The sequence below is a fragment of the Sarcophilus harrisii genome, chromosome 4, assembly GCF_902635505.1.
Source record: "Sarcophilus harrisii chromosome 4, mSarHar1.11, whole genome shotgun sequence".
NCBI classification, from domain to species: domain Eukaryota; kingdom Metazoa; phylum Chordata; class Mammalia; order Dasyuromorphia; family Dasyuridae; genus Sarcophilus; species Sarcophilus harrisii.
In genome coordinates, this window is record NC_045429.1 from 35,486,893 (window position 1) to 35,558,981 (window position 72,089).

General features: G+C 36.0%; 2 protein-coding genes across 3 annotated transcripts in view; both read left to right on the plus strand.

The window, feature by feature from the left end:
- The window catches only part of LOC100922482 (guanylate-binding protein 4), a 21,454-nt gene extending 21,272 nt beyond the window's left edge, over positions 1–182 (plus strand). For both annotated transcript variants that reach the window (XM_031969364.1, XM_031969363.1), the window contains one exon: positions 1–182. This exon is cut by the window's left edge and continues 419 nt beyond it. The gene's annotated coding sequence lies outside the window, so the exon portion shown is untranslated.
- Positions 183–23,359: 23,177 nt separating this feature from the next.
- Positions 23,360–38,458, plus strand: LOC116423785 (guanylate-binding protein 1-like). The gene is made up of 11 exons (XM_031969368.1): positions 23,360–23,564; positions 25,866–26,074; positions 31,247–31,374; positions 31,559–31,668; positions 32,320–32,516; positions 32,830–33,054; positions 33,391–33,671; positions 34,896–35,108; positions 35,313–35,415; positions 35,967–36,160; positions 37,132–38,458. Exons 2-11 carry the CDS (start codon positions 25,885–25,887, stop codon positions 37,249–37,251), a joined length of 1,761 nt encoding a protein of 586 aa, XP_031825228.1. The 5' UTR covers positions 23,360–23,564; positions 25,866–25,884; the 3' UTR covers positions 37,252–38,458.
- Positions 38,459–72,089: the final 33,631 nt, after the last annotated feature.

Below are 72,089 nucleotides of genomic sequence, written 5' to 3' on the forward strand. Positions count from 1 at the left end.
ACAGTACTTAAAGTCAGCAAGAGCTGAGTTCACATCTAGAATTAGCCAATTATAAGCCTACTTCTAGAATCCTGAGAAAGTCACTGAAACTCTGTGTTTTAGATTTCTCATCATAAAATGGGGGTAACAATATATTCACAGGTTTTTGTGAGGATAAAAAGTAAAGTTATTTTGAAACCTTATTATGCTATAAAAATGTTAACTATTAATATTATGAAATGCTTTACTCTAGAGATCTGCCCAAACTCACACTGAAGAAGTGACTTACACCAAGAACTTTTGATTGCAAATATGTTCTGACCACTACAGAGGTCAACTCTCAACTCTCTTGACCCTTCTTCAGAGAAAACACAGAAATTTGCCCTGTTATACTTAATATTTTTAAAAGTCCGAGGGGAGTAGTTCCTGATTTCAAAATCCCCACCTATACTTTGAAGTTATCAATAGAAAGTATTTTGGGTTATGAAATGAGGAAGATTAATAATCAATACCTTGTATGTTTAGCTTTATAATCACTTATCAGCTGTCAGTTATCTTAATAGAATAAAAAGTAACTCTGTGACTTATTGAAAGAATATAAACCCAGTGAAAATCTGTGTGTAACCAAAATATGAGGTAGTCCCAGGAATATTCCTGTGTTAGTGGACCTAAGAAGTATAACTCTAACTATTATAAAGTATAGAACCATAGCAATCATCTTTATAATAAAATGTAATAACCTCCTGGGCTTATGATGGAAAGGCTTTGTGTGAGCCAAAATCCTACTTCATTAAACAGGGCACTGAGTATAATATAACTAATCAGATGGCAGTTTGTGTAAACCAAGAGAACTATAAATAACAGTGAATCTTGTATATCTGGGTCTCAGACTGAAGAGGGGACCCCCAAACTTGGAAAATCCTGGAAGGAGAAAATCTTCAATTCTGCCTCAATAAGAGGCTTTGCCCCATGTCTTTTTCCTTAAATGAATTTAAGTTACAACTGCTTGAAAGGGGAATGATGTGGGAACCATCCCTATTTTTGATTCCCAAACCCCTCTAGTTAATGTAATTACCCTTTGACTCACAAATCCTGGTCCCTTTGAATTCCAATAGAGGATCCGGACCTGTCCCAGCCCCATCAGGATCTGAGCCAACTTTGGGGCTATACCCAAAAGCCCCTTGAGCTAAGTCTCCTATTATAAAAGGGCCATGCTGGGAACCCCTCTTTGCAGATATTCCAAACATGCTAGCCATGTGAGGATTCTCTGTCCACTGGACCCTCTGCCCAGTGCCCTACCTATCTCTATCTTCACCTATCTCCTGTTTCCAAACCCAATAATAAACCTCTTTTATCAATCTAGCTCTCGGGCTAATAAATGCTTTTATTGGGGACTCGCACTGCTACTAGATCTCGTTTATGCGCCATATCCTTGCACCGAATCCAAGGGGGTTGCAGGGGAGCTTTGTTTGACTCCCTGTACCCCAAACCTGCCACTAGAACTCAACTAAACCCTAATCTCATTTAGGTACCCCAAATCTAGACCTCAACAAGACCATTCTGGGCAGGCTCTAGACTCTACCTTTGGTTTTCTTCAAGGCTGCTCTCTTTGCCCAGAAAGACTTCTCAGTCTTACAATTTGTAGTCACAAGATCAGAGCTCAAATAACAACCCTGATATTTCCTTCCTATGTGACTGAACTTGGATAAATCCCTTAACTTTCCCCAAGCTCAGTTTCCTCCTCTGTAAAATAAGCAGGCTGAGCTAGATGGTCTCTTGTGACCCTTCTGGTTCAAAATCTTATTTCTTTTTGGTTGATATTAGGTAGGAATCCCAGGAATCCTATCTCTACTGTGATCCAGAAGATGTTCAATATATTGAGTTTCCTAGTCCAATAAATGGACTTTGAAAGTTGTGACCTTAATATCTCCAAGCAAAGAGAACTCTCTTGACTAATAAAAGAAGTTTATATGGGCAAATGCCTGGTAAAAGGCATTTTTTGCAACTTCTAATCAACTAACTTCTAACTTAGAGGTTTCCAAACTTTCTGGGGCACCAGGACTACAAAAGTAAACTAGCAGAAAGTTGCAACTATTTCAAGTTGCATATTGCATATTAAGTTCCATACGCTTCATTTCACGTGGATGTTTATCTCCATGGATTTACAGATTTAGATATGTAGATAGATATAGATAGAGGTAGATAGATTTATTAGACCTAAGTGATAAAGATTATCCTCAGACTTTTTCTCTGTTCAAAATGGATTCAGGGCCCTCTCCCACCAGGGAAAACCTCTTTGTTCTCTCACTATCAATTTGAACAAGAAAATAAAATACTTTAACCAAATTGGATTTCAAGGGGTACTTTTATTTCAGAAGAATGAAAAGACAAAATAAAGCGGAAATAATAAGGTAACCAAGTGCAGGTCCTGGCTAGTCTTACAGCCCATGACAAACAAAAGTTTGTCTCTCTGTCTTTCCTTTCTCCTCCTATCCCTTGGACAATTGGTAATTAATTGTCCCATATTTCTTCTGGTCTTTGAGTTAAGTTCTCTCAGAAGAAGAGGAAGTTGCAATCACGCCAGCAGTATAGCCTTACTTGACCATCCACCTTCTATCTCTGTTACATTTATTATATCCTGTTGTTAAGTCAAAGAGTCCACAGTAAGGACTCAAATCCTGAGGAACCTGTTTGGTTCAGATTAGAAACCATCCAATAGGAGCCCGTGAATTAAATTATATAGTAAATTGAACGACTTGTGGGAGGGGGACAAATTCTATGTAGAACCTGCTTTCAATTTTAACCCATTCTTGCCAGAAAAAGAGGTGTTAGAGGGAAGAGTGTGACCTTTCTGCTGTGGGAAAATACTTGAACTTCCAATCTTGCTCTGTCTTCAAGATAGATATCCACTGAAAGAGAGACCTGGTCTTAATCCTTTTTTGTTGGGGTGAAGGGATTTTAGAAACTAGAACTATAAAAAGGTTATCCATTTTGGACAGCTCATAGTGGAGAGTTTTGATTAAAAGTGATCCCCTGAAGAAGGAAATGGCAAGTGATTGCACTACCTTTGCCAATACAACCCCATGATCAGTATTAAAAGATATGTTATCTCTCCAAGTCATTAATAATTAGAGAAATGCAAATTAAGAAAACTCTGAGATACCACTACACACCTGTCAGATTGGCTAGAATGACAGGGAAAGATAATCGAATGTTGAGGGGATGTGGGAAAACTGGGAACTGATACATTGTTGGTGGAATTTAGAATAATCCAGCCATTCTGGAAACAATTTAACTATGCTCAAAAGTTATCAAACTGTGATACCCTTTAATCCAGTAGTGTTTCTACTGGGCTTATATCCCAAGAGATCTTAAAGAAGGAAAGGGACCTGTATTGAAGAATGTTTGTAGCATCCCTCTTGTAGTGTCCAGAAACTGGGCTAATGAATGCCCGCAATTGAGAATGGTTGAATAAATTGTATATATGAATATTAGGAATATTATTGTTCGAAATGACCAAAGGATGGTTTCAAAAGGCCTGGAGAGACTTAAGAAGTGATGCTGAGTGAAATGGCAGGACCAGAAGATCATTATATACTTCAACAACAATACTAAGGATGATCAATTCTGATGGAGGGCCCCTTCAAAAATGAGATAAACCAAATCAGTTCCAATAGAGCAGAATAAAATTGAACCACCCACACCCGGAAAAGAATCAGGGAGATGATATGACCCATAAAATTAACCCTCTTTTTTCCTACCTCATTTTTATTTCCTTCACAGGCTAATTGTACACATTTAAAGTCCCATTTTTGTGCAAAAAATAACTTTTGACATATAAACATATTTGTATTTTTATACTTTAACATATTTAATATGTATTGGTCAACCTGCCATCTGGGGAAGGGTTGGGAAGGAGAGAAAAGTTGGAAAAAAAAGGTTTTGCAATTTAATGGAAAAAATAACCTATGTATATATCTTGTAAATAAAAAGGTATAATAAAAAAAGATATGTCAGCTGAAGATGAACCCCCCAGGTTGGAAGGTGCCAAAAACATTACAAAGAAAAACTCGAAGTAGACTACAAGTTGTTCCAGCAAGAATGGAGTAGCGGGTTAAAAGCTAAAAGGAAAACTCAGCTATGGGTGTGTCTGGTGATGAAGGAAAAGTCTGTTGCTATAAAGATCAATATTGCTTAGGAATCTGGCTATGACACAAGCTAAGGGAGATATAAAAACAAGAGAAGGAAAGTTTAAACATTGACATATAGATTGTCAGTGAACTTAAATGGATGAAAATGAGCAAATTTTGATTTAATCATTACTACTATGATATACTACTATGAGCCAAAATTCCTTAGGAGATATGACATTGCCCTCATTGTCAATAAAAGGGGTAAGAGAAGCAGAATTGGGGCATAATCTCAAAACTATCAGAATGACATCTGGCGAACCATTTAACATCACAGTAATACAAGTCTATGCTTCAACTACTGATGTCAAAGAGACCAAAGTTGTTCAGTTCAATAAATATCTACAAAGTTTTCTAGAAATAACACCAAAGAAGATGTTTCAACCATCATGGTTATTGGAATGTTAAAGCAGGAGACCAAAAAATAATTGGAATAACAGGAAAATTTGACTTGGGGATACAAAATTATATATGAAAGAGACTAAAGAATTTTGTCAAGATAACTCATAAACTCATTGGGAAGAACCAATGAAACAGTATTGGCACACCAATTAGTATTGTGCCTAGCACATAGTAGGTGCTTAATAACTTGCTTCATTCTCTTATCCCCACTTTCTCCAGTCTTCTTAATATTATTTTCCCCTCCATATACTCTTTATTTTAGAGACTCTAGCCTCCTTAATCTTCCTCAAAGTCAAAATATTTCCTAATTCTGGGCCATTTCTTTGATTGTTCCCCATCCCTGGAATGTTCTCATTTTTCATCTCTGACTCCTGGCTTCCTTTAACTTCTAGTTCTTTCTAAAGGAAGTCTTCCCTGATGCCTCTTACTTCTAGTGTCTGCCCTCTGATAGTTAGTTGCTATTTATTTTGCATACTTTCTTTGTGCTTAGTTATTCGTGTGTTTCCCCCATTCCCATTAGGAGGTGTGAGGAGTAAGGAATGAGATCAATACCGCTTCCTCAAAGGAAGGCAATATATTTTGCTGTTCTTTCTGTCTTTAGACCTTAGAGTAGTACCTTAAAATAGTATGGAAGATAGTATAAAGGTAAAAATGCTCAATAAAAGAATTCCTTAAAAATTAGAATTAGGTAAGTGGAAGCAAATTACTTCATGACAAATGATGAAAAACAACAGACCAGGAGAATAATGAAGTGGACCCAAGATGGAAGAGATAAGACACATTTTTCTCTGATCCTCTTTACAAACCTCACAATAATTATGAAATCCAGTCTCTGAATTAACTCTGGATGGGCAGAACCTACAAATATTGGGAGTGCAAGAAATTATCAGCAGAAGATAATTTCAAAGATTGACCAAAAAAAAGGTCTGTTTCAATTGGAAATGGGAGGGAGGTAGCTAGGGCAACCAGTATAAACACCAGTGCAGATAGCTCAGATTCCCAGGGCAGAGAATTTACGGCAGGAAACAGACCAGAAAAGATCTGTTTCTATCAGAAATGGGAGAGAGGTGATGAAGCACAAACAACTCACCAAAAATGCCAGCACAGACAGAGCAGAGCACGGGGGCAGGGTAGTCTCAGTATGGCGGTGCGACCTCTGCGGGGCAGAGAGTTTGTAGGAGGAAGTGGACCAGAGAAGATCTATTTTAATTGGAAGTGGGAGAGAGAGGCCCGGGTATCTGCCACAAATGCCAGCACAGACAGGTCAGTGTCCCAGATCAGTGCAGTCTCAGGATGGCTGAGCAGACTCTGACTACAAACACCAAGGCAAACAGCACAGAGCTCGGGGCAGGGCAGTCTCAGTGTGGCCGTGTGATATCTGTGGGGCAGAGAGTTTGCAGGAGAAAGTGGACCAGAGATGGTCTGTTTCAATTGGAAGCGGGAGAGAGACAGCAAGGCCCGGGCATCTGACCACAAATGCCAGCACAGACAGGTCAGTGTCCCAGAGCAGTGAAGTATCAGGGTGGCTGAGCAGACTCTGACCACAAACACCAAGGCAGACAGCACAGAGCTTAGGACATTGCTGATGACTCCATGTGGCAGCCCAGCACAGGAGTGAATCAGCACTGACCCAGCACAGCTGCAGTTGCTTGGAAAACCTTTCTCACCCTAAAGGCAAACCTTAGTTTAACTTTTTAAAAAAATGAGTAAAAAAGTAAAGAGGACTCTAACAATTGACAGCTTCTATGGCATAAGAGAAGAACAGATTTCAAATCCTGAGGAGGCTAAAGGCAGATTGTCTCCAGATGAAGCTCCAAAAGGTAAAATAGCCTGGTGCTGATCATACAAGGCTCTCCTAGAAGAACTTCTTAAAAGAGAGCTAGAAGAAAATGGGGAAAGGAAAGGAAACCTTGCAAGAGTATTTGGAAAAGGCAACACAAAATAGACATAGTGAAATGAAAAAAGCATATAACTCATTAAAAGATAGATTTGATAAACTGGAAAAAGAAAGCAACTTCCAGAAAAACAGAATTTGTTAAACATAAAAAGAAAATAACTTCTTAAAAAACAAAATTTGTGAAATGGAAAAAGAAAATAAGTCCTTAAAAAACAGAATTTTTGAAATGGAAAAAAATTCCATAGAATAAAACGACTCATTCAAAAATTCAATGGGCAAATACAAAAAGAAGTAAAAAAAAGTAAGTGAAGATAATAACACAGTAAAATTCAGAATTGAACAAATGGAAACAAATGACTCAATAAGGCATCAAGAATCAGTCAAACAAAACCAAAAAAATGAAAAAAAATGAAAAATATGTAAAATACCTAATGGGGAAAACAACCACCCCAGAAAATCGATCTAGGAGAGACAATCTAAGGATTATTGGACTGCCTGAAATACATGATGAAAAAAAGAGGAAATCATTAAAGAGAATTGCCCAGATGTCATAGAAACAGAAGATAAAAATAGATATTGAAAGAATTCATTGATCAACTACAGAAAGAGATTGCAAAATTAAAACTCCAAGAAATATTGTGGCTAAATTCCAGAACTATCAGACCAAGAAAAAATACTACAAGCAGCCAGGAAAAAAAACAAAAAACAATTCAAATATCAAGGAGTCACAATAAGGATCACTTAGGATCTAGCAGCTTCAACATTAAAAGATTGAGGGGCCTACAATCTGATATTCCAAAAGGCAAAAGAACTTGGTATGCAGCCAAGAATAACTTACCCAGACAAACTGAACATTTTCTTCCAAGGAAGAAGATGGACATTCAATGAAATAGGTGAATTCCATTTATTTCTGATGAAAAAAAACAGACCCAAGCAAAAAGTTTGACCTCCAAATATAGGACTCAAAAGAAGCATAAAAAGGTAAAAAGAACTCTTAAGAACTGTATTTCTGTAATGTGTATATATAAAGAGTACATGTATAATTTGATTTACTGTTATAATATAAAAAAAGGATCTAGAGATTGAAAAGAAATTGTACCAAAAAAAGGGAAAAGTGGAGGTACTACATCTCATGAAGAGAAAAAGGAAACCTATTATATCAGAGGGAAAGAAGGAAAGGGGATGAACATAGTATGCATCTTACTCTCATCAGAACTGGTTCAAAGAGAAAATATTAGACATATTCAGTTTACAGAGAAACTTCTCCCACCTCATTGAAAAGTAGGAAGGGGAAAGTAAAATGGGAAGATGTAGGATAAATAGAAGGGAATACAGAAATTGAAAGGGAAAGGTTTAAGAAAAGGGGAGAGACTCTAAGGGGGAGGGAGAGATCCAAGAGGGGAGGCTGCGTGAAGCAAGTGATGCTCATAAGTTTAATATTGGGGTGGGAGTAAGGGGAAAAGAAAAGAGAAAAGCATAATTTGGAGTTAACAAGATGGTAGGAAATACACAATTAGTCATTTTAACCATAAATATGAATGGGTAAACTCTGCCATAAATCAGAGGCAGATAGCATTTTATTAAAAGCCAAATCCTAAAGGGGTTTACAGGAAAACATTTTGAAGCAAAACATAAAGAGTAAAGGTAAAATGGAGCAGAATCTACTATGCTTCAAGTGAAGTAAAAAGCAGGGAAGCATCTTTGATCTCAGATCAAACAAAAGCAAAAATTGATCTAAAAGAGAGATAGAAGGGTACATTCTTGCAAAGGCATAGATAATGAAGCAATAAGAATATTAAACATATATGCACCAATGGTATAACACTAAATTCCTAAAGAAGTTAAGAGAGCTGAAGAAGAAATAGACAGCAAAACAAAATAGTGGGAGATCCAACCTTTGAACCTAAGAACTAGATAAATCAAACCACAAAATAAATAAGAAAGAAGAAGAGGAAAGAATACAGAAAAAGTTAGGTATGATAGATCTTGGGAAAACAAATGGAGCCGAGGAATTCACTTTTCTTTTTAACCATGCAACCCATACAAAAATTGGACCAAATTAGGACATAAAGACCCCAAATCAAAAGCAGAAAGGCAAAATAGTAAAGATCCTTCAATCAAATGCAAAAAATTACATTCAATAAAAAGCCTAAAAAGATAAAAAGAATTGAAATTAAATAATCTCATCCTTTGGAATGAATTAAAACAAAATCATAGACACAATTAATAATTTCACCCAAGAGAATAAAAAAGACAGCAACCAAAATGTGGGATGCAGCCAAGGAGGTAATAAAATTTTATATCACTAGAGGCGATTGCACAGAGAAAGAGAAAATCAATGAATTAGTCTTGCAACTAAAAAAGCTCAAAAAAGAACAAATTAAAAACCCCCAATGAAACACTAAACTTGAAATTAATAATAAAAGAAGAGATTAATAAAATTGAAAGTATAAAAACTATTGAACTGAGAAATAAAACTAAGAGTTGGTTCTATGAAAAACCAACAAAATAGATAAACCCTTGGTAAATTTGATTAGAAAAAGGAAAAAGGAAAATCAAATCATTAGTCTTAAAAATAAACTAGGAGAACTTTCCACCAATGAAGAAGAAATTAGAGCAATAATTAGGAGTTACTTTGCCCAACTTTATGCCAATGAATTTGATAACTTAAATGAAATGGAGGAATCTCAAAAATATAGGTTGCCCAGATTAACAAAGGAAAATCAATCTATATGTGCAAAAATGTTTGTGGCAGCCCTTTTTGTAGTAGCTAGAAATCGAAAATTGCATGGGTGCCCATCAATTGGAGAATGGCTGAGTAAACTGTAATATATGAATGTTATGGAAAATTATTGTTCCGTAAGAAATGATCAGCAGGAGGATTTCAGAAAAGCCTGGAGAGACTTACATGAACTGATGCTAAGTAAAATGAACAGAACCAGGAAATCATTATACACTTCAACAACAATACTACATGAGGATCAGTTCTGATGGAAGTGGCTATCTTCAACAATGAGAGGATCCAAATCAGTTCCAATTAATTAGTAATGAACAGAACCAGCTACACACAGTGAAAGAACATTGGGAAATGAGGGTAGACCAGGGGAAAAGTTGGAACAGAAGTTTTTGCAAAGGTCAGTGTTGAAAAATTACCCATACATATGTTTTGTCAATAAAAAGCTATAGTAAAAAAAAAAAGAAATATATAAAAAAGGAAAAATAAGAGACCTGGAAATAGATCTAGGAGAAATAATTTAAGAAATATTAGACTTCTGAAAGTCATGATAAAAAAGAGCCTACACATCATCTTTCAAGAAATTATCAAGGAAAACTGCTGTGATATCCTAGAATCAGAAGGTAACATGAAAATAGAAAGAATACACTAATCATCTCCTGAAAGTGATTCCAAAATGAAAACTCCTAGGAAATATTATAGCCAAACTTCAGATCTCCCAGGCCAATGAAAAAGTACTACAAGCAGCCAGAAAGAAATGATTCAAATGTCATAGAACTACAGTCAGGACATACAAGATTTAGAAGCAACTACTCTAAAGAATCAGAGGTCTAGGATTATAATATTCTGGAAGGAAAAGGACCCAGAATTGAAAGAAAAAATAATGTATTCAGCATACCAAGTATAATTCTTTAGAGAAAGAATGATATCTGAGAGAACTTTTCAAGTATTTTTCATTCCAGAGTTAAATGGAAAATTTGACATTCAAATACAAGACTCAAGAGAAGCATAAGAAGATAAACATGGAAGAGAAATCATAAGGGGATTGATAAGGTTAAAATGTTTATATTCCTACTTGGAAAGAAAATCATTTTCACTTTTAAAACTTGATTATTAGAACAGGTAGACAGATTATACATAGATACAGATAATTGGTGCGAGATGACTATGATGGGATGAAAATAACAAATTAAGAAGTGAGAAAGCACCAAGAGTTGAAGGAGGGGAGAGGAAGAATGGAGACATAAGAGAGTCATAAAAGGAAGACATCTTATAATGGAAGGAAAGATGGGGATGGCAAACAACACATAAGTCTTACTCTCATTAAAATCAGCCCAAAGAAACAATAATATATACATTCAGGTAAATATATCTATCCTATCCTATAGGAAAATAGGAGGAGGGAAGGATAAGAGGAGGAAAATGGAACTGATAAAAGGGAAGGCAGAGTAAGAAAGGTAATAATCTGAAATAAAACACTTTTGAGAAGCTCTAAGATAAAAAGAAAGAGAATGAATAGGGGGAAATAGGATGGAAAGAAACAGATAATAACTATAACTACGATGAACCTGCCTATAAAATGGAAGTGTATAGCAGAATGGATTAAAAAGCAAGAATTCAACAATATGTTGTTTACAAGAAATGCACCAGAAACAGAGAGACAGAGAAAGTAAACATAACAGGCTGGAACAGGATCTATTATGTTTCAACTAAAGTTTAAAAAAAAAAACCAGAGATATCAATCATATTCTCAAACAAAGCAAAAGCAAAATTAGATTTAATTAAAAGAGATAAATAAGGAAATTATATTTTGCTTGAAAGGCACTATAGAAAATGGAGTTATATCAATACTAAACATTTATAAACTAAATGTCATAGCACATAAAGGTTTAAATAAAAAATTAAATGAGTTACACAAAGAAAAAGTCAAATTATACTAGTGGAGGGACTCAACTTAATCTTCTCAGAACTAGATAAATGTAAGCCAAAAAATTGACAAGAAAATTAAGGAAATAAATAAACCTTTTGGAAACTTGGATTTCCTCTAAGCCCTCTACAGAAAATTAAATTGCCCAGGGCAGCTAGCCCGGTGGTGCAGTGGATAGAAGACCAGTCCTGAAGTCAGGAGGACCTGAGTTCAAATCTGATCTCAGACACTTAACATTTTCTAGCTGTGTGACCCTGGGCAAGTCACTTAACCCCAATTGCCTCGACAAATATATAAATAAACAAACGAATGAATGGATGGATGGGTGAATGAATGAATTGCCCAGATGAACAGAGGAAGAAATAGAACACTAAAATGGTTTTATCTTAGAAAAAATTGAAGAAGCCATTAATGAATTAACTAAGAAAAAAATCCTTAGAACTAGATGGATTCATAAGTAAATCCTACCACCCAAAAATAACAACAAAACCAATTAATTCCAAACCTATGTTAACTACTGGGGGTGGGGATTAGGAGGAAGTAAGAAATTAGGTCTACCAAATAGCTATTATGCCACATATATGGTGCTGATACCTAAACCAGGAAGAACAAAAACAAAGAGTATAGACTGACCAACTTCCCTAATGAATATTAATATAAAATGAAATAAAATACTAGTAATGAAATAATATTACAAATGTTATATACTATGCATAGGTGGGATTTATACTACTAATGCTAGAGTAATTCAGTATTAGGAAAAACTATCAATATAATTAATTATTTCAATAACAAATCCAACAGAAATTTTATAATGTTCTCAATAGAAGCCAAAAAAAAAAAAAGCTTTTGACACAACATGACACTTATTTAAAAACACCAAAAAACACAGAAATAGTGGAACTTTGTTTGAGGTAATAACTAGTATATATCTAAGACTTTCAGCAAGCATTATCTAAAATGGGGATAAGGTAGAATAATTACAATAAGATGAAAGGTAAAGCAAGGACATCTATTATCACACTATTCCATATTGTTCTAAATATGCTAGCTTTAACAATGAGAAAACAAAAGGGAATTTACAAGTACAAAAAGAATTTATAACAGGTAATGAGAAAAAAAACCATCAATCTTTCCAGATGATAAGATTATATATTTAGAGAATTCTAGAGAATGAACTAAAAGCTAGTTGAAAAAATTAAGAACCTTGGCAGTTGCAGAATATAAAATAGACCTCCATATGTCATTAGCATTTATATATATAACCAAGAAAATTAAGCAGAAATTGATAGGGAAATTTCAATTAAAAGTATTGCAGAAATTATCTGCCATAAAAAAAGGGAAGAAAAAGCTTTTACAGTGGAAGCAAAGAGAGGAAGAAGAGGTGAAGAAAGTAAACCTTATTCTCATCAGAATTGACTCAAAGAGGAAATAACATACATACTCAATAGGGGTATAGAAATCTATTTTATCTTGTAGGAAAATAGGAGGGGAATGGGATGTGGGAAGAGGGGGGTGAATTGGGGGTGAATAAGGAGAGGGTGATAAATGAGAGGACATATTGGGGGAGGGAGTAATCAGTAGAAAACACTTTTGAGGAGGGTCAGGATGAAAGGAGAATAAATGGGGGAGGAAATAGAATTAGCAATAATAATTGTTAAAGAAATTTTGAAGCAAGTTTCTGTGATAAGACCTCATTTCTCAAACATAGAGAAAACTGAGTCAAATTTATAAAAAATAAGAGTCATGCTCCAATTGATAAATGATCAAAACATATGATCTGTATCCAAAGAGCCATAAATTCATGCACATCCTTTGATTTAATAATAGCACTACTTGGTCTGAATACCAAAAGAGATTCTGCGGAGGTGGGAAGAAAGTAACCTATATGTACCAAAAAATACTCACAGCAGCTATCTTCTCAGAGCAAAAAAAAAAAAAAATTGGAAATTGAAAGGATGACCATTATTTGGGGAATGGCTTCATAAACTGTGGCATGTCTTTATAATGGAATATTATTGTTTTATGATAAATGAAGAGCAGGATGCTCTCAGGAAGAAAAATAACTGGAAAGTCCTCACTGAACTCAAGAAAAGTGAAATGTATTATATAGAAAGTCATAGTTCTAGGATGACCAGCTGTGAATGACTTTGCTATTCTCCATAGTACAATCATCCATTACTACTCTGAAGGATTTAAGATGAAAAATCCAATCCATACCCAGAAAAGGAACTGATTGTGTCTGAATATAGACTGAAGCATTTTCATTCTCTCTCTCTCTCTCTCTTATCTTTAACCTAATTGTTCTTGAGGGTTTATATTTTCATTAGGGTGAGAGATCAATATTTTCCCCCCACAACTTGACTTTTATGGAAGTGTTTTGCATAACTATACAAGTGTTTTCTTAACTGTGGGTAGAGATAAGGGAAAGAACCCTAAACTTATAAATTTTAAAAACAAATGTAATTTTTTTCTTTTGAGTGTTACTGGGGGAAAATATTAAATAAATAAATAATTGCAGATGATATAAAATGCTTGGGAATCTAGCTGTCAAGAAAAACCCAAGAAATCTAGGCACACAATTACAAAATATTTTCATAAAATAAATTAACATCTAAATGATTGTAGAAATATTAATTGTAGGTGGATAGGCAGAACAAATATAACAAGAATGACAGCCTACCTGAATTATTTTACTTATTCAGTGTTATTCTGAGGAAGCTATCAAAAACAATTCTATAGAGCTAGAAAAGTGGTAATAAAGTTCATCTAGAAGCACTGGAAGTACAAAAGGTCAAGAATAAATATTAAGGAAATCAATTAAAAAATAAGAATGAAGGTGGCCCAGTAGTATCAGGAATCAAAGTCTATTTCTCTCTCTCTCTCTCTCTCTCTCTCTCTCTCTTTTTTTTTTGCTTTTTTTGGTTGAGGCAATTGGGGTTAGGTGACTTGCCCACAGCCACACATTTAGGAAATGGTAAGTATCTGAGACTAGATTTGAACTCAAGTCCTCCTGACTTCAGGTTTGATGCTCTATCCAGTGCCCTACCTAGCTGGACTGATCAAAGTATATTTCAAAGCAGTAATAATGACCCAAACAATCTGGTACTGGCTAAGTAATGGAACATGGATTAGTTGAATAGCTTAAGTATACAATATACATTAGGAAATTACCATAGTAATATAATGTTTGACAAATCCAAAAGATCAAAGATTTTGGAGCAAGAAATCATCATATGATCAAAATTTCTGGGAAAACTGGAAAGCAATTTGACAGAAACTAGTATAGACTAATATCTCACACCATATTCTGAGATAAGGTCAAAATGGGTACATAATTTAGAATTAAACTTTGGTATCATAAACAAAATAGGAGAGCATGGAATATTTGCATATTGGATTGGAGAAGAGTTTATGAGGAAACAAGAGGTAGAGAGGATTATGGTATATAATAGGAATCATTTCAATACTACTAAATTAAAACAGTTTTGTACAAACAAAACCAATGTAGCTAAAATTAAGATAAAAAATCTTACAGCGTTTTTTTCTAATAAGGGCCTCTCAAATATGTAGAGCACAGAACCTAATTTATAATAAGTCATTCTCCAGTTCTTAACCCTAACCCTAACCCTAACTAGGGTTAACCCTAAACCCTAGGGTTTAAGTTCTTAAGAGGTCAAAGTGATGGAGTACAGCTTCTAGGAGAAAAATAGCAGTGAGAAGGTCTCTTGATCTTAGAATGCTTCTGTTCTAACAATCTGTCAATGATTCTAAAGTCTTCTGGCCTTAGAGTAGTCCTACAAGTCCTATTTAATCTGTTGGTCAGTGATAAACAAGTTCCTGAAACAATAGTGAACAACTACCCCTCAAAACTACTTGTACATCATAAAATTAGCAAATAGGTAACATGAAACTTTGGTCTTACTTTGTCTTATAAATCTATCTTCTTTCTCTTGGTTCTTTGCTAAATTCTTTTGGAACTTAGCCTGCTTCAATTGGTATAAGAATTACAATAAACTTTTCCCCTTGACTTGGATATGCATTCAAGCCTGCAAATTCTTTTAAGATACCTTGCAACACTAGTCTATGACCCCTAAACTTTGGGGCTCTTTCTGAAAATCATCAAAAGAATATGAATGGCAACTTTCAAATGAAGAAATCACAGCTATTTATATTCATATGAAAAAGTGCTATAAATCACTATTGATTAAAGAAATGCAAATTAAAAGAACTCTGACTAATAAAACAGAAAAGAAAAATAGCATGTTGATGAGGATGTGGAAAAATTGGGATACTAATGTACTGTTGGTAGAACTGTGAACTGATTCACATTCTGGAGAACAATTTCAAACTATGTCCAAACTGTTATAAAATTGTATATACTATTTGACTTATCAATACCACTATTAAGTCTATAGCACAAAGAGGTCAAAGAAAAAGGAAAAGGATCTCTATGTACAAAAATATGACAGCTCTTTTAGCAGTGGCAAAAAATTGCAAATTGTGGGAATGCCCATCAACTGTCAAATGGCTGAGCAAGTTATATACAATTGGGATGGAATCCCACTGTACTATAACAAATGGTGAGTAGAATACTCTCAATAAAACCTGGAAAAAACTTAAATGAACTGATGAAAAGCAAAATAAGAAGAACCAGGAGAATATTGCACACAGTCATAGCTCTATAATGATCAACTGTGAATGATTTAATTATTCCTGGAAATACAATGATCCAAGACATTTTTGAAGGATTTATTTTGAAAAATGCTCTCCACTTCTAGAGAATGAACTGTTGTAATCTAAATGCAGACTAAAGTATTTTTTTTAATTTACTTTTTTATTCTTGCTTATTTAGTCTATGATTTCTTTTTAAACATGGGTAATGTGGAAATGTTTTCCCTAGATGTATGCATGTATATATATATATATATATATATATATACATATTTATATAAATAAATTTTTTTTCAAATTGACTTCTCAAGGATGGTCAATGGGAAGAAAAGAGGAAGAGAATTTGGAACACAAAAAATTTTTATTTGGATGTTAAAATGTTTTGTTTACATATAATTGAAGAAAAAATAAATGTTTTTAATTTTTTCAGTTTTTTGTTTAAGATTTTTATTTAGTTAGTTAATATTTTCTCAGTTACATTCAAAACTTTTTTTTACATTTGCTTTTAAGATTTTTGAGTTTTAGGTTCTCTCCATTATCCCTACCTATAATTTAAAAACCACATGGGAAGCTATACAAAAAATTTCCATAAGTCAAATTGTGAGAGAAAACATAGATCTCCCACCCTAATGAAAATAAAAACCCTCAAGAAAACTTAAGTTAAAAATAAAGAGAGAAATAGAGAAATAGCGATTGCTTCAATATGTATTTAGACACAACCAGTTCCTTCTCTGGGTATAGATGGGATTTTACGACATAAGTCCAGAGTAGGTGTGGGTGATTGTACTCCTGAAAATAACAAAGTCATTTACAGCTGATTAACCCAGGACATTGCTGTTTCTTTGTACACAATATACTTCACTTTGATCATACAAGACTTTGCAGGTTTTTTGTTTTCCTGAGAGCATTCTGTTCATCATTTCCCAGAGAACAATAATATTCCATCAGAGAAACTTGCTTTGAATTTTTTTTTTTTTACAATTACTATTGCTAGTTGTATTTCCTCCCATTCATTCTCTCTTTTCTTTCACCCTCCTCTAAAGTGTGGCTAGTGACCACTATCTCCCTCAGTGTGCCCTCTCTTTTATCACCCTTTCCCTCTTTCCATATCCCATTCCCCTACTACTTAAACATACTATCCTGTCACAATACACACACGCACACACACACACACACGAGAGAGAGAGAGAGAGAGAGAGAGAGAGAGAGAGAGAGAGAGAGAGATTTTGAAAAAGAGAAAGAATGAGAACATAACACAGCACAACAATGGGCTGATTTCCTAGAATCAAATGAGTTTCAATTTCTATCTGACTCAGTGTTGTCAGGAGGTTTAGTTAGTTTTAAAATGCCCTTACTTAAATTCAAGAAGAATTTCTCTAGGCAAGAGAGGAGGAAGCAGTGTATTGGCAGTGAAGATACAAAGGGTAGAGGAGAGTTTGGAAGGGATCTAGATGGAAAGGGACTCAACAGGACCAAAGAAGGATTTCAAACACTTTGCCTGCTTTTCTAACAAGATGGCTGTGGGTGATTCTAAGCTGTTAGCACTCTGAGAAAAGAGATCCCCAAATGCTCACTGCTGGAGACAGTATCAAAAAGATGTCAGGTATCCTGAGGATAAACAAAATCTGGCCCTAGGAAGTGAAGAAGAAAAAGGGCACCTCTGGATCTCAAATATATGCTTTCATCTTTATTGTATCTACCATTTATATGCACTTGCAAAGCATTTTTTATAGATTGTCTTATTTGATCCTCATAACATCACTGTGAACAAGGTGTTCTTATTATTCCAGTTTTACAGATGAGGAAAGTAAGGTTGAGGAAGGCTAAATGACAGACTATGAGAGAGACACTCTAAAGTTCTTTCCACAGAACTATTAAATTTTAATTCCTCCAAAATCTTGAGCAGATAAGTTTCTAGAGAATGTTGTAAGCCTTAATGTAAAGTAAGATAATAAATATCTCTGACCAATGAGCTTTCAGAAGAACTCACTTGGCTCCAATCTTTTGATAAAGATGTCAAGGCTAGGAATTGGTTTAAACTGACCAGGTTCAAGGACCTGGAAAAGGCTTCTCTGTATTGTTTTTGTTTAATAAGCCCCATTCATATAAGCTGATATACCCCACATAGAACATGGGATGTATGATGAGGGAGGGGAGACATTTCAGGAGTAACATGTAAGAAATGATGTAACCTTAAGGGAGACTAACCAATCCATTCTTTGTGGGGAGGGAACTGAGATAAACTAACAGCATAAAGCATCTCTGCTTTTGTACCTAGGGCTCCCTCTTCCCATTAAAAGGGAAGAGTCCACTTCTGCCCAGAAATGTCCAATTCCTCTGAGGTTTCTTGATAAAATTTCTTTGCTACTTGAATTTCAGAGTCAGCTTATTTCTAACAAGATCTTGGGTCACACAACTAATAAGTTGCAACCTACTTGTAAGTAATAACTATATTGAATATTGTAATTCTGTCTACATAATAGATGCTCAATAAATCATTATCCTTTATTTCATCTAGAAGATGGGATTTTGTTTAGAAAAACAAAGATCCTGAGTTATCCTTATGTTTTTAATTTATTTGAAATTTAAATATAAAAGAAAACTATTGCCATGTACAGAGCAGAACATGAGAGTGAAGTATGAGGGTCAGAGATCATATTTGGATTGAAAGAATTCAAGGAAATTCTCTTGTAGTCACAAAAGACTTTATTTCACCAAAAATAATGAGCTAGTTTCTAAAAGTCTAACAAATTAGAGAAAATTTAGGCTTTAAATACTGAAAGTTTATACTTTTAACAAGATAATAGTCTACATGTTTGTAAATTGAAAAAAAAGAAATAAGGAAGATCATGATTTAGGAGGCAAATAAGAGCTTTTACAGAAAGACAAATAAGTTAGGATGGGGGTTTTACAAGGGGCAAATAAGGAGTAACAGATAAGATGCTTTAATTCCTCCACATTCCTTAGCTAGCTACATAGTTTTTGTTGTTCTGAATTCATCAGCTAGCCATGCAGTTTATAACAGACCCCGGGCTATGACCTATCAAGGAGATTCAAAATATGAAACAATAAATTTCCATTTCAAAAAACTATATAATAAATACTATACATTGTGTTCAAAGTTGGCTATCTTTTCTTTGCTTCCTTGTAGGTTTTCTTTCATTCTTTGTTGCGTATTTTTCACTTTATTTTTTTCCCATCCCCTTCCCCTCACTTCCTACTATAGGCCTACAATTAAGTGAGGTTTGCACATACATAAACATATTGAGCATAGATATCTATAACTATACACATACAGACACATACATTTGATGAGATCCAAGTCATGATGATCTCCAGGTTATGAAAGGGAGGGGGGGTCCTCTGGAATGAATTCATAGTCTCAAATCATCTCCAGGTAAAGGGGCAAAGTGAAAGCTAAAATAGATTTAATCAAAAGAAAAAAATAGCACAACTACAGTATACATCAATCATTTAAATCAGTATTTGTTTAAACTATGTAAAATAGCCAGACATACAAAGCTGGATTATTGCTGTGATGTAGAAAATGGTGAGTTGGTGGATTTAGAAAAATATCGAAAACCTTGGAGTTATGGAAGATGATGTTATCCTTCTTTAGAGAAACAGAAGAAAAATAAGCATGGTATAGTCTTATATAGTTGCATATGAATGTGATAAGGTGAATGGACTACAGCAAAAAACCAAATCCCTGGTAGCAACCCAGTCTCAGGTGAAGTAACAACAACAGGCCTCAGTGAAGCGAAATAAAATGTTATAAAAAATCTAAACTGTCTTCAGAAGCTTACCATAGAGATTCAATAGGAACCCAGAAGAATGCTTGAGTGTCTGAAGCAAAATTTGAACTTGGGTCTTCCTCTTTCCAAGATAAAACCATTTCTATGTCACAAAACTGCTTTAAAAATTAGACAAGCAAATAATTAGAATAGATTTTAAAAATTAAAACTAAATATATAGATATTAGATTTTATTATGATGATGATAATATCTTGCATTTATAAGAAAGACAGAAACAGAGACAGAAAGAGAAAGAGAAGAGAGAGAGAGAGAGAAAGAGAGAGAGAGAGAGAGAGAGAGAGAGAGAGAGAAATACAACACAGCATAGGAAAAAATAAAACAAAATCAAAAGAATGAAAAAACAGAAGAAAATATGAAATATCTTAATAGAAAAATAACTGACCTGGAAAGAAATAAAAAGAGACAATATAAGAATTGTTGAATTAGCTGAAAGATTTTTTTTTAAAAAGAGCCTGGATGTCATTTTTCAAAAAAATTATTAAGGAAAACTTCCCACATAGCCTAAGACCAAAAGACAAAATAGAAGTACAACAATCACTTTATGAAAAAATTCACAAAATGAAAACTCCCAGGAGTATTACACTCAAATTCCAGAACAGAAGAAAATATTTCAAGAAACAAGAAAGAAGTAATTTAAATATCATGGATCCACAGTCCAAATCACACAATATTTAGCAGCTTCCACATTAAAGAATTAAAGGTCTTGAAACATGATACTACAGATTTGTTGGACTACCTGAAAGCAGTGATCACATAAGAGGTCTAGACACTATGCTTCAAGAACCTATTAAGGAAAATTGTCATGAAGTTTGAGAACTAGAAAGGAAACTCAAAAGTGAAAAAGAAAATATCCATTGATCACCACCTAAAAAAATTCCAAGAAGAAAACATACCAAATTATAGCTTTTTTGAAGTTTCTAAGTCATGGAGGAAATACTACAAATAACTAGGGGTGGGGAATTAAATATTGTTGAGCTATGGTCAAGACATCACAAATTTTAGCAGCTTCTACATTAAAAGACTGAAGACCATGAAACATTAAATTCTGAAGAGCAAAGGAGTTGAGTTTGCAACCAAAAATAATATATCACACAAACCTGAGTGTAATCCTTCATGAGAGAAAAATGGATATTTGATTAATGAAAGGATTTTCAAATATTCATAAGGAAATGACTAGAACTAAACAGAAAATCTGACATTTAAGGATAAGGAGAAAAATAAGAAGGTGAACATTAAAGAAAAATTATAAGGGATTTAATGAGATTAAATAGTTTCCTTCTTATATGGGTAAATGTTATCTGTAACTCTTAAGAATGCTATCATTTTTGCCCATCAATTGGAGAATAGTTGAGTAAACTGTGGTATATGAATGTTATGGAATATTATTGTTCTGTAAAAAATGACCAGCAGGATGAATACAGAGAGGCTTGGAGAAACTTACACAAACTGATGCTGAGTGAAATGAGCAGAACCAGGAGAGCATTATATACTTCAATAACGATACTGTATGAAGATGTATTCTGATGGAAATGGATTTCTTCGACAAAGAGATGTAACTCAGTTTCAATTGATCAAGGATGGACAGAAGCAGCTACACCCAAAGAAAGAACCCTGGGAAATGAATGTAAACTGCTTGCATTTTTATTTTTCTTCCCAGGTTATTTTTACCTTCTGATTTCAATTCTTTCTGTGCAACAAGAGAACTGTTCAGTTCTGCACACATATATTGTATCTAGGATACACCGTGACATATTTAACTTATATGGGACTGCTTGCCATCTGGGGGAGGGGGTGGAGGGAGGGAGGGGAAAAGTCAGAACAGAAGTGAGTGCAAGGGATAATGTTGTAAAAAAAAAATTATCCAGGCATGGGCTCTGTCAATAAAAAGTTATTAAAAAAAAACTAAAAAAAAAGGAATGCTATCATTTTGCATTGCTTACCATCTTAGGGAAAGGAGGAAGAAAAATGTGAAACTCAAAATCTTTCCAAAACTGAATGTTGAAAATTGGCTTTACATACAATTGGGGAAAAATGAAAATAATGTTATCATTACGTGGGTAATTTGAAAGCATATACATAGAAAGAAGAATTGGGATTGAATTGATTATGATGGGGAAAAGTAAGATTGGGTAGGGAGAGGTAAAATTGAACAGTATTCAGCAATATTGTTCAAAGAAACTATGAACAACTAAGTTATTCTGAGTATTATAAATACTTAAGTCAGCCACAAGGGACCAAGAAGGAAAATGCTAAACATCTCCAGAGAAAGAAATAATAAAAGAAAGTCTATATAATATGGTGTTTATATAGATATATGTGTATATATATATATATATATATATATATATATATATATACAAACACAAATACATATGTATATATTTGTATCCACACATGTATATGAATATATCTATATACCTGTGTATGTATGTATGTATCTGTATATATGTGTTTATTTAGATATATATGTCTATATCTATCAATAGTTCTGTCAAATGATGACTTTTGCTAGTGTGGTGTGGGGAGGGAGAAAAAGAGACAGTTTGTAATTTAAAATGTAACAAATTTTTTTTAAAAGACCAAGTGGCTGAAGCAAAAGCATAACCTGTAGCAATGCTTGAAGTGTTACAAAACTGTTTCTTATTGCTATTATTATCATTATTAAATCTCTCCCTGATTTGAATTAGAAGCAGGGAAGAAAACTACATATGGTTCTAAGGTCTGTAATTTCTCATTCAGGCTTTTGCAATTCTTAACAATACTTTTTGGATTCCTTTTGGCAACAAAATCTATTACCAGGGATCATTGAAAAACAAAGCTAGCTGCTATACAATGACAGCATCTACTGCCTTCAATCCCTGTCTTACTGACAATCTGCCTTCTCTGTTTGTCTCTCAATATATAATCATTTGAAAGCACTAGAAAAAGGATCTCGATATAAATCCATTCTCTGTTATTATATCAGAGCATATGGGGCCACAGTATCTCCATCCATGAAAAGATTTTAGAATACAAGATCCCTGAGGTTCCTGACAGCTCTAAATCTACCATCTTATTATCCTTAAGTTGTCTGCTCTCTCTGAATCTGCCAGCTTATGACTGCTTGAAACCAAAACAACTCAGTGTTGCAAAGTTAAAGGAAGACAACTCAGATTATACTCTGCTTTGCCCTACTCAGTGAGATGCTAGGGATTCCCAAATGAGAGAAATGAAAGGAATCAATAGAGCAAAGGATCAGGAGAGAGGAATTTCAGCTCTTTTTATAAGTTGTTTTTCAGAATAAATAATATACCTATCCAAAAAAAATTGTCATCAACCTTGCAAGGTCATGAATATTGGATGACCTTTTATTTTATTTTTTTCTTTATTAAATAGTATTTTCTTTTTCCAAACACATGCAAAGATAGTTTTCAACCTTCACCTTTACAAAATTTTGTATTCCAAATTTTTCTCCCTCTTTCCCCTCCACCTTCCTCCCTAAGACAGAGAGCAATCCAATAGATTTACCATATACAATTCTTCTAAATATATTTCTACAGTCGTCATGCTACACAAGAGAAATCAGAAATGATCTTCTATTTTAGACAACCCAAAGCCTGTCTTCCACCAGTGGAATTCAGTGCAACCTGACATCACTTGGAAAAATCCCCATCCAGTGTTCCTCAGTATGTTTATTGGGTGCTTCCTCTTTTTGCCTCCTCACTCAGCTATACCCATAAGGTGATTGCTGTTATTTTCAGTTTCCCTTTCCTCGGCTGCATTTCCAATTTTTTCTGTTTCTCTGAATTCTTTTATAAAGTGAAAGCCACCATAGCCCAGTGATTAGAGAGCTTTGGACAAACAAACTGACAAGGAGAAAGTTAGAGTAGAAGGGAAAGTGGGAATCAAGGGGGTCCCCAAGCCTACAAAACATCAAAGATCTGGAAATTGTGACGTGGAAAAGAGGTAAGAGTTTTTCTGTATTTTTTTTCTCCAAACAGAGTCCTCAGAAATAGTAAAGCAACTTTCTCTTTGTTTTATAATCTTTGCTTGGAGTTTGAGGGGAGAGGTGAATGGAGCAGTCATTTCCCCTCAAATAGGGCATTGCTGGTGCTCAGCTACCTCAGACATCAGCAAAGTTTAAATCTTCATCTGCTCGGGACTCACTTCACATTGGTCAGATACACTTCATGTGGAGCTCCATTCGAGGGGCTGGGAACAGGAAAGAGGGAACTGTTTGGCAGAGAAAGATTCTGGGAAACTGAACTATCTTATGATTGTCTGTGATACAAATTTCTAAAACTGTCCATATTTTATGTTGGAAATCTGAAGGTTTAGTTAAAGAGAAAAAAGGAAACAGGAAACATCCCAAGTAGGAATCCACAGCGCATAGGCTCCACCAGGTTTCAAGAGGCTCACAACATGTACAAGGCTAAAAAGTCCTGAATCGGGATGATCTCTAATATCCATTCTAGCACTAAATGTATGATCCTATGATCCTACTAGGCCACGATTAGAATCTGGAAAAGCTGTAAAAGAACAAAATCTGAAACTAAAAGTTCGTATCTAAAACCCAAAAAGAGGTTTAAGAAAAGTGGAGATGGATCATTTATAGAAAGTATAGAGCAAAAATGGCTCATCAGATATTGATGGAACCAAGCAAAGTTTGAGAATTTCTGACTCTTAATCTTAAGTATTCCAGCAGTCTCTGTAGAGCTAGTCCACAGAATCCAGGGAAATGGGTCTACCTAGTCCACTATCCAGGTCTTATTAACTACTTTTGTGGTAGAAATGATGTGAATCTTGGGAGGAAATGACTTTTCCTTCTGCGAGTTAGAAGAGTTAGAGGAGAGAAATTATAGGAAGGCTATATCCTAAGTTTTTTACAGCACATTTCAAAGAGTTCAGAGGAAAGAGATGTAGGCTGCTATGGATAGGGGGGTCATTTGTTTGGTATAATATATGGGGGATGATTTGGAAAAGGGTTGGATTTCTAGCTTTTAAACTTTGTGCTTCGGTGACTCTGTAATGTCATGGCCTGAGCAGCATTTTAGGAATGTGAGGTTTAAAGAGAATGATTTGGAAGGAAAAGAGACTTGAAACAGGGAAACAATTAGGGGATTTGCAATAGTCCAGGAAAGAGATAATGAAGGTCTCAACTAGGGTGGTTGTTGTGTGACTGGATGGAAGGGGATACAAATTCCTGGTGTGTGTGTGTGTGTGTGTGTGTGTATGTATATAATATATATTTCATATATCTCATACATTTCATGTATATCATATATTTCACATAGATGATAAGTATTTTTGAGATACAAATGCCAAGATTTAGAAACTGATTAGATATGGGGGTAAAATAATAGTGAAAAATCCTTGAAATATTGAAGTATCATAATTTCAATTAGCATATATAAATGCCAATCATTAGAAGGCTGGGAGGCTAGCTAGAAGTCCCCTGATGCCACACAGGAAAGACTATAAGAATCTCAAAGAAATATCACACATTTCTGAAATGTCGTATTGGTGGCTTATGTTACTGAATTTTACAGTCAGATGACTTAACTTCAAATCTCACTGCTTAACATCTCTAAGCCTCAGTTTCTGTATCATTGAACAAGAAGATGGCTAAGGACCCTCCTAGTTTTAAATCTAAGACCCTGGGCAGGAAGAGCTCTAAAACTGAGATCAAAGCACCTGAGTTTGAAATCAATCTTAGCTCTTTACTGGCTGTGTGACATTGAGCAAGTCACTTAAGCTTTCTGTATTTTAGGTCCTTTCAACTGGTTTAGAAGATCTATAAGGTCACTTCATTTTTGCTATCTGAAATGAAAAAATATGGGAAGAGGTGGCTGTCACTACCTTATGTTGTAAATTACATTTGAACAGATAGAGGCTACCTATAAGCAATTATATTTAGGTTCCAATGAATGCAAAAAATGAATTTCCAGACATGTTTGCATTATTAGGATTCCTACTACAAATTTCCATTGGTCTAACATCACTGACCAGATTTTAATTTTGAATAATGGAATTCAAAGAGATGTAATCACTTCCCTGATTTCAATATTTGCTCTAATCAGGACTTCATTGAAGGGTGTTAATGGGGAAAGAGTCAAGAAAGCCTCTGGTTCTGCTTGGAAACAAGATGGATGGGGAGGGTCACAAGTGATAGAAGGAGTATGGCTATGAGAAAGTGGTTTCCCAGCTTAGGATTTAGAAATGACTGGTGTTTCTCAGGTCCTATTTGAATTGCTTTCACATTTGCAGGTGATACTCCACCTCCAACATGGCCGGTGATCATTTGATGCTAGCCCCAATCTGCCTGATTGAAAACAATAATGGGCAATTCATGGTGAACCAGGAAGCACTGCAGGTGCTTAGGACATTTACCCAGCCCTTAGTGGTGGTGGCCATTGTGGGACTCTATCGCACTGGAAAATCCTACCTGATGAACAAACTGGCAGGGCGGAGAACTGGTAAGTAAGGATCTGGCTCATCACTCTGTATACACATACAGAATATTATCCATTTGGATCAGATTAGGATCTTAGTGCTAAGAATAAAAAGATCTTTGGAGGCAAGGTTCCTTCCTTAGTACACCTCATTCCTTTAAAATACTGTCATTAAAAAAAAAAAAGAGAGAATAGAAAAGTGAATTAGAATATATTACCACAAGTTTTTCTTTCCTAAGGGACACAAAAGGCACCAAAAAAGATAAAATAAAGGTGGAGCCCCTAAAATGAATGATGGGGCTAGATTTCTAAAACAGAGTTCATAGTGGTCAGTCACTGAAAATGACTTTGTTTATGACTTTTTCTTAGATGATATGTTACAAATATTCAATCATATCTTTGTTTCTTTGTTGATTACAATGATAACATATGGTATGGTCTATAACCTCAGTGTTTCAGCCTATGAGGTGAAGGATGAAGAATTGGGGATTGGGAAGAAGGAGGATTCCTATAGAGAGAGGAGTGAATTCATGTTTATGCAGAAAAAAAGTCTGTCCAGTTAGTTAAATAAGAAATATATAAACTGAGATGGAGCATAGAGTTAATTCATTCATTAATGGGAGACATTATAACTTTAATAAGGAAATATCAAACATGATTTTCTTAGCACCCAGAATAGGAATGAATAAGAAAAAACATATTGGTACCAGATAGAATGGAGATTACACAATATAAACTACATATAAGGATTGATGCTGACGGCTGTACTAGCAAAAAACAAAACAAAACAAAAAAAAAAAAAAAAAACTCATGTACCAGATAATGACTGAAAGAAATACTATAAAAAATAAATAAAAGGAGAGAACCAGATTCCAAACATGCATGGGCACACAATCCAATGAAATGAAATAAAGTAGCGGAGTGGATAAGAAACCAGAATCCAACAATATAAGAAACACAAGTAAAAATCTATTTTCATCTAGAATGAAAATATAAAGAGGTAAATTTATTATGCATGCGAGTGATTCCTAAAAGTAGAAGCTGAATGATGCTACAAAACAAATATATATATATATATATATATATAAATTCATATTATAAGAAGAGATATATGGGAAAGGACCATATGATTTTTAAAAAACCAACATATATAAGCACCAAATGGTGTACCATCTGTTTCATTTTTAAATATTAACTCAATTATAAAAAAATAAAACATAGATAATAACAACACAAAAATTGTAGGTGACTTTAATGTTTCCTTCTCAGAACTAGATACATCTAAAAGAAAAAGTACTTTTTTTAAATATGGAATTTAATAATGGAGAAAATTAAATTATAAAGATGTACAAATTCTTGTGAATATGAACAATAAAGAAAATGCATATTTATCAGTACAATGTGGTAATTTTATGAAAATAAGTTATGGTCTAAAGCACATAAAATGACTTTTTTTAATTTTAGAAAAATGAATTCTAAACATCTTTAGATGCTATGATGAAATTAAACAATAATTATAGAGCACTTCAAAATGATAAAGACATAGCTGAAAACTCAATAATAATATCTTTTTTTGCTTTGCTGAGGTAACTGGGGTTAAGTCACTTGCCCAGGGCCACACACTTTTAAGTGTTATGTGTCTGAGATCAGATATGAAGTCAGGTCCTCCTGACTTCAGGGCTGGTGCTCTATCCACTGTGCCATCTAGTTGCCTCTCAACAATAATATCACCCCTCAATAACAATATTTCTAATAATGAACAGATAAAAAAATAACAGTAATACTTAATAACTATATGGAAGAAATTAATAATGAGAAATATATCAAAATTTCTGAGATTCAAATAGTCCTCAGAGAGGAAAGTATATATGTGTATATTGATATATCTTTAAATATGTATTCACAATAAAGACATTAATTAACTGAGTTAGCAATTTTTAAAAATCCAGACAATAACCAAACAAGCAAACCCTGCATGATCACAAATTAGGATGTCTAGAAAACAAAACAAATGTAATTTAAAAAAATAAATAAAAAATAAAAAAATGTAGTAATTATTTTTATAAGTTGGTTTTAAAGACTAGCAAAATCATGGAAACCTTAGAAAGATTTATTTTTTTAAAGATATAAGAAAAAAATTATCTTTCTTAAAATATATAGATGAAAAAGAACAATTAAATAAAAGAAATTATTATAATAAATCAAACATAGTTACATACAAGGAAAATTGGGGTTGCTAAAAAAAATCACCTAAAATATATAAATATACAAAGATGGAAATTATCATAAATGATCTAGACAATTTTAAAAAATATAACCACAGAAAATGTCTTGGTCATTCAATCATATCTAATTTTTGTCCCCATCTGGGATGTTCTTGGCTAAGATACTGGAGCAGTTGGCCATTTCCTGTTCCAGCTCATTTTACAGTTGAGAAAATTGAAGCAAACAAGGTTAAGTGACTTGCTCAGCTTCACACAATAGGAATCTGGGAGCAGATTTAAACTCATAAAGATAAAAGCTCCTAACTCTAAGTCTAGTACTCTATCTATTGGGTTACCACGTTAGTCAGCCATTCATAATTCTAAATGAGAGAAAATTCCCAATCACTTAAGCATGAGATTTAGTGATCCAGACCCTACTTTTTCTAAAGAAGATAATGGCAGTGAAGCTATCTATCCATCAATCCATCCATGCAGGTGCAATTGTCAGGAAATTTAGTCTCAGATTTGGTCAGTGGATTGGTTATAAGGTAAAGAGAGATATCAATGAATCAGACTTGGCTCTATCTGTTTTAGTTAGATTCTGTCAGGAGGAGGTGATTCTAAGACTTTTCCAACTAGCAGAGGTTAATAGGGGACCTAAGCAAGATCCAATGGCTAGTGCCACAAAAACAAGAGAGAAAAGAAATTTGGAGGAGTTTGGGGGGAGCTTCTTCTCAAGGAATTAAGTAATAATACCTAAGGAAAAGATCCCTGGATATAATTTGAGAGTGTGAAGCTGTCATGATTCATAGTAATTTTTTTGCTATATATGAATTTAAACAGGATTTTTCTATATACTATATTAGAAGTATAACTATTTTATAATTTTCCTGAAGAATTTTTTCTCCTCTTCTCCTCTTCCCCAATACAATGGTCCTTTGGAATAAAAACAAAGGCTAATATTCTGACTTTGGCCATCTTGTCAACAATGGCCTTTTGATTAGGAACAGGGAAGGAGATGGTGACTCATCAGGATACACAATTAGGAAATACCAAGATATGGGGGAAGGTTGGGAATGTTTAATAAGCTAAATAGTAAATTCCCACAGAAAATTAAAACTCTCTCACAAGTCACTTCATAAGATGGACTCAAGTTCACAAAATGGAGACTAAGAAATCTGAAAGGATTTCACAGTTAATAGTCATTTCCAATATAACAAGTGATTAAAAAGTTACTAAATAAAAAGTACTCCAGTTCAGATAGATTTCTATCAAATCAAAAAAGTAGTTAATTAGTACCTGTGTTACAAAAATTATTCTCAAAAATTGAGAAAGTAAAAAACATTGCCAAATGGCTTTTATGACAACACTGTTGTCCTACCACATAAATTAGGAAAGAAAAAAGAAAAAATAATAAATTATAGACAAATATCATTTACATTGATGCAAACTTTTTCAATAATATGTAAGGAAACAACAATAGGCTAGGGAATTTGAAATATATGAGTGGTATAGGAGAATGAATTGGACATCTGAGTGATGAGCCAGATAATGGTGTCTTAAAGAGGAAATCAAGAAAAAGGGGCAGCTAAATGGTGCAGTAGACAGAGAGCAACAGGACTTGAGTTTGAATCCAGCAACAGACACTTAACTCTTATAGGATGTGTGACCCTAGACAAATCACTTAACTTCAATTGCCTCAAAAAGTTATTTATTAAAATAAATAAATCAAGGAAAGAACTTAAGAAAAGGGTTAGATTTGAAGAGAAGGCTAATGAATACTGCTTTGGACATGTTAGGTAGGAGATATCTATAAGATACCAATTTTAAAGTGACTTATTGGGAATGAAGGGGCTGAGGGAGAAATTAAACAGAAAGGGCTGCTATTTCTATGTATGTAGATATATTTTGTGTATGTATATACATACACACACATATATATACATGAGAGTGAATATATGTGTATATGTACATTATGTTTATATTTATATTTAACTCATAAATGAACAGACAGATATGAAATGAACTGCATACAAATAATTTAAACTTTGGGAAACCGCTGTCACCAGAAAATTAGTACAAGGTATTAAAAGAGGACTTTGGATTATAGCCAGAATTATGGGAAAGAAAAGGAGTGCTGATGCAGCAAAGGAAATTGAGGAACAGTCAGAAAGCTAAGAGGAAAATTAAGAGAGTCAAATCATGAAAATCCAGAGAGGAGTGAGTATTATAGCAGAGAATGCTTAAAGGTCCTGAATGCTGCAGAGAGAAGGATGAATACTGAAAAAAAGACTATTGAATATGAAAATTAAGAAAATATTGGTAACTTGACATAATTGATTCAGGAAAGCATAAGGATAGAATACAAACTTCATCACATTTTTAGCATTTCTAAAAAGAGAAATGTTGGAATACAGGGAGCCACCTGATAGTGGCTGGTGGAGGTCCAACCCAGAATGGATCTCTGTTTGTGAGAGGATGATAATAAGGAGACTGAGAGGCAGGTACTGTTTTCTGACTTCTCTGACTGAGAGAGCATTGCATCGTCAGACTCTCTCCTCTTCCCTCTGCCTCCAATTTATCTGGTTCCCAGTACTCAACACCAGTGTCAGCAAAAGCTGCCCTGCAACTCCTTCAGATGTTATGATCCACAGCTGTGGAGACTCTCAAAGAATTGACCTGTCCCTTAACAGAGAAACATTTAAAAAGGGAGTTTCACACTTAAATAATGATTGTCAAATATTTGGAGAGGGTGGGACTATTTGCTCTTCCTACTTCCATCACAAAGGAGTCTAGAAGGGATAGGATCATGGGCAGAGGTAAAATCAGTTGCCTTGGCAAGTATTTGAGACAGGATCTGCACCCAGCTTTCTCAATCTACATCCAGCACTCTTTCCACTATGGCCCCGATTGGTGTGTGCTTCACGTGCCCCAAATGTCACAACTCCCACTTTGATACCATCTGGACTCATCCCTCCACACTCTTGTGCAGGCTTCTCCCTTGGATCCACCGTGCAGTCTCACACCAAGGGCATCTGGATGTGGTGTGTTCCTCACCCCACAAAGCCGAATCACACCCTCGTTCTCCTGGACACCGAGGGCCTGGGTGATGTGGAGAAGGTAAGAGGAGAAGGATGTCGCCATGCTTAATCAATGTTACTAAGCACTGTTGTTCTAGGCTTCAATTGTAATAACAGCCAATGAGTTGATTTTCCCCCACTGCATAATCATGGTAATCTAGGACATCCCACAGAAGTGGCCAAGAGTCACAGATTCAATCCCCATAATGTGATCTGACTTCTAGGGAGACAACAAGAACGACACGTGGATCTTTGCCCTGGCTGTGCTAGTGAGCAGCACCTTTGTCTACAACAGCATGGGCACCATCAACCAGCAGGCCATGGAAGACATTTAGTATCCTTTCTGTACAAAATAAGATGACACTGAGGAAGCATTTTGCAAACTTCAAAGGTCTGTCCCAATGTCCCTATTACTGCTCAAAGGAAAAACAGCTGGGACAGCTCCTCCTCTTCCCTAAAAAATAAATTGGGTAGTTTGCCCAACCCTCTCACACCTAAATCCGATTTACTTGTATGTCATGGCATCACTTCCTGAAACCACGATCCTCTTTGAGAACAAAATATAAACAATAACAACATCATAAAGATAGAGAAGCTCACTCCCATCCCCCACCCCTCAAACCCCCATTGCTATCAGGAAGACCTAGGTTGTAATTCTCCTTTTGACAGGGCAAACCATTGAATGCCTCAGTGGCCCTCTAACAATTCTAAACACCACTAAGTGTCAAAGGAAAAATCCCCACTGGGAATGATGTAAATTGATGAAAATAAGGATCTGATTGAACACACACACACACACACACACACACACACACACACGTACACATTAATTTAATTGTCAGGAAAAGCTCTTATGTTGCTGCTACAAATGGCAGTAAGGTAACCCAAGGAAAGGAGAAGTAAAGGACTTTAGGAAATTGGGAAAATTAAGGAATGATGGCTGCTGGACTCTTTTTCTGCCAGTTTTCCTTAATTAAAACCCCAGTTATGTAACAGAACTGACAGATAAAATCAAGGCAAAGTCCTCCTCCAGAACTGAGCAGATGGATGACTCCATGGAACTTGTGAGCCTCTTTCCAGACTTCGTGTGGACTGTGCGTGACTTCATCTTGGAGCTGGAAATCGATGGGCAGCCCACCACCCCTGATCAGTACCTGGAGAATGCCCTGAAACCAAAGAAAGGTCTGATCGGTTAAAGGTTGGGCAGTGGGGGTTATCCCAGATACTGCTCTTCTTTGTCTCCAGTTTATCCTTGTATAGTCGCAGTCTCCAGACTCCTTAGAAAATAAGAGAAGTGGTTTAGGTTCAACTAATAATTATATTCATGCAGCAAGTTCTTTGTCCTTTTCCTTTTCTCTTTCTTTAACCAACCTCATGCCTATAGGCTTTAGGGTTAGGAGTGAGTGAGATGTTCTTAACAGGATATGATTTGAGGGCACCGACCTCCAGACAACTTTCACTCTTTACCATATTATTCTTCCTTCCCTTTCTTTAGGTACCAGTGAAGAAGCTGGAATGTGTATCCAGAAGTTCTTTCAAAACAGGAAATGCTTCATCTTTGTGCCACCTGCTTCTAAAAAGAAGCTCCTAGAGATTGAGCAACTTCATGATGATGAACTTGATGCAGACTTTGTGGAAAGTGCTGAAAACTTCAGCAATCATATCTACAATAAAGCAAAGACCAAGATTCTCCCCGGAGGTGCCATGGTCAATGGGCCACGTGAGTCTCTCTCTCTCCAGCACTTCCTATGACTGTAGGGAACACTAGCATGAGACAGAGAGGAGTCTTCTTCCTAGAGTAATCATAGATGAAGAGAAAGGTTGTCTTCTTGCACAAGGCCAGTCCTATGTGCCATATTCATCAGAGCTTTGGTTACCCAAAACATCTTTCTTTTTCCTAAGCATTTTTTGATTCTTCTTGATCCTTTCAGAAAGCTCATTTTCTGAGAAACAAAATGAAACCCCCACTCTCTACCCTGGCAAAGAACAAAGGTATATTCCTAAATAGGTAGCTCTAGCCATTCTTCCAATCGATCCATTTGTCTTCCCTCTATAGGCCTAGGAAACCTGATTGAGAACTATGTGGAGGCCATCACCAGTGGAGATATCCCCTGTATGGAGAATGCGGTCTTGGCTCTGGCTGAGCTAGAGAATTCAGCTGCAGTTCAAAAGGCCTTTGCAGTGTATGAAAAGATGATGAGACAGGGGATCCAGTTCCCCACAGAAACCATTCAAGAACTGCTCTGTTTACATGACATCTGTGAGAGGGAAGCCATTAATGTCTTCATCAAGGACTCTTTCAAGGATGTGGACCAGAAATTCCAAAAAGCACTAGAGGTACCTTTCCTGTTTTAGGACTTTGCCTATGAATGACTTCTCTTGCTAAATTTGAAAGCCTCATCCCTCAGTATTGTAACCTGATGTCACTTTCAATATTATCAGTAACCAAAAGGCCCATCACTCTTGCATACTTTGTGCAGTTAGCATAATATGATCAACTAATTTAAAATCTTGAGAAGGTAAAAAGTTATACATGAAAAGTCCACTTGAGACTATTGGTCTGCAGTACAGGTTACATACCATAGTACAAAGCAAAGACAGACATGGAAAGGGCTTTCTGGAAATTTCAGATCAAGAATCTTGTATTCTTCATATATAAGGATCCAATGGGAGTTCATCTCAGGTTAATGGATCAGAGAAGAGATTTAGGTCCCTTTGGCTACCTCTAAAAGTGCATAGAAACAAGAGATTTTGGTTCTATAAGAATGTATGGGCAAGGTGACTAACATTGTCTTTTTAAACATTTATTTGTGTTTTTTTTTTAATTTAGGGAATAAAACAAGCATTAAATAACATAGGAAAATAAAAAAAAGATGACTGCACATGAATCTGAAAATCTATTACATTTAACTTCTTATTCCTTTTAAATATATTGTTATTGTGTAAATTCCTTATTCTTTCCTTTATTTTCTTTCCTATCCTTCCATCTCTAGAGCTGGCTACCATTAGACACAAATAAGAAAAATACATAAAATGATTCAATGTATACTTCAATTTATCAGTTCTTTCTCTGGCTACAGCTAGCATATTTCTTCATATGTCCTTAATTGTTAATGTGTGTATTTATAAAAGAAAAAATTACTTATTTGCTTAGAGTTTTTTTTAAAAAACAATATTGCTGCTGTTGCCTACAATATTTTCTTGGTTCTGCTCATTTTGCTCTTGATTATTACATGTAAGTCTTTCCATGTTTTTCTAAAATCATTGAACTCCTCACTTCTTATAACAGAATAGTATTTATCACAATCATACACAACAGAGCTAACTTTTTCTCAAGGGAAATCTTCTGAAGGAAAACATCCTAACAAGTGGAATAATTTAAAAGGGAGAGGTCTTGATTTCTCTTTCATTAGAACTCTTCAAAGAAAGCTTGGACAATTGGTTGAATGGCACGGAGCATGGGGGAGATTTAATGACTACTGAGATCCTGCTGAATTCTGAGATCATGTGTTATTTTGCAGCCCTTATGTTTTACTTCTTTGTTCTTTATTAACTCTAAAGAACCAGCTGAAAGCCAAGCTAGATGAGTTTTGTAAACAAAATGAAAGAGAGTCCCAAGATCGCTGCACAGCTTTGCTTCAGGATATTTTCAGGCCTCTGGAGGAAGCAGTGAAGCAGAATGCCTTCTCCAAACCAGGGGGCTATAACATCTACCTTCAGCAGATGCGAGAGCTCCAAGAGAAGTACAACCAGCAGCCCAAGAAGGGGATCCAGGTGAACTTCCCTTTGGGCTCAGGGTTGCAGACTGAGGGGAGCCAGAAAATTTTCAGTCTTTTTTAAGCCTCAGGATAAATAGTAAATAATACTGTAAGTTGGAATGATCCACAGGTCAGTTCTGCTCACATGACTGAACAGGCCTTAGCTTTCCCCTTACATCACTATTTCTTATTTTAAATTCATTGTACTCCTATCCTACAGGCAAACAAGACTCTGGAAGAATACTTAAAGTCAAAGGAAACTGTAGCTGATGCAATTAAGCAGGCGGACCAAAGGCTTACTGAAAAAGAAAATCAGAGGAGAGGTGAGAATATTTACATACATACAGGAGACTCTCCCCTGCATAGTCCAAGGAATTGTGCGTGCCCTCTGCTTTCAGAAATGTTATTTAAGATGCCTTAATGTCCTTGAGAACATTGGGATTCAACAAAAACTCTTTTTTTTGCTTCCTAAATCTTTAACTCTCCCTAAAAAAATGCTGGGTACTCTAGTGAAGAGCTCTAATAAGTTTTTTTTCTATTAAGTCAATCTAAGAGAACAAGGATAAAAGATTGGGAAGTTTATTTTTGTTCATTCTTTTTCTCTGTGTCTAGCTCTTTGTTGCTCCCCATTTGGGATTGTCTTGGCAAAGATACTGAAGTGGTTTTTCAATTCCTTCTCCATTTCATTCTACTAATGAGGAACTTGAGCCAAATAGGGTTATAAACAATTTGCCTATGGTCACCCACCTATAAGTGTATGAAGCCAGATTTGAACTCAGGTCTTTCTGACTCAAGGCCTGGCACTCTATTTATTATACCACCTGGTTGCCCTATCTTCTTCCAGTTAAAATTTTAAATTCTTCTTCCATCTCAGAGCAGGAGAGGCAAGCACAAGCTGCAGCAGAGGCTGCAAGAAAGATGGAAATGGAGCTAAGGAGGCAGGAGCAGATCAACCAGGAAATCCAAAGGAGACAAGAAGAAGAACGAAGACAAATGTTTGAACGTATGGAAGCCGCAAAGAGAAGATTGTTGGAAGAACAAGAGAGAGAGAGGACTAGGAAACTAGAGGTATTTCATTGTCCCAATTCAACATTTGTCTTCTTCCCCATTCCCCTTAATGACTTCTAGAATTGGAAATTATTCAGCTACAATTCTTGAAGAGTAAAAATAGTTCAGGACAACATCTCTTTTTATTAATCCATTTTACAAACATTTATTAAGAATCTGCTTTGTAGAGTCACTGTGTCAGCCTTGAAAGATCGGGTGGGGAGAGGTAGATATAAAGGAAAGAAGGAAGAAGGGAAGTAAAGAGGTAAAGAAGGGAAGGAAGGAAGAAGAGAAGGAAGGATGAAAGTGAAAGAAAGAGGAATTGAGGAAGAATGTAGAGAAGAAAGGGAAAAGGGAGAAAGGGAGGAAGTGGAGAGAAAAAAGCGTGGAGAGGGAAGGAATGAAAGCTAAAAGGAAAATTTAATAATGGAAGGGAGGGTGAAAAGTGAATGAAAGAGAGGAACAGGGTAAGAGGAAAGGAAGGGAGGCATGAAGGGAGGAAAGAAGAAGAGAGGGAGATAGAGAAGGATGGAAGGAGGGAAAAGAAGGAAAAATTCAGAGAATTCAGGGAGTTATTCTATTTTTTTTTCTGATTTTCCAGAGTGCCTCTATATTACTCCTTCAACACTATTGCCCTGTATTGTGAGTTTTCTTTATATTCCCTACCTAGAGTGCAAATTCTCCCAAGTTAAGGATGGCATTATATATTTTTGGTATCCTTCACAGAGCTTGGCAAAGTATCTTATACATTCACCTGTTCAATGAAGAAAGCTCAAAAGCAGCTAGAACGCAAGGTTGCCAATAAGCAAGAAACCCATTAGAATGTAACCTCCCTGAAGCCAGAGGATCTTACTGTATTTTGTCTTTTGTCTTGGCAATGTCTCCCACCACTTAGGACCTAGTGGCAGAGCTTGGTTGGTTCAAATGGCATTGCTAAACCTAAGAGAGATGCTTCACCTCTTGGATGCCTTTTTGTTTTCATTTCTCCTCAGGAAGAAGCACGAAAAATCCAGGAAGAGCATAATAGGGCAATGGCTGAACAGTTACAACGGCTCCAAGAATTGCAGCGCCAATGTCATAGACATAGATCGGGTGACTGTACGATATCGTGAAGATAATGAACTTCATCATCTCTATATTTACAGCCTTGTGTGGATCCAGATGGAAAGAATCAGTCACTCTGCAACAATCTCTCCTCTTCCTCAGACTCTTCCTCCTCCAGTAGGAGTTAGTTCTATTTAGCCAGTTAGCATCTTTTTCATCACACTCATTTCTAGCTCAGAAACCAATCAAAAAGGTCTCCCTTTTCCTACATTAAGTGGAGAGGAAGCATCTTTGATTTTCCATCATGAACTGATTATTAATGGTTATCTCAAACAGGATGTCCCAAAGACATCTTAAATTCAACCTGTCTAAAACCAAATTCATTATCTTCCCCAATAAATCCTGCCTCTTCTAAACTTTCCTATTACTATTGAGGCTGCCACCATTCTGCCAGTTACTCAGGATCAAACACAGGTGTCATCCTGGACTCTTCACTCTCACTAACTCCAATATCTAATTTGTTGTTAAGGCTTGTTGATTTTACCTTCATAATAACTCTCCTGTATAAGTCCTACTTTCCATGCACACAGCCACCAGTCTGGTGCAGGACCTCATTACCTCTTATCTGTATGATTCAATAGCCTGGTGATTCAAGTCTCTCCTCTCCGGTTCATTTTCCTTTCAGTTACTAAACCAAACTTCTAGAAGTCTAATCTGACCATGTCATTCTCCTATTCAACAAACTCCAGAGGCTGCCAGTTGTCTCTAGTATCAAATATAAAATCCTCTCACTTTTAAAGACCTTGATTATCTGTTCCCTTTCCATTTTTCCAGTCAGCTCCTCTCTACATACAGCAACACTCACCTTGTTGGTCTCCCTGTGTACCATTATACCTTCTAACTCCTCCATACCCTTTTCACAGGTTTTTTCCCTTTGTTTGGAATATTTTCCTCTCTTTGTCTCCCACCTAGGGTTTTCTCTCTGAGATTAACTCTTCTTTTTCTTGATCTATTTTGGAATTATATTATTGTTTAATAGTAAGCAGCAGTTTTTTGCATTTCCTTGAATTCCTATTACTTAGCACAGTGTCTGGCATATACTAGGGGCTTAAGAAGAGCTTATTGAATAACTAAAGGACTACAATGCTACAAAATAGAGAGTACAACCCTCCACTATGTTCTCCAAGTATCTTTATTTGGAGGTATGATTGGAAAAAAAACAGGCTGTTATCAGACAGTCCTCTCCCACGATAATAAAACTGTTGATATTCTGTCCATGATGTGTGTTTTCTTCAGTTCTATGCCTTTTATTTTTATGCATAAAAGGAAATGACTTGCTTGGAAGTTTTTTTTTTTTTTTAAATAGCTATAAGTACTATCTTTCCTTTGGGGAATGTAATTGAATCATGGTCATTTGCTATAAAAATATATACATGTATACTCATACATGTATATAACAATATTAATAAGTAAGCCCTTCTTAGGATTTTTGTATAATGGAAGTCTATTCCTTCTTCCACTTTGGAGTCAGATAACATTGCACAAGGAGAATCCCTAAGGTAGCAGGAGGTAAGGGGCAGGAAGATGTCTTGAGCATTGTTTTCAGTTTTGATTCCTCATTTGAAAAGATAATTCAAGGTCATTTTCCTCACACTTGCTACTTAACTGGAACAATTCTGTGTTTATTGTTCTTGATTTTTTTTTATTTTGCCCCTAAAAGAAGCCAAGAAGTTCTCCCCCTCTTTCCCCAATAATAACTTCACAGCTAGAATGTCTATTTGGATATAGAAAGCCCTACTGAACCTAACATCAGAGAGAGGATTCTCTACATTTTTCCTCCTAAACTATGTCAAGGATGGAATTTTTCCATAGAAAAAAAGAGAGAGAGAGAGCTATAAATCTGGAAGCAGATGTGGAAACTTATAGTTTCCCTCTGCTATCTCCAACCTGCTTAAAGAGTATCTTTTAATAATTCTCCTTTAGACATGTAGGTCTTCCATATGTTTCCTTTCCTTTGCTTAGTGTGGACCATATGTTTACTAATGTGGAGAAACATTTGCCATAATATGATTGGAATGAACGAGTAGAGAAACTGATTGAGTTTCATCCTTACCATCAAATCCTCTGAACCCAGGAGTACCTCCTCACTACACCATCAGAAGCACAAAATATTATAGTTTGAAGAGATCTCTAACTTGGATCATATTATCCAATATTTAGATCTCCACAGTTTAGTCCCATTGTAGTCCTTAACCTCAGGGAGTTCCATTTTTGAGTCTCCTAAGCCTCCTAAGAAAGAGACCCAGAGGGAAGGAAATAAAAAGCTTACTCTCAAATGTTGCCTTCTTCATGAAGCCTCAACTCACCTAGAGCTAATAAATGCTTTTCTCTCTTGGGATTTCCACTCACATCCTGTTTCCTCTTCTCTTGTGACATACTATGGCTGTAAATGTGACTTTTTGGAATGAATCTATAATGGAAAGCAAGGGGACCTGGGCTTGGATTCCAGTTAAACCTTATGAGCACTATCTATGAGGTCCTGAATGGTGGGTGTGGTGGGCAGAGAGAAATTGAAAGATTGATAAAAGTTATTCCCTGGGGCAGGCAGGGAAAAGGCTCTGATAACTGAGATCAGTTTCCTTCCATAATCCCACTCTCAGGTGTTAATCTAGACAGAAATCCAAGTCAAGTCCCTGTGGCTAAATTTTCCCTATAAAACCTCTTATGCTCATCCTAAAGAATGAATGGGTGAAAAAGCAAATCATAGAAACAATCAATAATTTCATCCAGGAGAATGACAATAATGAGACAACATACCAAAATTTGTGGGATGCAGTCTAAGTGGTAATAAAGGGCAATTTTATATCTCTAGATGCCTACTTGCATAAAATAGAGAAAGAAAAGACCAATAAATTGGGCTTACAACTAAAAAAGCGAGAAAAAGAACAAATTAAAAACCCCCAATTAAATACCAAACTTGAAATTCTAAAAATAAAAGGAGCAATCAATAAAATTGAAACTAAAAAAAACTATTGAATTAATAAATGAAACAAAGAGTTGATTTTATGAAAAAACAAACAAAATAGATAAAACCTTTAGTTAATTTGATTACAAAAGGAAAAGGGAAAATCAAATTGTTAGACTCAAAAAAGAAAAAGAAGAACTATCTACCAATGAAGAAGAAATTAGAGCAATTATTAGGAGTTGTTTTGCCCTACTTTATCATAAATTTGACAACCTAAGTGAAATGAAGGAATACCTACAAAAATATAGATTGCCCAGAGTAACAGAAGAGGAAATAAATTACTTAAATAGTCCCACTTTCTTAGAATTTCAAAGAAATTAATGATCAAATGAAGGTGGCCTAGATCTAAAACTATTGTTATAAAGTAGCGGTCATCAAAATTGAAACTATTTCTAGCCATATGAAAAGATGCTCCAAGTCATTATTAATCAGAGAAATGCAAATTAAGACAACTCTGAGATATTGATTACACCTGTCAGACTGGCTAAATGACAGGGAAAGATAATGGGAATGTTGAGGGATAAGGGAAAAAGGGACACATACATTGTTGGTGGAATTGTATTACATCCAACATTTGGAGGACAATTTGAACTATGCTCAAAAGTTATCAAACTGTGATCCCTTTGATCCAGTAGTTTAACTACTGGGCTTAATCCCAAAGAGGAGATCATAAAGAACAAAGGACCTTATTAGAATGTTTGTGGCAGCCCTTTTTGTAGTGGCCAGAAACTGGCAACTGAGTAGATGCCCATCAATTGAGAATGGCTAAAAAATTGTGGTATATGAATATTATGGAATATTATTATTCGGTAAGTAAAACAGGACTTTCAGAAAGACCTGGAGATTAATGAACGGATGCTGAGGAACACAGGGCCAGGAGATTATTATATACTTCAACAACAATATTATTTGATGATCAGTTCTGATGGGCCAGGCTATCTTCAGCAATGAGATGAACCAAATCAGTTCCAATGAAGCAGTAATGAACTGAACCAGCTACACCCAGCAAAAGAACTCTGGGAGATGACTAAAACCATTACATTGAATTCCCAATCCCTATATTTTTGCCTGCCTGCATTTTGGATTTCCTTCACAGGTTAATTGTACAATATTTCAGTTTGATTCTTTTTGTACAGCAAAATAACGGTTTGGTCATGTATACTTATATTTAATTTATATTTTAATTACCCACACATGGGCTCTGTCAATAAAAAGTTATAATAAAAAAATTTTTTTAAAAGAAAGTTAAGGGTTTTAAGACACAGAAGTAGAGAGAATAGAAAAATATGCATTTGACATGTAATGTCAAGGAAAGCAATAGGGGGAAAAGTTCAATTAAAATAAAAGCAGGAAGGAATAATAATAAGACTGGAAAAATAGGTAGGAGCCATATTGTAGAAGGCTGGAAATGACAAGTAGAGTTTTTTTATATTTTAATCCTAGTGGCTCTAAGGACTCACTGAAAATTTTTGATTAGAGAGTAATGATCTAGTGAGGGCTTTGTTTTATGAATATTAATTTGGCAACTGGGTAGAAGTCAAGTATTGGAGGTAGGAAGCTTCTACAACAACCCTTACTTATTAGAGGTTATAACAATCTGAACTAGGGAATCTGAATTAGGGAAGATGTTTTGTGAGGAGAAAGAAGATAAAACATGGGAGAGGAGTAAAGATAGAATCTGGAGGACTTGGACACTTATGATATGGTATAGGAAAGGAGGGAAAAGTCAAACATAACTGCCAGGTTGTGAATCTGGGTAACTAGAAGCAAAGTAATACTCTTAAGATAAAATAGGAGACTTGGAGATGGGATGGGTTTGAGGAAGAACATAATGAATTCCCTTTCAGACAGGTTGAATTTTAGATACTTTTGTGCAGATTTTCAACAGATAATTGGCAAGGCAGGACTAGAGTTCAAACATGGATTGAGGCTAGATATATAAACTTAGAAGTCATATTGATAGAAATGATCATTGAATCTAGGGGAGCTGAGAACACAGAGAGTGAAGTGGAAGAGAAGAGAATTCAGGATAGCACTTTCAAAAATGACCATACTGTAAAGCAGCCTAGGGAGTGGTCAGACAAATACAAAGAAAACCAAGAGAAGGTAAAGTAATGGAAGTCAAGGCAAGAGAGAGCATCCAAAAGGAAGAATTGCTTGACAATTTCAAAAGCTGCAGAGAAGTCAAGAAGATGTTCTTAGAAAAGGTTGATGAATCTAGCCATTTAAATCCCTGATAATCTTGGCAGAATAGCTTCAATCAAGTGATGGAATCAGAAGTCAGATTGCAAGGATTTGAGAAGAATTAGAAGAAGGGAGAATATGGAAAATATGTACCCCTTTCTAAAGTACAGTTTATAAAAGGGACAATAATTTTGGGGAAATTTCAAGATCAAATGATGCTATTTTAAAGATAAAGGGAAAATCTAGGCAAAATTTAGGGGATACAGAAGGAATTATTAAGTGAAAAATTGAAGATTAAAGAAATAGAGAGGATATTTAAATGGACCAAACTCTTGAGGAGAAGTGGGAATGAAAGAGATTAAAAGCTCAAAGGAAAGAGTTAACTATAGTAACAGCCAACTTCTTCATTATATACAATAGAGAGAGGTTGATAAGGAAATATTTTGAGGTACAGAATGAGGGAGAAGATGAATATAAGTCAGGTAAGCTCCATTATTTTAGTACCAAAGACAATTTCCTTTGCTAAAGGATAAATAGAAGGTAGCATAAGAACTTTAGCAACAGAAGGGGGAAAGTCTGGAATTTTTAAGGAGGATTTTCTTAGAACTGTGAGAATGAAACTGAAATGAAAGAAAATTAATTTGTAGTATTATATGACTTTGTCCTGCAATGTGGCAAGATATGATGGACAACAGGACAAGGAGGCAAAATGATTGATGGTCACCAATTCATGAATTTCAGTTGGTGATAAAGATGAACAAAGTGGATCTCAAAAGATCATCAGGTCATAAGAATTAGATCTGGGTGGGGGGAACTGGTCCAATTCTTATTTTCTATCAAGTCCAATTCTTATTTTCAGAGGAGGAAGCAGACACAACAGGTAATATGACTTGTTCAAGGTAAAGTTGTTAATGATGATGGAAAAGAGACAGTTTGGGAGTTAGGTAGAATAAAGCAATACACTTGCTACTCCTCCTCACCCAGTACTTCAGGGGGACATGAGAAAAAGAAAAGCCAGTAATAGGAAGTATCCAAATCTATACTGTCTTCTGGGGAGAATTAGGTTAATGAAAGAATATGAAAAGAGCATGAAGTGAAAGATCCAGCTTATAGAGAAATTTGTCAACAATAGAACAAGAGAGTCAGAGGGCACAAGGAAACAAAAGAACAGAGGAAGATGTGGACCATGGAGAGGCAAAGCTGAAGTGAATAAGGATGGGAGATCAGGGGAAACAGAGGTAAGGAAATATAGTCGTAACTGAGATTCTGAGTCAATCACTCAATGGATCAATTAATAAACATTAATTAAATCTTTATTGTGTACCAGGCACTGAGCTAAGGACTGAGGAAAGAAAAGGAGGAAAAAGACAATATATTCCTGCCTTCAAGGAGCTTATATGTAATAGAACAGAATAAATAGACTAGTAGATAGAAGTCACCCACCCTGTACACTAAAGGTTCTTAAACTATGAGTCTGAATTTGAGGGTCATTAAAAATTGGCAAAAGTAAAATTTATCAAATATTCTGCTAAAATTTCATTCTTTATGGAATTAGAGTAGGTAATGAGGAAACCGAATTATCACTCTTTGCAGATGATATGATGGTATACTTAGAGAACTCCAAAGAATCTACTAAAAAGCTGTTAGAAATAATCTACAACTTTAGTAAATTTGCAGGAGACAAAATAAATGCACATAAATCATAAGCATTTTTCATACATCACTAACAAAATCCAACAGCAAGAGATACAAAGAGAAATTCCAGTTCTATTGACTAACTGTCAATAATATAAAATATTTGGGAATCTATCTGCCAAGGGAAAATCAGGAACTATATGAACAAAACTACAAAATACTTTCCATACAAATAAAGTCAGATCTAAACAATTGGGAAAATATCAAGTGCTCTTGGATAGTTCAAGCAAAGATAATAAAGATGACAATAATCCCTAAAATAATCTATTTATTTAGTGCTATACCAATCAAACTCCCAAGAAACTATTTTACTGACCTAGAAAAAATAACAACAAAATTCATCTGGAAGAATAAAAGGTCAAGAATTTCAAGGGAACTAATGAAAAAAATCAAATGAAGATGGTCTAGCTGTACCTGATCTAAAACTATATTATAAATCAGTGGTCATCAAATCCATTTGGTACTGGCTAAGAAATAGACTAGTTGATCAGTAGAATAGGTTAGATTCACAGTATGAAATAGTCAATAACTATAACAATCTAGTGTTTGACAAACCCAAAGACCCCAGCTTTGGGGATAAAAACTCACTATTTAACAAAAACTGCTGGGAAAATTGGAAACTAGTATGGCAGAAACTAGGCATTGACCCACACTTAACACTGTATACCAAGATAAGGTCAAAATGGGTTCATGATCTAGACATAAAGAATGAGATTATAAATAAATTAGAACTAGATAGGATAGTTTGCCTCTCAGATTTATGGAGGAGGAAGAAATTTGTGACCAAAGAAGAACTAGAGATCATTATTGATCACAAAATAGATAATTTTGATTATATTAAGTTAAATACTTAAATTAAGTTAATTTAATTTAAACAAATTTAAAACTAGTTAAACAAAACTAATGAAGACAAGATTAGAAGGAAGGCAACAAACTGGGAAAACATTTTTACATTCAAAGGTTCTGATAAAGGCCTCATTTCCAAAATATATAGAGAATTGACTCATATTTATAATAAATAGTTCAATCCATTCTCCAATTGATAAATGGTCAAAGGATATGAACAATTTTCAAATGGAGAAATTGAAATGATTTCTAGTCATATGAAAAGGTGTTCTAAATTACTATTGATCAGAGAAATGCAAATTAAGACAACTGATATACCACCACACCTCTCAGCTTGGGTAAGATGACAGGAAAAGATAATGATGAATGTTGGAAGAGATGTGGGAAAACTGGGACACTAATACATTATTGGTGGAATTGTGAACTGATCCAATCATTCTGGAGACCAACTTGGAATGAGGTCCAAAGCGCTATCAAACTGTGCGTACCCTTTGATCCAGCAGTATTTTTACTGAACTTATATTCCAAAGAGATTTTAAAGGAGGGAAAGGGACCCACATGTGCAAAAATGTTTGTGGCAGCCCTTTTTGTAGTGGCAAGAAACTGGAAAATGAATGGTTGCCTATCAGTTGGAGAATGGCTAAACAAGTTATAATATATGAATGTGATGGAATATTATTGTTCTGTAAGAAACAACCAGCACAATGATTTCAGAGAGGCCTGGAGAGAATTACATGAACTGATGCTAAGTGAAATGAGTAGAACCAGGAGATCATTGTACATGGCAACAAGAAGATTATTTGATGATCAATTCTGATGGATGTGGTTCTTTTCAACAATGAGATGATTCAGACCAGTTCCAATGATCTTGTGATGAAGAGAGCGATTTACATCGAGAGAAAGGACTGTGGGAACTGAGTGTGGTTCATAACATAACATTTTCAGTTTTTTTGTTGTTGTTTGCTTGCATTTTATTTTCATTCTCATTTTTCCCTCTTTGATTTGATTTTTCTTGTGCAGCAAGATAATTGTATAAACATATATGCATATATTGGATTTAACATATATTTTTACCATGTTTAACATATATTGGATTACTTGCTATCTAGGAGAGGAAGTGGGGTGAAAGGTGGTGAAAATTGGAACACAAGGTTTTGCAAGGGTTAATGTTGAAAAATTATCCATGCAAATCTTTAGAAAATTAAAAACCTTTACATAATAAATAAATAATTTTTTAAAAAGAATTTAACACAGGGAAAGAAAGAGGAGAGAAACTAGAAAGTTGGAGGCCATGCCATATAAGGACTACTTGAAGGAAATGGGGATGTTTAAGTTCAGGAAAAGACTTAAGATAGACATGATACCTCTCTCAATGGTAATGTTGGTAAATGTTTAATAACTGGCTATCCAAGGTGAAAAAGTGTATGCACCACACATTTTTAAGGTTAATGTACCTTATTATCATTTTCTTTTACTTTCTTAAGTCTAGACTACCAAGAAAACAATAAATTAAGCCCTAATTGTGAGATATAAATGCTCACAATGAAAATTTAACAATTATCACAAGCCATTCCTAGATGATGGAAGCTCCATTATGGATGTATTCAATTGCCTGAGAAGGTGCCCATGTGAAAAACAGTTAAGATTTGTTTAGTTTGCCCCAAAAGACACAATTAAAATTAATGAATACAAGTTACAAGAAGAAAAATTTTGATTTGATGTCAGGAATCCAAAGGGAAAATAGGCTTCATGGAGATGTGTAAGGTTCCCCCTCCTTTGAAGTCTTCAATTTTTGTGTACCAGGCACTGAGCTAAGGACTGAGGAAAGAAAAGGAGGAACATAATAATAAGTTGTGCTATTGTTAAGAAGTGGAAACAAAGTAGACACTCCTTAACTGAGGAATAAACTGTGACTCCTCAATGTTACAGTTATAAAACTGCTGACTATAGTCCATACAGAAAAGCCTAGTGCATTTCTTCAGTGATCTCTTCTCATTTATGAATGACCAGTCTTTTCCTCCTCAATAGCAGAAAAGGTATTCTCAGATTAGTGCAAAGAATCTTTTTCTTTTCCATTTTTGTTTGTCTGCTTATTTTAATTTGCTTTTTTTCAGACGGGGTCTCTCTTTCTTGCTTAGGCTAGAAGTGAATTGGTCATTCACAAGCTGATTTCTCCTATAGAGCAGGTCAGAAATTTTAACCTGACTTATTTGCCAGTTCATTCTTCTTAGGGACTTTAGTGCCCCCTATACCAGATTTCTGTAATAAAAATCTCATTTCCAAGACATATAAGGAACTGATTCAAATTTATAAGAAGAACCACCTTCCAACTGACAAATGCTCAGGATATGGACAAAATTCTCAAGGGATGAAATCCAAGCTACCCAGCAACCACATACATGAAAAAATGTTTCAAGTCACTAATAATTAGAGAGATGTAAACTAAAGCAATTCTTAGGTTCTGCCTCAAAAATATCAGATTGGCAAAGTTGATGGAATAGGAAAATGACAAATGTTAGAGAGACTAGAGAAAAATAGGCATATCCGTGCACTGTTAGTGAAACTGTGAATCGATCCAGTCATTCTGGAAAGCAATTTGCAACTATGCCCCAAAAAGTTACTAAACCACACACTCTTTAACGCAGGCAATACCACTACTACACCTAAACCCCAAAGAAATCAAAGAAAGAGGGAAAGGATCCATATGTACAAAAATGTTTGTAGCCATTCTTTTTGCAGTGACCAAGAACTGGAAACTTAAGGGAATGCCCCACAATGGGGATAGCTGAAGAATTTCTTATGATATAAGAGTATACTGAAATACTATAGTGGAATAAAAAATGATGAATAATTTCAGAGTCTTTTATAAACTGATTCAGGAAGATCTAAGGGAAAACAGGAGTTCAATTTATAAGAACAAAATTATAAAAAGGAAAAACTTGAAAAGACTTAAGAACTATGATTAATATAATGATTAGCCTTGATTCTAGAAGACTGGTAATGAAGAATGCTACACATATCTGACAAAAAAGTGGTGAACTATAAAAGGAAAAACTTGAAAAGACTTAAGGATATTAGCCTTGATTCTAGAAGACTAGTAATGAAGAATACTGTAATATGTGTAATATCTGACAAAGAAGTGATGAACTAAATATGTATAATCAGACACATTCTGGGACATGGGGAATATGAGAATTTGTTTTGCTTGATGATGCTTTTTTTGTCAGTTGGTAGATAGGGAAGGGAAAGAAAATTCTTGTTAAATGGAGAGGGAGGATTTAAAATTAAATTTATGAGCCAAATAATTCAGAGTCACACAAATACAGAGAAAAATATACTGTCACTGCTTTTTCTTCAAGATTGAATTATGGTTTAAAGAGGTGGAAGCTGTTTTATTTTGGAGGGTTCTTGTGGTTTTCCCCTTTTCTTCTGTTTTCTTCTCACTGATCAAATAAATGATTTGGACCAGATAGCTTTTTAAAGTTCTCCACCACAAAACTAGTTTGGAAATGTGATTACACATGTATAATCTCTCACATTGCTTGCTGTCTTGGAGAGGGGGAAGGAGAGAGAGGAAGAGAGAACAATTTGGAATTCAAAATCTCATTTTAAAATAAATGTTGAAAACTATCTTTTTGTGTAATTGGAAAAAATAAAATATTATTTACAATAAAAAGAAATCCTACCTACAAGATACTTTTTAAAAAACTACACAGCTGTACCAATTCACATGAGAGTCCCCAGATTACTCCATGCTTATCTCTCCACACTCTTGTACAGGCTTCTCCCTTGGATCTACAATGCAGTCTTACACCAAGGACATCTGGATGTGGTGTTTTCTTTATCCCAAGAAGCCAAATCACACTCTCATTCTCCTGGACACCGAGGGGCTGGGTGATATAGAAAAGGTAAGAAGAGAAGACACTGTTCATGACTGAAAATGAAAGAGAACATATTAGTATTATTAAAGGTCTTAGGTCTGCAAAAACCCAGGCGCTGGATTTTCATCTGGTATATAAGAATACTAATCCAGGAGCTATCATGGGAGTAGAAAGATATCAGGAAACAAAGTCAGGAAGTATGTTCTGATTTCTAGGGTGACAATAAGAATGGTGGGTGGATCTTTGCCTTGGCCATGCTACTGAGCAGCACCTTTGTCTACAACAGCATGGGAATCATCAACCAGCAGGCCATGGATCAGCTGCAATATCCTTTCTATGAGCCAGGGCAAGAACCAAGCCCAAAGGGGGACAATTCCGCTGACTTCGCTCTCTAAAAGCTATGTCCTATAGAATTAAGGGCAAGAGTGAGAGACCAAAAAAAAAAAAAAGTATCAGAAAAAGCTCACATGCTATTAAGAAGACAGAGCTACAGACATACCAAGATATGATCAGGAAGAATAATCTCCCCTCTCTCTCTGCTAATTCCAGGACAAAGTATTAATTTTCCTTGTCCTGGAGTCTCCTGGTCCCAGTGGGAAGGTGCTAGTTCAAGTTCATGGTTTCCAAGTTAGGCAGGATTGAAGAGTATGTGCTATGAATACAAAAAGAGGTAAAAGACAATTCCTGTCTTCAAGGAATTCATAATCCAATGGAGAAAAAAATGGCAAACAAGCAAATCCACACAAACAAACAATATGCAGAATAAATAGGAAATAATTAACAAAAAGAAGACACTAGAATTAAAAAGGGTGAGGAAAACCTTTCTGAAGAAGATAGGGCTTAATGGAAGCCAGGAAAGTCAGCAAGGGGAGCTAAGGAGGGGAAGCATTTCAAACATGGGGGACAGCCAGAAAAATTGCCTGGAGTGGAGATAGAGAATCATTCATGGAACAAGATTTGAAACAAAGAGTTGACCCCTAAGAAATTATTATAGGTCCTGAACTTTATCTTTAGAGGAGATAGAGAAGAAAGACACTGAAAGGAGTGCTGGAATTGGAAAAAGAGACTTGAACATCCACAAAGCTATTCCAGTGTCCCATGCACTAAGGTGCCCGAGTCAAATAGAAACCCAAAATGGCTATCGAAGCACAGACCTTCCCCTGACACAAAGAGGGAAATTCAGAAGTCATTTGTATTGAGAAGTGAAACCTTTCTGAAGAAAATAGGGCTTAATGGAAGCCAGGAAAGTCAGCAAGGGGAGTTAAGGAGGAGAAGCATTTCAAATATGGGGGACAGCCAGAAAATATGTCTGGAGTGGAGATAGAGAGTCTTCTTCATGGAACAAGATTTGGAACAAAGAGTTGACCCCTAAGGAATTATTATAGCCCCTGAACTTTGTCTTTAAAAGAGACAGAGAAGAAAGACACTGAAAGGGGTGCTGGCATTGGAAAAGAGACTTGAACATGCACAAAGCTACTCCAGAGTGCCCCATGCACTAAGGTGCCCGAGTCAAATAGAAACCCAAAATGGCTATCGAAGCACAGACTTTCCCCTGACACAAAGAAGGAAATTCAGAAGTCATTTGTACTGAGAAGTGATGAAGAGGCACAAATTCATGACAGTAAAGTTCCAACTCATAGACCCTGTCTATGCTAAGGGAGAAGAAGGGAACAAGCACCTATTATAGTCTAGTCTAAACCAAGCATTTGTGCTAAATAAGGACTTTACAAATACTTATTCCAATCTTCACAACAGCCCTGCAAGGTAAATGCTATTAATTAGGAAACTGAGGATGAGATTAAATGTAACAAAGAATCATAGGCCCCCAAAAGATGACCTGAATTTCTTCCCCTTTCCTAGTAGAATGAGAACACAAACTATGCAAGGGCTGGGATGATAAGGTTGATTTCCCAGTGACTTACTTTATCACTCTTAGTAAAATGGGTCCAATAGGAGAAGATAACTGCTTAGATCACCAATATCCCTGAACTACAAAGAACAGAGTAGGAGATCAGCTCTCTGGCCAAGCTAAATTCTTTGCCCAAAGTGATGGAAGAGAATGGATCGCAACTTTCTTGACTGTTTGGGAATTAGTTAAGAATCTTTTGCATTTATTGTTAGGTTCAAAAAAGCCTGTCTGCCTGAATGCTTGTAGAGAAATGAAGCCCCTTTTGGAGTAAAATGATTCCAATAATGAAATTTCCAGGGACATAAAAAAAGCTATTTTTGAGCAACTCCCTAAGATTTTATACCTGGGTAAGATCACTTTGGAGCCAAGTTAAAATCTGACACATGTTGCTTCAGGACAAAGTGGGAAACAAATTATTTGAAGAAAATAAATGAGGGTTCTCATGAAGTGAAGAAGATGAGCTCCTTCTCCTTTCTTACTACTTGTCTTTAATTCACAACCCAGCTATGTGGCAAAGTTGACAGAGCTAATCAGAATCAAATCCTCCCTTGGAACAGCGGAGAAGACAACTAATTCTGTAAACTTTTTTCCAGACTTTGTGTGGACTGTGCACAATTTCACCTTAGAGCTCAGAATCAATGGACAGCCCATAAGCTCTGATGAGTACCTGGGGAAAGCATTAATACTCAAAGAAGGTCTCAAAAATTAAGGATTGACTAATATCTGAGGACAAGAGGACAGGGCCATCTTCTGTAGAACCATGATTTTCTGTTCTGAATTTATATTTATCTAGTTAACTAGTTATTTTGTTGGCTATTTAGACAAAAGGTTATTCAGTACTTAGGTTGGAAACTACATGATTTTCCAGCCCTAGAATAAGTTTTTCTCCTTAGTCTCGTTCTATGTTTAACTATCCATAACGTTACCCACCCCCAGTACCAAAATGTACTGGATGAAAGAATCGAGAAGGGACAAAATGTCAGGGAACTGCTTGAAACTGGACTTTAATGTGCTAACTCTTCCCTTCCTTCAGATACCAATGATGAAGTACACATGCTCAATCTACCCCAACTGTGTATCCACCAATTCTTTCCAAAAAGAAATGCTTTATCTTTGAATAACCTACCCATGGGAAGAAGTTTGCCCAGCTTGAGAAACTTCATGACAGTGAACTAGAGGCTGCCTTTGTTGAACAAACTGAAAACTTACGCTCCTATATCTTCCAACATTCCAAAGTAAAAACTGTCCAAGGAGGTATCACAATCACTGGGCTCCGTGAGTACTTTCTCTTTATTATTTGTCCTTACCGGACTTTGCTTCTGCTATTTTTAAAGGAAAAGAAGAGGAGGTGTAAAAAAAGATGGAATATTATTGTTCTATGGCAAATGATAAGCAGGATGCTCTCAGGAAAAAAACTGGAAAGTCCTCCATGAACAAAGAGAAATGTACTATACACAAACTAATAGCAATGTTCTGGGATGACCAGCTAAAATGACTTTGCTATTCTCAGTAGTAAAATCATCCAACCACTCTAAAGGACTTATGGTGAAAAATCCTATCCTAACCCATAGAAAGAACTGATTGTGTCTGAATACAGATCAAAGTATTCCCTCTTTTTTATCTCTTTCTTTTTAACTTCAGTTTTTCTTGAGGGTTTTTATTTTCATTAGGGCAGGAGATTTATGTTTTCTTTCACAATTTGACTTTTTATGGGAATGTTTTGCATAAATTCACATGTGGTTTCTTAATTATGGGTAAGTATAAGGGAACGCAAAAATTTTAAAAACAAAAGTAATTCTTTTGTTTTGAATGTAACTGGGGGAAATATTAAATAAAATAAAAAGGAAAAAAAGAGAAAGGTAGAAAGATGGAGGATCACAGAACATAAAATGGATCGTTTTAATTATATGAAACTTTTAAAAAATGTATAAACTAAATGAACGCAGACAAAATTAGATCAAAGATAGGAAACTGGGGAAACTTTTATAGCAAATTTCTGATAAATGTTTTGTTTCTCGATTGTATAGAGAACCAATCCAAATTTACAAAACTAAGAGTCATTCCTCTGTTGACAAATGACCAAAAGATATTAACAGGCAGTTTTCAGAAGAAAGAAATTAAAGCTATAGATAGTTATATTTAAAAGGCTTTAAATAATTATTGATTGAAAATGCACATTAAAACAATTCTTAGATATTGCCTCACAATCATAAAATTGGCTACCATGACAGAAAAGATTAACAAAATGCTGGAGGCATTGTGGAAAAACTGAAACACTAATATGTTTTTGGTGGCACTGTGAATTGGTCTAACCAAGAATATATTCAGTGGCTGACTTTGTTTTCTTAGTACCATCATCAATAAGCCCCTACCCAAAGAACCATAGAATAAAATGCCCTGCCTAAACTCATGGAATAATTAGTCCAGGCTAGGTATAGAGCAGATATTGATCCACATTTATTTCAGTGTTGATCAGAGGGCCAAGCCCTTTTGAAGTTGACCTGACATTTTGTGCCTTTTTTAAAAAACATGTGGGCCACTTGAATAGTAATTGAGAATAAGGGTGAAGATGAGAGCTAGCATTTTATATATCACTATATGTTTTAAAAAGCAAATGTTATCTCGCAACAAACTGGGGAGTTGGGGGTTATTATAAATTAAAGAGCATGACTCTAGTCACAGCTGGTAAGAATCAAAGACAGGATTCATACTCAAGGTATTCCTCACTCCAAGTCTCTCACTGTACCAAGCTTCCTCCCCATTTAGGACCATGATTCCAATACAAGTGGCCTGGTGTTCAGCTATTACAGACTTGAGATTCTCTAGTCTCCAGTAGTGGGGAAGTATTAAGTCATTGCAGAGAAGAACTAACCTCTAGCTGGTTTTTCTCATGGCCCAGGAATGTCTCCTAAGGGGAAATCCCTAAGGCCTTTTCCCCTTCTTCTAACCTATTTAGGGCTCACACCTTATGCAGTAGAAATATGTAGAGACCCAAAGTGCAACGCTGATGTCCTATAGTCTTCTCTTAGGAACAAAAGAAGCTGTTGGAGGAAGGATTTCATGAGAAAGCTGAAGAGATGAACAGACAGATGGAGAATCTACAAGAAAAGATTAGGGAGGTTGAGAGTAAAAAGTCCTCTTGGTGGCCCTCAGTTTTTAGCACTGGATTGGTGATCTTGTTACCTGGGGCAGGGAACCTCATTGGCTTGGGGTTAAATGCATTGAGTAGATTGTTTTAATGACCAAATGAGTTTCAGTTTCTCAAAAAAGTGTGTTAATGTATGAGTGGGTGTGTGCTCCTGATTCTAATTCGTATAAGTACTAAAAAATAAAGCAGATGCTCACTATATAACATAAAGGACAAGAGAGAAAATTCACACTAAAAGCATCCATTTCCTCAGTGATAATGAGCTGAGACATCATTCAACTAAATGTAAGATTTTTATTCTTTAGGTAAATGGTCTGGAAGGCAGGAAACTTCAGTTTCTCCTCTTCTGTTCAATGGCTCAGAGGATTCAGAGCTAGAGGAGCCTGGAAAAGCATGAAATCTAACTTCCTCATTTTACTTGTGGCTCCTTAGTAGTACAATAGGTGGAGAGGACTGGAAGACCTAAGTCTGGCAGCAGACACTTAACAAACTGTAGGACCCTAAGGAAACCAAACCTATCTGTGCCTTAGTTTCCTCATCCCCAAAATGGGGGTGATCATAGCACCTGTTTCACAAACTTGGGATGAGGATGAAATGAGTAAAACTCTTTAGAGACTCAAAGTGCTATGTAAATGCTAGCTATTAATATTATGAAACTCCAGAAAACAGAGATACAATGATTTTTCCAAGGTCACACAGAAGATGGGCTTTAAACTGAGGCTTCTTGACTCCTAATGTATTCTGGCAACCATAGAGGGCAAGTTCCTTAACTTCTCTTCAGAGATGAAAAAACAAAAATTTGTCCTTGTGTTTCTTAAACTTTTTGAAAGTTCAAGTGGAATAGTTTCTGACTTTAGAATCCCTAATTATATTCTGAAGTAGAAATATTTATGTGTTATAATGTTAGAAATATTCATGTGTTATAATATGTTATGTGTTATATGTTTTCAGTCTGTAGTCAAAAGACCTGAGCTCAAAAGCCTTACTGCCTGTATGATGTAGAATAAAGTACTTAATTTTCATAAGCCTGTTTCCTTCTCAATAAAATAAGCAGACTGAACTAAAAGGTCTTTTGGGTTCTAGTTCTAAATCCTATTTCTTTTCCTAATATTAGGAGTCTCAGAATCCTCTCTCTACTATTGTCCAGAACATGTTCAAATATTGAGTTTTCTACTCCTATAAACTGATTTTGCAAGCTGTACCCTTAGAATCTTTGAGCAAAAAGATCTCTCTCTCTCTTTCTCTTGCTCTCTCTGTTCTTTTTTAATTAAAGCTTTTTATTCTCAAAATATATACATGGATAATTGTTAACATTCATCCTTAAAAAATCTTGTGTTCTAATTTTTCCCTCCCTTTCCTCTGTCCCTTCCCCTAGACAGCAAGTGATCCAATATATGTTAAACATGTACAATTCTTCTATACATATTTCCACAAATATCATGAGAGCTTTCTCTTAAATAAGTGAAATGTGTGCAGCTATATACTTCATGACCAGCTTAAATATGACTCTTTGCAACTTCTAACTCAGAGATTCCCAAACTTTCTCTGTTCACAGAACTATGGTTTTTCATAGCATCCCAAGCACAAAAGAAATAGTTGAGTCCTGTTTATTAAGCATTGTAACAAGGACTTATGTCCTCTCAACTTAACAAGCATTTAAAAAATTAATATACATAAACAGAAAGGAAAGATATTTTTATTTCATTCTTAAATAGCCACATTACTAATAGAATGTACGTGTCTTTTAGGCCAGAACAGCTCCTCATACCTTGGCATCCACTATCACCCTCCTCCCCATTTCCTGTTTGCTAACTCAATAACTGCCCCAAACCCAGCTTTGCTAAGTCATCATAACATAAACAAAAATTTACTTTGGTAACCAAAAGCACAAGTGAACAGACTCATCTCAAAAATTCAAATATGTCAAGGAAAGAAATGTAGCAGGATCTAATGTTGAATCGGTGAGCTGTCTCTTGGCATCAGTTCATCTAGGGTCCAATAGCTCCTGAGTAGCCCTGTGTTCCCTAAAGTTAAAACATCACATGATGTCCCTGTGAATTCTCTGTAGCTCTCTGGAGGACCTTGACATATAGTTTGAGAATCACCTCTAATTCAGACTTCTGAGACTACTGGGAAAAGATGTAATCCTCTTTCAACGTGATACCCTATAGCTAATTGGAGACACCTATGATGGCCCCTTGAAGTTTCTCTCATCCAGACTAAACCATCCTCATTTCCTTGATTACATCTTTCAGACTAAAGGCTATATATCCAAGGTCTCTTTCATTTTTCTCTTTTTCAAAATAAAACTTCCTTCTGTAATATTGTGAACTGTGTCCTTATATAAGTCAGATATAGAGCTCTCATGTTTTATATATCAAAATGTAAGAAACATAAAATATGAAATTAAAAAGCATAAAATATCAACATGAGTTCTCATGTGTATTTGAAAAGACAAAAGTATGAGCATGCATGATGTCATGGATTATAAAGAGTTTGCTTTGGAACCAAGAAGATATGAGTTCAAGTCTTACCCATACCAGCACTGTGACCCTGGGCAGACCATTTCACTTCTCAGTGTCCTAAACAATCCTCTCTTAGCATAAATCACAGAGAAGGTACTGGCCCACGTTTGTAAAGGGAATTTCTGCATACAGATGATCCTTGTACTAATTAAATCTAAATCCCAATGAAAGAGCACTCATGTTTCCAACATGATAAATAGCTTAATTGATGCTTTCCTCCTCTTATTTGCTCATACGTATAAAAGGATGACTCATGTAAACTGATGATGATGGTCTTGGGTGAAACCTTACTTCCCAGGTGGAACAGGGAATAGGGTTTGATAATAGAAACCCTTCAGGCACTAGGACAAAGCTGAAAGTACCATGCTTCTCTTCCCCTCACCCCCATAATCATCCTAAAGCCCCACAGTCTCAGTGCCCTGTAGCACCAGGACCTCAGAAGTAAACCAGCAGAAAGTGTCAACCACCTTAATATTAAGTTCCTTAGGTTTCACTTCACCTGGGCTTTTATCTCTCTGGATCCTCTATGAATTTATTAGACATAAGGTGCTGGAATCTTTACAAACTGTTAAGCCAGGCTAGCTCAGTCGGTAGAGCATGGGACTCTTAATCCCAGGGTGGTGGGTTTGAGCCCCACCTTGGGCGCCAAAATGTGGTGTTCTTTTTCCAAAACACAGCCAGGTGATAAGAGTGCAGATCTTTTATTGTGTCCTTCAGTATAGTCTGGTTAGCTCCGCTTGGTTCCAAGAGCTCCGCCCGATTGTCTCCAAATCCAAAGGTTTGTCCTTCCAACTCCAGCCAGCACCAAGGTAGAAGATATGATGAATCTTTCTTGCTTCGAAGATAGGGCTTGTAGGCTTTCTTCCAGAGTGCTCCTCTCTGACTCTCTGACCCCTGGGAATGTTCCCAAGTAAACTCCTCCCAGCTCTAAGAGCTTCCTGTATATATATGATCTCCCAAAGGTTAACTCCTCCTTCTGGAGAGAGAGGGATTCTGAGTTATCTCCCAGAGTGCTCTCTGGCTCTAAGGGAGGTGTGAATTCGGATATCTCATACTAAGCCTGAAATCTCCCAAACATGTGAACTCCATTGAGTACTTAGATATTTATGAGCTCTCTAAAGGTGTGAACACAAGCATCGTTTCTATCAGTTGTACTTAGTACCTTGTTTCAAGTTCTGGCCCAAAATATATCCTTCTAAGATCAAACCAATCATATTGAACCATGCCAAATTAGATAATTATTGTCTCTATCAACTCCAATGGCTTAACAGTTTGTAAAGATTCCAGCAGTAAGGTATAATATTCTTATCTAAAATATAATGATCTCTGGGAGCAGGTTTCTTGGGGGGCTTCTGGAGCACCCTTCCTTTCAGTTCAGTATAATCACTGCAAATGCAGCCAGGTATTAAAGTCCAAATCCTTTATTGTCTCCTTCAAAGTCTTGTCTCTTCCTGGGGCCCGGTTAGCTTTAATAGAGGCCTATCTCTCTCCTTGGTTCCAAGAGCTCCTGCCACTAGTCCTTTGCCTCTGCCAGCTTCTGCCTCTAGCTCCCTCCTAACGTCTCCAAATCCAAAGGTTTGTACTTCAGCCTCCAGCCAGAACAAAGATGGAAGATGGAATGAATCTGTCTCAGCCTCAGAAAGCTTCTAGTGTGCTTGTCCTTTCTGGCCCTGACAGCTCTTCCTTATATGCCCCACACTGAGTATACATCAATTATTAGATCATTAGGAAACCATTATTTGTTGTAGGATTAAATCAATGCTAAACTAGATTTAACCAATGTCTCCTCAATTCCACTTACTTAGCACCTTGTTTCAAGTTCTGGGCCATAACACTAAGGAATAAAGATCATCCCCCAGATGTTTTTTCTGCTCGTCCTCCCCAGACCTTACCTTCTGATAAATGGGTTCAGTGTTTCCTATGTCTCCAAAAGGAAAATTTTTCTATTCTTTCACCATCAATTCAAATCAGAAAACAAAATACTTTAACCAAAGTGGATTTCAAGGGACACATTTATAGCAGAAGAATCAAAAGAAAAAATAATTGAAGGGGATGACAAAGTGTAGATTCTGACCAGTCTAACAGGCCATGAGAAACAAGTTTGTCTCTCTACCTTTCCTTTCTCCTCCACTCCCTTGGACAAAAGCAACCAGGAAGTAATTGTCCCATGTTTCATCTGGGCTTTGAGTAAAATTCCCTCTAAGAAGCAGAGGAAAAAAGCAATGAGTCCAGCAGTGTAGTCTCACTTGACAACCTCCAGTTCATTGCTAAAGTTCTTGTTTTCCCTCATCCCTAACAACAATCTGCATATTGGTTCTGATGGGAAAGGGCACAGGGGACTTAACAGAGGAAGTTATCATGTACATCACTCCAGTCTATCTCCTCCATGCTTTCTATTCATCTACTGATATCTTCTCAGAAGAATCTTCTCACCAACATTCTCCTTAATTCATATGTTCTATGTAATCTAGATAACGGTCTGCTCAATTTCTCTAGATGCTTCTAGGATATTGAGTTTCCCTGAACCAGAATGGCAAACTATGGATTATACACAAGGGAGATGTCAGTCTTAAATCACAGATACATTTTCCCAAAGTATTAGAATGAGGGGCATAAGTACCCAGAATGGGGGAAAGAGACCCTCCTAAATCATAAGTAGGAGAGCCTCCAATTAATAAAAATCTCTGACACAAAAAGAACATTTGGATGGGTTGGTTTATGAGTGACAAGACACTTTAGGACATAGAGATCACTGCTCATAAACCTAAAGTTGAAGTTGTCATTGTGGACAATGTAAATAATGTCTGGTGAGAGTTTTCGGAGGCAGTTGAATATTCCAAATGTTCAAGAGCACTTTCCTGAGAAATGGAACTTAAAAAGTACTTAGAAAGTTCTCAGTATCACATGCCTTTGTAACTGCTCCCATCACATCCTTCTCTCTTCTGACCCTTCCCCAACCTTTCATTTAGACCCTTATTACGGCCTGCAGAGAGATGTGCCTGCTGAAGTCTCCTCCCCTCCACCCATTCCACTCTATTCTCTATTCATCTGTCACAATGATTTTCCTAGAGTAGTGCAAGTCTGATCATGTCACTCCACACTCACTTAATTCCAATGTTTCCCTACAACTTGAGGATCAAATACAAAATCCTCCCTTTGGGGATAAAGTTCTTCATGTCAAGATAGGCAAAGTCCTCTCTATTTAGAGACAACCAAATGGATAGAAAGTGAATAAAAATCTGGGCCTGGAGTCAATCAATCAAATCAATTAGTAAACATTGATTAAGCACCTTCTTTGTGCCAGGCAGAGTGCTAAGTGGGAGGCAAAACTCAGTCCTTGCACCCAAGGAAGTTGCAATCTAACAGGGTTTTGGGAGGATGACAACGTGCAAACAAATATATACAAAGCAAGCAATATACAAGACTAATGGGAAATAATTAAGAAAGGGAAAGCAATGGAATTAAGAAGGGTTGGAGAAGATTTGTAGCAAAAGAAGGGTCTTTAGTTGGGATTTAAAGAAAACTAGAAAAGACTAGAGGCAGAGAGGAAGAAGGATAATATTCTAGGTCAGGAGAAATACCTGAAGCTGAGAGATGGAGTATTGCGCATATGGAATGGCAAAGAGGCCATTGTCACTAAATGGAAGAGTACATGTCAAGGAGTATGGTATAAGAAGACTGGAAAGGTAGGAAGGGCTTAGAACGCTAAACGGGATTTTGTATTTAGTTCCTGAAGGCAATAGGGAGCCACTGGTGTTTACTGAGTAGGAGATGACAGGATCAGACTGTGTGCACTTCAGTGGCTGAATGGAAAATGGATTAGATTGAGGCAGGTAGACCCATAAGTAGGCTATTGAAGGACTTCAGGCATGAGGCGGCAAGAACCTGCACTAGAGTGTCAGAAGACATATTTAGGAAATGTTGCAAAGGTAAAAGGGACAGTCTTTTTAGCACTTTATGGGATAGGGGATGGAAGGGGAGAGGGGGTGAGAGATAGGGAGGGCTCCAGGATCATTCTTAGGTAGGAAACTTGAGGGTCTCAGAGGACAGTATTGCCTTCTACAATCACAGGGAAGGTGAGAGATGGGGAGGGGTTAGGGAAAAGAGAAGAGGTCCTGGGAAAGAATTCTGAGGGACACCCATGGTGAGAGGGTGTGATCTGGAGGAGAATCCAGAAAAGGAGGCAAAAAAACAATGGTGAGATAAGTAGTTCAGAGAGTGGGTTCTCAGGCAGAACAATCAGGAAGGTCTGAGTTCAAATCCAACATTAGACACTAGCTGTATGCGCCTGGACAAATCATAATCTCTGTATACCTCAGCTGAGGAAACTGGGATATAATAGCACATACCTCTCAGGGTTATTGTGAGTGTCTAATAAGAAAATTTCATAAGTCACAATGCCTGGCACACAGTAGGTGTTTAATAACTATATATCCTATATAATTTGTTTGTGTATCATTATTTGCATCTTTCTCCTTGCCCCCATTAGGAGATGAGAGAGAGTAAAGAGTTGGGATCCATATCTCTTCCTCTAAGGAGTGCACTAAATTTTGCTGTTCCTTCTGATGTGGTATGGCTCTTAAGGAGGATGTAGCAATAACCCTAAGGCTACCTGGCCTTGAGAATGCTGTACTTCTACAAACATTGCTAGCTGTCACATAACACTGTTAGTCAGTGACAGCAAACTTTCTGAAACAATGATAAAGTGCCCAGTCAGACCATTCCTCAACTCCACCTTTAAGCCATAAAATTCCATAATGAGGAGTTTACTAGACCATTCCTGAACTCCGCCTCTAAACCATAAAATTAGCATATCAGAGACATGAAGTATCTGGTCTCTCTAACCTTTTCCAATAAATTTATCCTTTGCTCCTGGTTCTCTGCTAATTTCTTTTTAAAAGTTAGCCCACTTTAATTGGCATTACAATCATAATAAACTTTTCCCCATGAATTGGAGATGAGTCTGAGCCTGCAAATTCTTTTGAGACACATTGCAACACTGGTGTGGAATCCAAATCCTTTGGGAGTCCCCCATGACTTCCAACATTTGGGGGTCCTTATTGGGAGAACCCATATCTCTCTGTTAAGCCTCTCTCATTTCAGAGCAGATTAAGAAAAGAGAATGCTAAAGAACTGTAGGAAAATTAAAATTCTCTCCCCCCTCCCCCCCGTAGAAATGGGGAAAGCAGCAATAGTAGTAAGATCCTGATACACATACCCAAGTACCTCCTCAAGCCAGCTTGGGAGAAGGGAGTGAGGGATGAGTGGGGTCAGGCCCTATGGTCATCATTCCCTGTGCCATGGCAAGTCATCATTCCTTTGCCATGGGAAAGGAGGTCTTGGAAACAGTCACACCAGTCTTCAGGAGATTCTGTCCAGCAACTGCCATGGAAGAATCCAGATTACCCAGGCAGTAGCAAGCATGGCATTGCGAAGTGGAAAAGCCAGTCAGCCTCTGCATTTGGTAAACCCGCCATTCTCTATTTTGCTTGCAGAAGTGTAATAGCTGTATAATTTATGGCAACTTATTTTGTCTCTACCCAGTTTTCTGGTTTGTAAAGAGAAATGATAATGATTGTTGTCATGAAGTTCACGATTGCAAAAGTACTTAGCATAAATCAAATGCTATATGAATGTTAATTGTCTTAATGGATACAATTCCTTCATATTTGATAACAATATGGGTTTTTAGATGTGATGAACATACAGTATCAAGGTTGAGATAAATGGTTTTTGTGTGTGTGTGTGTGTGTGTGTATAAAGTAATTTGGAAGCAAATTCAACTAAATTAAGATCACTAGCACGGGCTCCCCAGGACTAGGTGGATAGTGCATAGTGGAAAGAAAGTCTCTTTCTCTTTCCTTCCCCTTCCCTCCTTTCTTGACTGAAGCAGGAATACATGGATGAAGGGTGTGAGAGAGAGAAAGAAAATATACTCAGTTCAGTGAAATTTGTTATTTGAGATATGACAGTAAAAGCAATTTTAAAGGAGCTTTAATCAAAACACCCTAAAGGCACATGAAAGTTGTAATGTATTTGCACTGACATTATTAACAGAAGATTTAAAAATTAGAGAACATTAGGAAAACATAAAAGTAGTTGACTGCAATTGCTCAAGGATGGACAGAAGCAGCTACACCCAAAGAAAGAACACTAGGAAATGAATGTAAACTGTTTGCATTTTTATTTTTCTTCCCCGGTTATTTTTACCTTCTGAATCCAATTCTCCCTGAGCAACAAGAGAACTGTGCGGTTCTGCACACATAGATTGTATCCAAGATCTACTGTAACCTATTTAACATGCATAGGACTGCTTGCCATCTGGGGGAGGGGGTGGAGGGAGGGAGGGCAAAAATCGGAACAGAAGTGAGTGCAAGGGATAATGTTGTAAAAAATTACCCTGGCATGGGTTGTCAATAAAAAGTTATTTAAAGAAAAAAAAAGTAGTTGACTGCTACTTTAAAAACTCTGGCAGCAAACAGCCTGGTTTGCACTATGAGGAGTCAGACTCCTGGGAGTCCTGTCACTAAAAACTGGCATTTAACCCTTTCCTGGTTCACAAAAGAGAAAATGTTTGTGTGAATTGGAAAATAACCAAAAAACTATTCACTTTGATTAGAACGTTTAATTAGAATTTAGAGAATCGCACAAACTAAAATTAAGTCAATTGTAAAGTAACTTTAAGTGGTGTGAATGTTAAAATAGGAAACATGACTATAAATTATATGAGATTCCTGTTCATTTTTTGCAATAAATTCTGTGCTATCCGAATTTTATGAATTGTAATTTTCTCCCTAAAGCAAAAGGGATATTTATTTAAAGGAAGGAGAAAAGTGGAACCTTCCCTGAGAACTTTCAAAATTGCAACAGCTTGGATACAGGATAAAATGAACAACTAAAATAAGATGGAAAATTTATTTCATTGGCCTTGCTAATTCTGTTTTATAATGTTTTTAAATGTAATTTAGCGAATTAAGTATTTCCACCTTTAGAAAATTAAGAAGAAATTACAAGTTAAATTATTTGGCTATTACTTATGAAAATTCTAAGGGTGTTGATGAATTATTTTAGAATTACTGCCATTATGTTAAAACCTAAAATTGGTAATTACCCTATGTGAAACAAGAGGAATGAAGTAAAAACTTTATCAGTTCTACTTCATTAGGGTGTGCAACACCCTTTCCCCCATTACAGAGCAGGGGAGGTATCCAACAGTTATCATTAACTCCTCACTCTCTCTTATTCCCCATTTACAAAGCATTGCCAAGTCCTATTTATTCTACTTTACAGCATCTCTCACTTACGGTATCTCTTCTAGCATTACTACTATCCTGGTGTATGGTCTCTTCTCCTCATCCCTATTGACTTCATATCTCTCTTTACTCCAGTCCATCTTACATCCAGCAATCAAAGTGATCTTTTTAAAATACAGATTGACCATGTCATATCTATTCCTTAATTTCCAGAGGTTACCAGTCACCTCTAAGATCAAATATAGAATCTTCTGGTTTCAAAGTCCTTTGTGGAGACATATATGAACATATTCACAAACAACCAAGTAATGGGCTGATTTCCTAGAATTAAATCAGTTTTAGTTTCACTTTCCACTTATCTCAAAGTTTATAGGAAACTAAGTATGAACTGTCCTTTGATGAAGTCAAAATATTTTCCTAAAAAGGGCGGGAGTAGCGGTGCTCTGTTCAGGAAGCAGAGGAAGCAAGGAAGGAGAAGAGCTTAGATTTTTACCTAAATACAAAGGGACTATTCAGAGCTAGAAGAAATTTCTGGCATTTTTTTCTGGTTTCCTAAATAGAAAACAATGCATAATCCCTTTTTCATATTTCCTTTCTTTTCAATTAATAAGTAAGAATAATAATAACACTTGTTTCCCATTATTGTGAGGACAAATGAAGTAGTATTTATAAAGGACTTTACAAACTTTCAGGTATTATATAAATGTTAATTGTTATGATTATTGTTATCATTATTATTTTCTCTCCCTCCCATCTACCACCATTTAGGGGGAAAAAAAGAAAGAAAAGCTAAACCCATGAAACTAATATGCAAAAGAAATTCCCACATTGGAATAGATCCAAAAATATTTTTTTCTAATGCTACACCTTGAGTTCATCATCTCTCTTTCAAAAGGTGAGATGCTTGGTTCAAAATTAGTCCTCTGAATCCTGGTTTATGACCACAATGATCTGAATTCCTAAATATTTCTCCCTTTTCTGTTCCTCAGGATTTCATGGGGAGAATTCTGGGAAGAAGGCAGAATAGTGGGTAAATTTAAGCTCTCCAGATTCCCCCCACAAGTAGAACAAATTTGCACCTCAAGGTGAACCCTGGTAAAAACTCAAGAAGATTTGGGGCAGAACAGGGGTCCTCCTGGTACAACCCAAGATGACCTGAAAACAGATACCAGGCCAGGCATTAACCCAAATGAAGTGCAAACAGGGATGGCTCCCTAGAAACACTCAGTGGGGAACCCTGGAGCAAGCTGGGTTTGGCTGGAGCCTCAGCTAGAACCATAGAAACTGTCACCTCCTGGACTGCTTGAGGAGTTCTGAGTTCAGGAACAGTGAGGGAACCTTGGCTGATTAGGAACACCAGGCCCAGTTGTGCTTCAGGGATATGACCCTGGGTGAGAAAGAACTAGCACACCAAGAGTGCAAAGACAGAGGGGCAGGAATGCTGCTGGCACTTGCTGAAGGATGGAGCTTTTAATTTGGGGTTCCAGGTCGGAAGAGAGAACTGAAGGGAAGCTTTGAGGCTTCTATTAGAGGTGCTTACAATATCTTTTATTTTTAAAAAATGAATCAGCAAAGAAAGAACCCCAAGTCAAAAAAAGCATTTAAAAATCAAGTGAGAGACATTGAGATTTAAAAAAAAAAAAATCCAAGAAAAACAAGATTAGAAAAAAAAGACAATTAACTAGGAAAAGAGACACAGAATCTCAAAGATGAAAATAACTCTTTGAAAATTAAAATTGGGTAAGGGGAAGCCAGTGAAGATATGAGAAACCAAGAAATATAAAGAGTATAAATAATAAAAAAAATAGAATGTGAAATATATTATAAGAAAAGCAACAGATCAGGAGAATAGGTGAAGAAGATAAAATATAAGAATAACTAGATTGCCTGAAAGTTGCGACCAAAAAAAGAACCTTAACACAATAATGCAAGAAATAATCCAAGAAAATTGTCCTGGAGTGATAGAACATGAGGGTAAAGTAGAAATTGAAAAAATTTACTGATTACCATCTCAATGGGCATCATTTGAAAAGAAACACGCATACATAGAAATATTACTGTCAAATTTCAAAACCCCCAGATCAAAGAGAAAAAAATTCCAAGAAACTAGAAAGTACAATTTAAATATGCTGGAACTACAATTAGAATTGAACAGGACTTATCAGAAGCCACAATAAAAGAACATGGGTCAGGGGATCATATCAACCAACAATCAAAAGAACTAGGCCTTTGGCCAAAAATATCATATCCAGCAAAATTATCTATAATATTGAACGAGAAAAAATGGACATTCAATGAATTTGCAGGTTTTCAGGCTTTCTATCAACCAAACCTGAAGTTAATAGAAAATTTAACATAGATCCAACATCAAAGATAAATTTCAACAAAAACTATGTGTGTGTGTGTGTGTGTGTGTGTGTGTGTGCGTATATATACACACACATACTTTCTTAAACTAGTAATTCATTGTAATACGTTTTGAATACTCCCTGATGTTCTGCTGGGCACATGACAACATTCTCTTTTGTATTGTTTTATTTTGTTTTCTATTCCTTTTCTGTTTTTCTTTTTTCTTATTCTGTTTTTTTAAATAAAAAAAAAATGAAAGAAAAGAATTTCGAAACTGTCTCTACATGGCTATTATTGTATAAATTTCCCCCTGTAATGTTATTCTTTAAATTATAATTCTCTGGGAGCAGGCTTCTTGGGGAGCTTCTTAGTTTCAGCTCAGTTCAATAATCACCTCAAATGCAGCCAGCTGTTAAAATCCAAATCCTTTATTATCTCCAGCTTCCGAATCTCCTTCCTGGGGCCCAGTTAGCTTTCTTAGAGGCCTATCTCTCTCCTTGGTTCCAAGAGGTCTTGCCACTAGTCCTTTGCCTCTCCCAGCTTCAGTCTCCAGCCAGCACAAAGGTGGAAGAATGGAATGAATCTGTCTTCCCTCCAAGAGTGGACTTGTGGGTTTCTGACTTGTGAATCTCCCTGACTGAATCCTGACTTGTGAATCTCCCAGAGTCCCCAGCCAGCACAAAGGTGGAAGTTGGAATGAATCTGTCTCCATCTCTGAGAGAGTGGGCTTGTGGGAGCTCCTCCCTATATATGCTCTCTTAAAGGTGTGAACTCTAATAAGTACTAAGTACATAATCATTTTCTCTATCAATTCCAGTGACTTAGCACCATGTAAGAATTCTAACATCTCCCGTTTTCTTTTGATTTTAGAACATAGGTGGTCATGACCTCCCTGACTTCTCAAGGAGGTGAGAACCCCAAAAAAGAAGGTGATCACACCTTCCCTGACTGCTCAAAAAAGGAGTGAAAACACCATAAAAAGGAGGTGATCATGCCTCCCTGACATCTCAGGAAAGGAGATGAAAACACCAGAGGAAATGAGAAATCAAATCAGATTAATGGGTTTCTGAAGGGGCTCACTCTTAAAACAAGTATACATAAATTCATCAATATGGGAGGTATTACACATAATTACCTAAATTACATAACCACATAGTAATATAACACAGGCTAGTAATAATGTAACAAATAACATGAATCAACATGAGGAATTATACATGTCCATAAGTCCTAGAAATAGTCCAAAAGGAATCTATTGTCCATTAGTTCATGTCCCAGGAATCCAATCATTCCTGCAAGTTTTGAAGTCCTGCAATAGTTTCATCAACAATTTTTCATCTCAAGGAATCCAATGATTCCTGCTGGTTTTCAAGTCCTGCAACAGTCTTATCTTGTGTTAGGGAATTCAATGATTCCTGCAGATTTTGTTCTTAGGTTTTCTCCTTTGTTTCCAGATTTTTCTCTTTTTCTGTCTCTCTCCAAGTGCTCATTGCCACCCATCTGTTTCCTTCTCCATCTGTAGCAAACCCTCTCTCCCAGGCAGTTAACCTATCTTGTCCCTTCTGTTTACCACTTTGGGGATTTCTCCTCATTACTTGGCAATTACATTGAAGCTATTTGCACTGGACACTGCCCTGTTGGTTTAAAAAGTCTGTATTCTCCCCAATTGTAATCCCTTTCTGGTATCTGATTGCTTTTTGGCTGACTGATCATATAATCCCTTTCTGCCATGTGATTATTTTTTGGCTGATAGATCAACTTCTAAAGACTCTCTGGGTGTAAACTCAGCTGCCATCATGCCCCACCTGTCTTTTGAATGATATCTTGGGTCTGGGCCCTGCCTCTCATTTCCCTGGGTCACTCTACATTCTGAGGCCCAGTGGAAGCCTCGGTTGCTTTTTGGACATGGGGTTTTGGATTTTCTCTCACCCTCTCTTCTCACTCTATCTCCATATCTACAATGGGCTCTCAAATGTCCTGTTTTTCCACACTGAAAACATTGACAAGTTTCTCTAGAAGTCCCTTGCCAAGAGGGACCCTGTCTTCCCATATTCATCATAGTCTGGGTATAATAAGCATTTGTGCCCACTGTGGCACAGCATCTTATTATCTCCTCTAAAGCAACATCTTTCTGTAGTCCCCATATAATTCTTTTGCAAATCTCATTAGCATTTTCCTTAGCCAGATGTCTGGTCATTATTTCTGTAGCTGTATTTCCTCCAATGGTTCTTGTGACAGCTGTTTGCAAACGTCCCACAAAATCTGCAAAAGGTTCATTGGGACCTTGCTCTATTTTTCTGAAGGCTTCTCCTTGATCTTTTTGTCTAAGGAGGGAACCCCAAGCTTTTGTTGCAGCAGTTGCAATCTGTTCATAAGGTATTGTAATTAATCTGTTCTGAATTCTCTCCATACTGACCTTCACCTGCTAGTTGATCAAAAGAGATTTGTACATTAACTCCTGTTTGCCTGTTGCATCTGGCTTGAATCCTACATAATTCATGATACTCCGAAAGCCACACCAAGTTTTGTCCAGGTTCTAAACATGTCCTTACTATGGATTTCCAATCACTAGGGGTTAGGATTTCACAAGCCAAACTATCTAGTAACATCTCAATATAAAATGATGTAGCCCCTTAAAGAGTGCAACCCTTTTTCAAATCCTTAATTTTTTCCAGATCAAAAGGAGTATCTTCTCCTTTTTTGACCTGAAGAGCCAAGCTCTTCAATCACAGGGTATGCATTTATAAAATCAGACGCATCCTGTACTTTATTTTTTCCCTTGACCAGTGCTTTTTGTAATCTTGTCATAGGTGATTCTGTCACTGCCTCTCCCCCTCCTCCTTCTCCCTCTACCCATGAAGGGTTAATTGAGGGAAATAGGTCAGGGGATAGGAAATGCTCCTTAACTCCATTCTTATCTGATTCTTCATCCTTTTCACCTAGTTTAGTTGGCACCTCCCCCTCCTGCTCTTTCTTCTTTTTCCTTATTCTATAACTTATATAATTTTCTAAAGCCAGTTGTATTAAATTATATGTACTGTGTCTTTGGAAATTGAGTCAGGTCCATTTTTATTGTAGTATTGACAAAGTTGCTCTCCTACTAATTTCCACTCATCTGGATCCAATTCTTTTTCCATAGAGAACCAAGGAGATGTGTACTGTACAGTTTCTAAAAGTTCAGTGATCTGCTCTCAAATTATAATCAAACCTTGGCTTTTTATAATCCTGACAATGCTCTCTACACATTTTCCTTGAAGAGAAACAGAAGGCTGTTTTCTAAACATCTGTCCCATTTTAGCTGAAATACTATTTTAGCCCTTTAATAAAGTTTCCTTGTTGTACTCACCCTAATTTCTGAGTCTCAGATGAAGCACCTTATAAGAATTCTAACATCCCCCTACTTCTGCTTAAGTCACTATGTACCAGTTTATACCAATCATCCCAGGTTTTTCTGTAATATTTCTTTCTGTCATTTCTTAGAGCAGAATATCATTGCATTTTATTCATAAATAATAATTTGATCAACTATTCCCCAACTGATGTTCACCCTCCTGAGTTTCTAATTCTTAACTAGCACACACACAAAAAGAGCTACTATAAACATTTTTGTACATATGGGTCTGTTTCCTCTTTCTGTGCTCTCTTTGGGACATAAACCTAGTAGAGGTATAACTAGCTGAAAACATATTCAGGACTGAATGATTTAGGGGGCATAGTTCTAAAGTGCTTTTTAGAATCACTACTCCAATTCTCCATTCCACATTAACTCCTTAATAGATTCTGAATTCTCAAAGCATTCCTTATTCTAATCTAGTCTCACTGCCAAAGGAATTTCTTTTGCTATTTAATAAACTTATTGAAGTTAAATTCATTTAAAATCCATTGGGACACTTCACATATTCATTACCCTTTGGTACTTTGTCATTATAAATATGGATGACTCCTTCACGTGTGTTACATTCTTCAGATATGCATCTATCTATAGTCTATACAGTATATAGTTGTTCTCTGTATCCTAGCTAAATTCATCTTCTGTTTGAAAAATCATTGTATCATCTGTAGAAAGTAATCATTTGGGTACCTATTTGCCTACACTTATTCTCTTGACTTCTTTTTTCGGTCTTACTGCTATTGTTCTTGTCAAAGAAGAGTAATTAAGGCTACTGGGAACACGTGCTTGACCCCTGATCTTACTAGAAAGGCCTCTAAGAATAATCTGTTTGTACTAGGATTTCATTTTATAGTATTTACTCTATTAAAGAAAGATTCAGGGAGGGAGGGGAAAAATCGGAACAGAAGTGAGTGCAAGGAATAATGCTGTAAAAAATTACCCTGGCATGGGTTCTGTCAATAAAAAGTTATTTTAAAAAATAAATAAATGAATGAATGAAATAAAATAAAATAAAGAAAGATTCATTTATTACTGTTATTTCTAGAGATCTTGTTGAAAATAGTTGCTTGGTTCTGTCAAAAACCTTTCAGAATCAATAATCACATAGTTTGGCATTTACATTATCAACATGATTTATTATGCTAATCTTCCTCATGATGATATTCTAGATACAAACACAATATATTTCTAATCTCTCAATGCGACCTACTTAATAATACTGTATTTAAAATGTTTGCATTTGGAGCAGCTAGATGGTACAGTGGATAGAGTGCCAGCCCTGAAGTCAGGAGGTCTTCAGTTTAAATCTGGTCTTAGACACTTAATTAACTGTGTGACCTTAGATAAGTCACTTAATCCCAAATGCCTCACCATTTAAATAAGTACATTTTAAAAAATAATAAAATGTGAATGTCCATGTTTGTTGATGATAATGGTTTGTAGTTTTCTTTCTCTCCTTTATCTCTCCCTAATTTAAATATCAAGATACTATCTGTTATATAAAGAGATTAGAGATAATTTTCTCTTTCTTATTTCTTTTTTTTTTTAAACAGTATGTATAGCATTGTAATTAAGTGATCTTTAAATAAAAAATAGAATTCATTTCTAAATCACTTTGATCCTGGATTTTTATTTCTCTAAGAATTTCTTCTTCTAATCTTGGATTATTTAAATACTCTTTTTTCTTCCTTTTTTTAATCATGACATTTTATATTTTTGTTAAGTATTCATCTATTATTTCTAATTTTTCTGTTTTGTTAGATATAACTGGGCAAAATTGTTGCTTACAATTTCTATTTACTTTATACAAATAATTTGATTCTCTGTCTCAGATTAGTCAATAGTGTATATTTCATTAGTTTGTTTTTTGTAAACCAAATTATAATTTTATTTGGACAGTTATGTGATGTAGTGGATAGAGTGCTAGTCTGGACTCCCGAAGACTCATCTTCCTGAGTTCAAAGCTAGCCTTAGACACTAACTAGCTGTGAGACTCTGGACAGATCATTTAACCTTATTTGTCTTACTTTCCCATTTGAAAAGTGAACTGCAGAAGGAAATGGCAAATCACTCCAGTATCTTTGCCAAGTAAATCCCAAATGGGGTCACAACGAATCAGTGATTACAAAGGAAATGAACAACAAACAACAAAATTTTGTTAATCTTTTTTTTTTTTTTTTTGCTTTCAATTTTGCTGTTTTTTCTATTGAAATGAACAGACATGAGATAGACAGCTCAGACCAGATTATTTAATTTAAAGCACCCTTTAATAGCTGGCTGGCCAGGACTGACTTCCACTAGACAGGCTAGAAGAGATCAGCCCCGAATCTTTAGCGAGGTACACTTTTAAGTGCGTTTACCACATCCTGGTACAGCCTCGAGGTTACAGATTTCAGAAATCACTTGTTTACAATAGGGAAATGTCTGGATGGGAGTGAACACACAACGGAATCTGTTGACATGTTTTGCAATGCTGTCTAGGGTCTCATGAACCGGGGGATGGGGCCCAGTGTGAACATAACACTTCCCTTAATTTAGTTTAAGCAACGTCTGCCTATAAGCCTGAGGGCCCTTGACCCAGGGATGAGGGGGCCATTCTTTTGTCCATTTCACTATCATTTTCTAATATTCTGTTCTGATGCTCAATTAGACAGTTTCAAATTTTTTTGTTCAGGTTTGTGGGGTTTTTTGTTTGTTTGT

Coding starts and splice junctions, on each gene's coding strand:
- LOC116423785 (XM_031969368.1), top strand. CDS start 25,885: ATGGCCGGTGATCATTTGATGCTAGCCCCAATCTGCCTGATTGAAAAC. Junction 31,669..32,319: donor CAGGCCATGGAAGACATTTA/GTATCCTTTCTG, acceptor TTAAAACCCCAG/TTATGTAACAGAACTGACAG. Junction 35,109..35,312: donor AGCCCAAGAAGGGGATCCAG/GTGAACTTCCCT, acceptor CCTATCCTACAG/GCAAACAAGACTCTGGAAGA.